Source organism: Aegilops tauschii, chromosome 6 (assembly GCF_002575655.3).
Source record: "Aegilops tauschii subsp. strangulata cultivar AL8/78 chromosome 6, Aet v6.0, whole genome shotgun sequence".
NCBI lineage: Eukaryota > Viridiplantae > Streptophyta > Magnoliopsida > Poales > Poaceae > Aegilops > Aegilops tauschii.
Window position 1 is genome coordinate 90,633,576 of NC_053040.3, and position 72,089 is coordinate 90,705,664.

General features: G+C 45.5%; 3 protein-coding genes across 3 annotated transcripts; all 3 read right to left on the reverse strand.

Annotated features, from left to right (window-relative positions):
- Positions 1–11,792: 11,792 nt before the first annotated feature.
- LOC109740428 (eukaryotic translation initiation factor 5) lies at positions 11,793–14,389 on the reverse strand. The gene is made up of 2 exons (XM_020299490.4): positions 14,257–14,389; positions 11,793–13,535 (listed from the first exon to the last, which is right to left on the reverse strand). Exon 2 carries the CDS (start codon positions 13,291–13,293, stop codon positions 11,989–11,991), a length of 1,305 nt encoding a protein of 434 aa, XP_020155079.3. The 5' UTR covers positions 13,294–13,535; positions 14,257–14,389; the 3' UTR covers positions 11,793–11,988.
- A 976-nt stretch (positions 14,390–15,365) lies between these two features.
- On the reverse strand, positions 15,366–32,982 carry LOC109740410 (phosphoglycerate mutase-like protein 4). The gene is made up of 7 exons (XM_020299466.4): positions 32,720–32,982; positions 31,730–31,862; positions 17,471–17,521; positions 17,118–17,228; positions 16,836–16,967; positions 16,163–16,238; positions 15,366–15,770 (listed from the first exon to the last, which is right to left on the reverse strand). The coding sequence occupies exons 2-7, from the start codon at positions 31,829–31,831 to the stop codon at positions 15,547–15,549; spliced, it is 696 nt and encodes a 231-aa protein (XP_020155055.1). The 5' UTR covers positions 31,832–31,862; positions 32,720–32,982; the 3' UTR covers positions 15,366–15,546.
- A 35,320-nt stretch (positions 32,983–68,302) lies between these two features.
- Positions 68,303–69,232, reverse strand: LOC141025848 (uncharacterized). The gene has a single exon (XM_073501774.1). The coding sequence runs from the start codon at positions 69,230–69,232 to the stop codon at positions 68,303–68,305; it is 930 nt and encodes a 309-aa protein (XP_073357875.1).
- Positions 69,233–72,089: the final 2,857 nt, after the last annotated feature.

Below are 72,089 nucleotides of genomic sequence, written 5' to 3' on the forward strand. Positions count from 1 at the left end.
CATAGATGTGGTCGATCCTTGGGTGGTAGAGCACAAAACCTTTATTGAGAAGATGTACAATGACCGAGGCCAACAGAGGACGGACGGAGATATAATCAAAGAGCACAACTCATGTTTCACGCGTTGGTTCAAGCCGAAGCTTCTGTCGTACCCTTTACATGAGGATTCTTCCGCGGAAGAACAACTCATATTCGCCTTGTCACAGGGCGCCGAGCACAACCTGATGACCTATGAGGCGTACGATATCAACGGCTACACATTCTACACCGAGGACAAGGACATGAAGAGCGATGGTTATCAGAACTCCGGGGTAACGATGGAATCCTACACCGGTAACGACAAGGACAGATACTACGGAAGGATCGAGGAGATCTGGGAGCTGAGCTACGCTGGAGAGAAGGTCCCGATGTTCCGTGTCAGATGGGCCAAGAGCGTCATAATAGAAGAACGGTATTTCACCACCATGGTTATACCCGAAGCCAAATCCAAGACCGCGGGCGCGAACGTCACCGCAAAAAATGAGCCATGGGTACTGGCTTCCCAACTGGACCAATGCTTCTTCATTACCGACCCGTCAAAGCCCAGTCGTGTTGTCGTGAGGAGAGGCAAAAGGAAGATCATCGGAATGGATGGAGTTGCCAATGAGCAAGACTTCGACAAGTACGGCGACCCGAAGATGGAACATGACGACGACGATGAAGTATCAGCATACACCACAAGAAGAAGCAGGACCACCCTACCTAAAGGGCGTCCGTTCAAGAGAAGAACTCCATTTACGAAAAATAAGGGCAAGAAGATTGTGAACAGATAGCTAGCTAAGATCGATTGTATTTAAATTGTAGCCTTCATTTCTCGATTGTATTTCATGGGCACTTTTTGAACTCATGAATATTTTCAAATTTCATGGGCACTTTTTGTATTCATGAATATTTTTTCAAATTTGATGATATTTTTTGACCCACCGCACCCTCCCCCGCTTCACCGCCGCCGCCGACCCCTGCACCCTCCCTGGCCCGCTCCACCGCCGCCGATCGAGCACCCCCCGCACCCTCCCCCGCTCCACCGCCGCCGACGACCCACCGCACCCTCCCCCGCTCCACCGCCGCCGCCGACCCCCCGCACCCTCCCCGGCCCGCTCCACCGCCGCCGAGCAGCCCCCGCACCCTGCCCCGCCGCCGTCGATCCCCCGCACCCTCCCCAGCCCGCTCCACCGCCGCCGAGCACCCCCATTTGATGATATTTTCAAATAACAAATTTGATGATATTTTTTCATATTCATAAAAAAATTATTACTGTTTTTATAAAAAATTATTAAAAACATACTAATGGCGCACCGCTCGGGTGGTGCGCCATTGCTATCTAAAAAAAGATTTCTAATGGCGCACTGCTAGGGGGTGCGCCACTGCTATAAAAAAAACATACTAATGGTGCACTGCTCGGGGGTGCGCCATTAGTAATCTTCCCCCTAGCTCTAACTCGCCCGACCCCTTTGTCCCTCCCTCTCGCCAGATCCACTCCCCCCCCCGCACGCTGCCCCGACCCACGACGCCGCCGCCCCCGCGCCCCCCACCACTGCAGCTCCGCCATCGCCGACGCCTCCGCGACCTCGCCGTCGCCGACAGCCTCCCCGCGTCGGCCCCTGCCCTGCACCGCCTCTACCTCAGTCCGGGCACGGGGTGCAGGACGACGACCGCCGCCGACCCGCGAAGCACGTGGCCGCCGGCCTCCCCACGACCAACCGAGGCGCCCAGGAGGACCGCCGCCGTCTTCCTCTTCGACTACGAGGACCCGGACGAGCTCGAACGCCCTCGAGCCATCCCTTCGACGCCGCCGCCGCCGACCCCGACCCCTCCGGCGACCGGCCGTGCCCGCCCAGGTACCTCTCCTCCTTCCTCCTTCCTCCCTCCCAAGGTTAAGTCAGTTTCCCCTCTCTACAACTTTGTCTGCCTCCAGAAAATTGAAAACCGAACACAAAATTCAGTGATAGTTTCAGACCATCCGGAGTCACAAATCATAAAATAGACTTTGTTGGAATTCGTTGATTGCATGAGAACTGAATTTATGTTAATTAGTCAGAAGTCATAGCATTATGCAAAGAAACTTTGCCGAAATTGGAGCAGCTCTCTTATGAAGTTCTGATGAAGGGCAGCAAAAACTCTACATTCAGTTTTCAGTCATAGGAAAACAAAGTTATCCACAAAGTGTTTTTCTGTTTAACATTTTGATGGAGTACAATTGTTACAGTACAGTCAGAATTGTGTATGATTGTGCCTAAGTAGATAATCTAAAGATACAGACAAAATAATTAGGGGAGCATGTGTGAATCTCTGACAACAATACAAACTAAGATTCAATTAAGACTAATTAACTGCATTTGATGTCACTATATTCTCTGAATAACTTCAGTTATGATCTGTACTGGAAAACTTCAGTTAACACTCATTTTTCAGTTAACTCCTTACAGTTCAGATCATATTTTGATTGTCAATAATAGTGGACTTTTAAGGCTTTTTTAGAGGCAATACTAGTGGATTTTAGGCTTTTTTACACGCAATAATAGTGGAATTTTAGGCTTTTTTTGGAGGAGTGTGTTTCATGCTGGCCTACAGTGATGAATTAGTCAGAGGATTGTGCCTTAGGATTGTGCCAAAGTTATCCATTGTATCTATTTGCTTGTCCTTCAAATAGGGGCAAGACTGTTACATAAAAATTACTTGCAAGCATATTGTGCCTTAGTTACAGAAAAATTACTTGCAAGCATATTGTAACTATTTTCACTCTGCCCTGAAGGTTTTTGACTACAGAATCTGTGGTGACCCACACTCTGTTGGTTTACAGGGTGCTAGAGCTGCACTTGACTAGCTAAAATCATCCCCTTGTTCTTACTGGTTATAGAAATTCATTGCTTGTCCTATGTTTTCTGTCAGGGTATTGTTTAGGAAGCTTGCTTGAGTTTGTGTCCTTTAATTTGTAAATCTGCAGTTCTAGCCACATTTAGGATAAGTTGTTGTATATACTGTCATAAAGTTCAGCAAGAATAGGGCATCAACAGGCATGGATTAAGCTGTTTCTTTGCTGTAACATACTGTATATCACTCCACAATGAAATACAGTACATATTGATGTGCTTTGTAAAACTTGTTCATGTACTGAACTACTAATGCCTTGTGATGCTCTGAATTACTTGTGATGCCTCTGAATTACTTGTGATCACATTGAGAAAGACTTGTAAAGATGATGATCATCTTTTACAGAAAACAATTTCTGTAAACACGTCAGTAACTTTGCAAGTTTGCTGGGTTTTGTCTCCGACCATCGTGTCATGATGATTTTGCAGGTACCCCGAGAGGCCCTTGAGTTTGCTGGAATGTCGATTAACTTCCGTTCCGGCAAATTCGGATACTCCATATGTCCTATTTTCAGCAAAGGTCATGCTGAAATTTTCCGTGAATTTTAGCATGACTTTGCTAAAAATAGGACATATGGGGTACTTGTGACTAATGCATGGGCCGGGGTCTTAGTACTTAATTAAGTAGGATCAACTGCCCCTTTATTCTTGCTGCATTAAACCATAGGTGGCAATAGAGCCAAGTGATTAGGCCCAACTTAGAATTCTCCTTCCCAGCTTAGCTTTTAGGGTGCCTTGGCGTCGACAAACCCTAAATTATAAAACCTTGGCTTTTAGGGTGCCTCGGTGTCGATAAGAACCTAAATGATGAAAGCTTAGGCTTTTAGGGTGCCTCGGCGTCGACAAACCCTAAATGATAAAAGCTTAGCTTTTAGGATGCCCCGGTGTCGACAAACCCTAAATGATGAGACCATGATCTTGTTCCTTGACAATAACCAACTTTTTGACCAATTTTTTTTCCTATTTAGAGCAAAACATGGCCCACAACGATGAGGCCGACGGTTCGGGCGGCAAGCAATTCTGGGAGCTGTCCCAGGAGCTGGAGGAAGAACCTCACCGCTATGAGGACGCCGTGGAAGACACCGATCCTGACTACACAACCCCTAGTGGCGTCGGGGATGACACCACTGATGGTGCCGCCGAGGATGCCACCACTGATGATGGCGGCGCACGCACAGATGGCAGCCAACCGAAGAGGCAACGGAAGGACCGGCGCCCGAGCGTGCTCGGCACCGTCAAGGAGGAATTTACTGAAGTGAACTCCGACGGGCATCCAACGGCGCCCAAAGAATTAGTCAAGGGGTACTCGGTTCAGCTCGGGTGCATTCTCTGGAGCACCGTCTCAATCAACACCGAGAACCTAAGGCATAAAGACCGAGGGAATTTGTGCAGCCTCCTCTTCACGAAGCTGCACGAACGATACAATTTCCCCGCTGACTTTGCAAACACACACCTCTCAGGGAATAAAGTGAACAGTGCCGCCCTCACGAGGATGAGCACGGCCCTGTCTACTTGGAGAAGCACGGTGAAGGCAATGATTGAAAAAGGTGATAGTTATGAGAAGATCAAGGTGAAATATCGTTTGATCGGCGAAGATGACTACAAGGAGTTCAAGATCAAGTGCGAGAGCAGCGCAACCTCCGAATCAAGTCAGTGGGGGAAAGAAATGGGGCAGTTGAACTTAGGGGTCCACCAACTCGGTCCCGGCGGTTACAGAGTGGCGGAGCCTATATGGGACAAGGAGGACGCGGAGCGTGCCGAGCAAGGCCTACCGCTCCGCTTCGAGAAATACCGTAACAAGCAGACCAGGAACTTTGTCAGGGCCCGGTACAAGGGTAACAAAGGAGCTTACCACGGATCCGAAGACCAGGGCGCTTGAGCTTGTTCTGGTAAGGAATACACCCCCGCGTAATTAGCTCCATATGGTTGCATTCTAATTAATGAAGCCAAATTTCTAAATGGTTCACATTCCTTCCGCAGGAGGCTGAAAGCAGTAGCGCAGGGTCGTCTCAGAGCTCCCCTTTCGACACCCCTTTAAATAGGGCATTGAACGTAATGAAAAACAAGGATAAGCTCAGTAAGCCGTCGTTAGCTGGTCGTGTGGCCGGCAAAGGCTTGTCCACAAAATGGTCGTCATACTATACCGCTGGTGGGCGAAAGGAGAAAAAGACCAGCTCGGAAAGTCAGTCGCGCGAGGTTCAAGAACTCAAGGCACAAGTGGCGCGGATTCCGGACATTGTCCAAGAGCAAGTGCAACAACAACTGGGAACGACGCTCACCGCCATGGTGCCTACCTTGATTCAGGGGCTGACGACGTGGATTGCGGGCGGCCAATAGGGGCCTCCCCCGGTTCCCAGCTTGGCCAGCAACTCGCACAACGCGCAGGCGGCGCCATTGGTGTCTCCGGCGGAGGCGGTATTCGTGTCTCCGACGCCGGCACGGGCATTGGAGCTTAATGCACCCGGGTGTACGCCGGCCGGCACCTCGCCAGCAAGCGGTCCCTCCGTCAGTTGCACGCCCGCCGTTGGCGGTGCCTCGACATTAGCCGAGCTCGACGACATCACGGTAACTAAGCCTCTCGGCCGATGACTTCATCTCCTTGCCTTTGACTGGGCATCCTTGACGCCCTACATGTTTTCGCAGGGCGCCGCCGACGTTCCTTGCACTCTCCTGCACTTCGTGGGCGGCGAGTTGGTCGATGTCGCCAAGGGCAGAATCGTTCAACCGGGCAACCGCGTGTTCCACGGTAATCCGATGCCACCCACCTTGTATAGGGTTGAACTGGTTCGGGTGCTGCCAGGCTGCGACGAGTTGTTACCTCCGATTCGACCCGCTGGGGCCGACGAAGATGATGTGATGACCCTCAGCGCCTGCGTAAGCTGGCCCCTGCTTTGGCCGAAGAGCCAGATTCGTTTGGGGGCGGGGGACACCACCCCACAGACAAGACCGCCAGTCGTGCCAGCGCCAAGCCATGGCAAGAACGCTGCAACGCTACCGGACATGCCGGACATCCCTATGGCACAGGATCTGGACATGCATATGGCACATGATCCGGACGACGACGACAACGACGACGGTACATTTACCAACGTCGATAAGTACTTTGCCGAACATGGGCACGGTGACGAGTTCTGCGGGCCTCCTTCTCAAGAACCCAACCCTGAAAAAGACGACCGCGATCTAGCTGGTACGACGGAGAAACCCAATTGCAACAGGCGTCGTCTGGCGTTCAGTTCTCAGGAGACGCCTCCAGCTGCCGCCTTCATCGAGCCTCAAATAGCTAAGGTGCGAAATATTATCAGCCCCAACACGCTCAAGAAGGCGGTCTGTGAGCAGAACTCGATCCCATTACAGCAGATCAAGAAGAAGGGACGGAAACGAAAGACTAACAAGGGCGCCGGTGCGAGCCAGCCGACACCGAGTACGATCCGTGCTCAGGACGGGCCACCTAAGGATATCTCGAGGAGGGTGCATGTGGCGGGTAGGGCGATGCTATCGACAAATATGCTCAATGCTGCAACCGGTGCTATGCGGAGTCTGCATGACAGTGTTCTTTCTTTGGAGAAGCGGCGTCTCAGAGAGAATGATGTGGCATACCCGGTTTTCGTGGCCAAGGTGCCAGAGGGCAAGGGCTTTGTGGATAGCGCCGTCGGGGGTACGATCGTCCTGCGGTTTGATGACATCTTTGCTATGTTTAACCTTCATCCGCTGCACTACACCTTCGTTCGGCTGTTTTCGCTGAGTATGGAGATGCAGATCATTAGAGACAAGACCCCGGACATTGTGATAGTCGACCCCTTCTACATGCGTGCCAAGATCTTGGGCAGCGCTGGGGACCGGCAAGTCGCGAGTTCACACCTCGAAGGCGTCATTATGGCAAACCCAGATAAGGATAACTTCCTCGTGCCTTACTTTCCCGAGTAAGTCATCCCCTAACCGCCCCGTAACATATGATTTCTTAGATTTCGATCGTTCTTTTTTTTCTAACATTCCGTGTTCTGTGCAGTGACACACATTGCACACTCATCCTCTTAAGCCCGAAATATTCCATGGCCACGTATTTCGACCCGGACCGTGACTCCAAGATAGACTACACAAATATCAAGAAAGTTCTTGATGATGCTCTCCCCGGCTACGCCGCATCTGGAGGCACCTTTAAGAGGCCAGTTTGTAGGTACGGCAGGCACGTGTTCACCCACAATACGACGTTCCCCTGCGTCAAGCAGCCGCCTGGCGGTCAGAAGGATGCCTACTACGCCCTCCATCACATGCGGGCGATCGTACGGGATCATAATCACCTTCTGCTACCAAATAATCTCAAAGATTGGGCCGCAAGCTTGGCGGCAATCCAGGACGCGGACATCCGATAAGAATTCTTTCGCATCCAGTCGGAGTTTGCAGAAATCATCCATCAAGATGTCCTTCGTACCTCGGGGCAGTTCTACCTCAAATATCAACCGTCCAACAGTGAGATAGACACAACGCTACAAATGCAGGCTGACAACGCCCGCGACTTCATGACCATCACGAAAGACGGCGGCTTCATCCACGCTCCGGTCCCATGAGTCGAGTCGAAAGTAGTGATGCTATGTGTAGTTCTGAAACATCGATTAGCTCATGTTGTAATTAAACTTTAATGAACTTGTATGTCTCTTTGGTTTGGACAGTCGTTCAACTTAGATGTAATCGATGCTATTTATTAGTAGGACCATGAATCGTGCTATTATGTCTTGCTTTTCTCTTCTGATCCTTTTGTTGCATACTTATATATTGCTTATGTATTGTCTGTTGTTTGGCTAGTGCATAGAGATGTCGTCGTATGTCGTGTACAAGGATAAGGTTCCCGGAATCTACGACGACTGGGAGGAGTGTCGGAGACAGGTTCACCGTTTTAGCGGTAACAGTTACAAAGGGTACACCACTAGGGCGGAGGCGGAATCTAGATACGCGCGCTATCTAGCGGGAGAGAGGAGGGAGCGTTGGAGGAACCGGATGAAGACCAGTTTCATCGCGATGATGCTCATCGTGATGACCGCAGCTCTCTTCTATGTGATGGTAGTTTAGATGATCGATATCGACTTGTAATGTGAAGACAAACTCGCTACTCGCGGTCTCGAGACTTGTAATGTTCTATCTTTGTTCGGTCTTTTGAATTCGGAGACTAATATGATGAATTGTATTCGGAGACTAATCTTCTATTGTATTCGATGAATCTGCTGTTGCTGTGTGGTGCTGTCTATATTATGTCCAATAATATATTTTGTAACCTGTGCAAATATCAGAAAAGAAAAAAAATAATCCCTAATATTCATACTAATGGCGCATCACCCCAACGTGCGCCATTAGTATACCAAAGGATACTAATGGCGCATCACCCCACAGTGCGCCATTAGTATGGCAAAGCACATGTGTAAATATCGCCCCCTAGGAGGCACACTAATGGCGCATGTTGGTCTATACTAATGGCGCACGGCGTGATGCGCCATTAGTATACCAGATACTAATGGCGCACCATTAGTATTTAATACTAGTGGCGTGGTACTAGTGGCGCACCAGTAGTGCGCCATTAGTAGGCAAAACTGGTGCGCCACTAGTAGGCCTTTTCCTAGTAGTGGCTGCTGGTCGTGTGTCAATATTGTTGCGCTTGGAACGCCGGTTGCGAGGGTCGTGCCTGCCTTCTGCTTCGGGTAACCCCAAGCTGGGGTCTCGAGCAATATTGGTTGCCTAAGCGGGCGTCCTCTATGGCGCAATAGTTTGTCATTAGGTCGGGGAGTGTGTTGAATGTCCTCGGATGATGACGACCAATATCTCTACTGACCCATTCGTCGTAAACGTTGAAACGAAATGCCGTTAGGGATTCACTGTCGCTGCAATCCGGGATCTCGTTCTTCTTTTACAGAAAACGTGTCTAGAATCCTGAACACCCAACGCCATCAATATGGCGCATTGTTAAAATATAGTGGTGGCAGGTCCTCACCCCACGGCTTATATAGATATTAGGGGTGCCTACGGTTTACACATAGGTCAGTTATCTAAGGGTAATCGTGACGACGACGACCACTAAGTCTTGGAGTATGTGCCATGTCTTCGGAACCTTCCATCTTGGTTCTCCTTGGCCCGATGAATGTGGCCCGCTGTTTGATAATCTTAGGGGTCCTCTGCACGACCCATACGTCAGGGAGCCGACATGCCTAGCACCGCCTAGTCCAGGACACCATCACCCACCAACACCAGTGCCTCTAGATGCAACATTGCTTGCTATCGACCAGGATTTTTACCACTGGGGCAAGGGGCTTGACGAACCAGTTGATGCCTACAAAGTGCCACCGAATTTGTCTACCATCACCAACTCCACATGTCTACCGCCGCCAACGCCCCTCAAAACTCCCTGCCACCAGTGCCATCAACTCTGGCACTGCCGCTACCAAGAAAAAGGGCGAGGAGGGTGGGAAATTTCTACGACCTCCCAAGTCACAAACGCCGCCAATGAGAGATTGCGCTCATGATACCAATCGTCACGCCCCAAAGCAGTGGATCGTGGGATTTGGGGATGAACATGAACTAGGGTTTCGATCCAGATCAAGAAAACATTTATATTGGAGTATGTTTAAAGTATAATATAGTTATCTCCGAAATGGGGAATGAGGAGGGTACAACAGATTAAGGCATAGTTTTGTGGTGGAAAGGGGCTGATGCTTTCTCACCTAGCTAGGTTCAAGGCATGGTACCTGCAATTTCGGTTTGTTGCATCAATTATACTATAAGAGTATCCCTTACAGTCTATCTGTCAAAAAATTAATGAGGATACAACCTCACGGTGCCGACTTTTATATAGCCCGACAACGGTAGAAAAAATACAGTACAAAAGAGACGGTGACACGATATAATAAGTAGGCGAGCAAATGTGAGCCATTGGACCTTCATAATTGCACTTGATCTAGTCCGTCCGTTAACTGAATCTAAGTCTTTCTTGACTGAACATGAGTTAACCACCAGCAGAATCCAGCGGGGACTAGGAGTATCACACGTAGCCTTACGTTTTTTTAGAACAACGTAGCATTAAGTTGCCACTTGTGGGCTGTTAACATGGAATCGCATAAGACAAAATGTAAAAGACTGGTTAGAAGTCTATTTATTATTTTGAAGTTTGTTATGCTTCAAGAATAAAGAGAAAATAATTAAGCATCACTTCTTCCTTTCCATAATATAAAAGCATTTTTTACAGTGTCGTGTCAAAAGCGCTCTTATATTAGGGAAGTGTTTACGCGCGGAGCGCCGGCGGAACGCTCGGGCCGGTCGCTTTCACCTCGTTGGCGTTAGCCATCAGGAAGGCAACACGTGTACCTTATCCTATCCCCAACGCCTCCATCCACTCCTTCTTCCTCGCGATTGCCCAGGCAGAGAACTCCATGGATCCATGCCGGCCATCAGCTCCTGCCTCCTGTGATGTTCGTGCGCCCCTCGGGGGCAACGCTGCCGCGCCGTTTCCATGGTTGCGTTCATCTCCATGGCCGCGCCGCCGCCTGATGGCCGCGCGTGAGAGAAGCTGCAACCGGGAGCGCAAAATGCTACAACCGATGACCCAAATAGCTTCAACCGGCAACATAAAAAGTTTCAAAAGACAAACAGAGATGCTGGTCGCCGGCGCACACCCGCAACAAAAGCTGCAACTGATGGCCTGGAAAGCTACAACCGGCGACGGGAAAGCTTCAATCGAAAATACGAAGAAACTGATCACCGGGGCATCGAGCACAAAAAAGCTGCATCCATTAAATTCAGGAGCTTCAACTATTGAATTGAAAAGCTTCATCCCGCATTTAAGAAAGCTTCAACCGGCTTCATATAAAGCTTCAACCAGTGAGCACATGACGCGTTGACATGCAAAGCTTCAAACCTAATTTTGAAAAGCTTCAACCATTTTGTTTTGCTACAACCGTTTTTTGGTTTGCTGCAACCAGTGTCAATTTTTGCTACCACCGGCTTCTTGATTTTTCTGGAACCAGCGCTCGATTTTTTATTTTTGCTACCACCAGCGTTTCGATTTGCTGGAACAAGCATCATTTTTTGCTACCATCAGGTTTTTGGTTTGTTGGAACGGCGTCGATTTTTTTCCAATTTTTGCTACCAACGTTTATTGGTTTTTGCTCGAACCGTCAAGATTTTTTGCTGCGACCAGAAAATTAAGGACGGGGAACAACACGAGCTCTACGACGGGTGCTGCGGCCGGCGACGTGCGGCTCTGCGAGCCGCGGGGGCGGGGGGGGGGGGGGGGGGAGGCTCGCCGGAGATGCGCCGCGGGGGCCTTGCTGGAGCTGCGAGCCGCGGGGGATCTCGCCGGAGATGCGCCACGGGGGCCCGAGGAAGAAGCGCCGCGGGGGAGGCCTTGCTGGAGCTGCGCGGTGCTGTGAGCTGCGGGGGATCTCGCCGGAGATGCGCCACGGGGGCCTGAGAAAGAAGAAGCTGAGGCGATTTTTTTTTGCTCCAGATCCAACCACCGCGCGGCTCCCATCGAGCGGCTATGGCTGGACCGGCCAAAAGTTTCGGCCGGTGCGCCGGTGTCTAGCAGTGCCCTTATATTATGGGACGGAGGGAGTACTTCTCTTTCCTGCTCTTGGAACTAACACAGGTTACACAAGTGACAGCACCACACAACCAAGGGGGTCTGCTTACAAATGTTCAACAACTTATGTTCAGCAACAGCAGAGTAAACGGCACCATTGTTACAACTGTAAATGCAAGCATGGTTTTGGAAAACAGAAGTACAAATTCTGAATAATTTGTTATAAGAAATAGTTGAAAACAGGACACAGCGGATGCAGCAAACCATGCATACCTCTGACACTTCAAATACTGGTCCAAAAATGGACACTTCAAGCACACTATCAAAAGACATAATTTGTTATAAGAAATATTTTAACCGACTCAACACAGAATCAACCATAACAACTCAAGTGTTTAACGTCTGAAACTTAAAATACTGATCCAAAAAATGGACACTTCAAACACTATGAAAAGATACCTAAAGCAAGTAGGCGGTAAAAAGATAGAGCGTATAAACGGGATCAAGCAGCACGGCCTCTTCACTCCTCGTCCGGTTCGGCGACCTGGAGCCAGACCACAAACGGCCTGGCATTCTTCACAACCTGGGAGGCCTTGCCGGCAGCAACAGCTTCATCGTACCACTGGACAATGGCTTCTTCCTCGAGGACGTCGCCATCATACAGGCATTTCAGGACCACCGGCACCTCCTTCAGGGCCTCGGCGCTGCACTTGCCGCAGAACGCCTCGATGGCCTGGAGCAGCAGCATCTGGGCTCCTTCATCGGGCACGGCAGCAGCAAGGTAGTCATTGTTCTTCTTGACGTCCTTTGCAAACCCCTTGCCCGCACCGTGGAAGAGCGCCTCAAAGAGGGCGTCCGTCACGTCCTTGGCGGGGAGGGTCGAGGAGGACAGCACAGCCTTGATCTGAGCTGGAGTGGCAGCATTGCCCACGTTGGCCTTGATCTCCTCGACCAGTTCATCATATGGAGACATTTTGGCATGTTGCTTCTTCTTTTCTGTCTCTTCGGTGGCAAGCATGACCATCTCGGCAGTCGCCGCATTCAGCTGCTCCTCCATGCGCTTTCTCGCAGCCTCTGCTGACGTGTCAGTCTGCCACTCCACACCGTCATCATCGTCGTCGTCATAGTCGTCATCTGCAGCAGCTGGAAAGTCCACAGCTTGACTGTAAGTTGACGAGGTTGCATGTTCTTCATCAGAACCACCAGCAGTAGCATTTTTCTTTGCAGCAACACCTTTTGCAGTGCTGTCCTTGGATGAAGCACCTTTCTTCTTCCCATCCTTCTTGAGTTTCTTCATCTCCTCATCAGCAGCCTGACCTTCCTTGAGCCGCTCCTTCTCAGCTCTTCGCATGGCTTTCTTGTCCTTGCCTCCCTTCTTCAGTTCTGGCGGGTTGTTCACAATGAATTTAGCAAGCTTGTCACTCATGTTAACATCCGAGATGAAGCCACATGCAGCACATTTCAGAGATAGCGTCTGTTTCTTGGAGATGACAACCTCTGTTTCAGGGTTGCCACACTTATAACACTGAACATACTTGTTGATGAAGTTCTCAAGAAGGCCAGCCAGTTTTGCAGTGTCATGGGCACCATTGACTATGCAAACCCCTGTCTTGTCATCAAATGTAGACTGTGCCCCAAGCGCACAGCCAAAGTACTTTGTTGTGTAGGAAGCTGGCCTGGCAAGCGCTTTTGCTATGCCAACCATGTTCACGATGTTTGTCTTGATGCCATTACCATGGCCTTCTATTTTTGTTAACATTTTGGGCATCTTGTACCTGTAGAAGGCGTCATCCTTGTTCAAAGCGCCAATGTTCTGCAGCGCCATCTTGGCTCAAGCTTTCTGATCCTATCAGCCTCGTCCAAATTCAGAAGCAAGAGCCGCCTTTGAGCTGACCTTGAACAGTGGCAAGTGAGGGGAAAGAAGCTTATCCCTTTTTCTTGTTGTACGAGAACACTCTCCCGGCAATCCAACTGATTCGAAGTACAGCGAGTGTTGTCCAGACATGAAAGAAACTTGGACTTCCAAGCCCTCCACTTTGTCAGATTGTAGCAAAGAGATTCTGCTGCCTGCATTAAACAAGCCAAAGATCATGCATTAGCGATTCTGCATACAAGGCAAGATTGAAAAGAAAAATATTCAGCCGGAGGTATATCATAATGCCAGAAAGGGAACAGAGGATTATACAGTGTGGACTGTCTAAACAAAATCAGATAGTGCCTAGAAATTAACAACGGGCATGGTTCCGTGCAAACTAGAGACGCGATGCAGAAGCAAATTCAACACAAAACGGCCGCATTGTTCATCAAAGAGTGAATATAGCCTATTGGACTGAACAAAACTGCATTTTTCACTTCAGATCTAGTAGGTCCCTAAATGACCAAGATAGGTCTAGTCTGCTACTAGTACTACGAGTAGATATGATCTATGTGTGGACTGAACAATATTTACTTAATCTATGATCTCAAGCAATAAACCAAAACTAGCAGCTCGGAATCAAATATACGCTACGAACGCTGAATCGCTTCCAGGCTACAACCGTGGAGATCAAATTGTTCCTCATGAAAAACAAATAATACCTACGCCGGATCAGGTCCAGCTCGACAGATACAGTAGTCGACGATACTAAGATATTTTTTTCTACATATACGAGGACACCCAACCAAACCCTAGCTCATGCCCAGTCCACAGCAACAATCGCTAAATTTAACAAAACAAAAAAATATCCAGGTAGCAGGGCCATCCCGCTCGGATCCACCGTGACCAAGAATACAGAGCGAGGTTACTCACCTAGGGCAGGGAGTTCGGCGCCGGCGGGGGGAACTCGAGCAGGAGGTCGCAGGCGATGGCGGCGGGCGCTGTGAGGAGAGGATCGGAGGCGTGCGTGCGTGCGGCTTTTATTTGAAGCGGTCGAGGGACGGCCTTGGTGGATTTCGTGATGGATTCGGTTTTTTTTTTGAGGATCTTTTTTTTTTTGCCGGGATGGATTCGGTTTCTAATCTAACACACGAGAAAGAGTCCGACCGGTGCTAGAAACAGTTTTTTTTTAGTTACCGGATAATTGCCCATGCGCTGTATTGGGAGCATAAACATTTTTTTAAAAATTATTTGTATTTTGCTAATATATAACTGACCGCATATAGCACATGACACGCGAATTAATAATCTTCAAATGTCTCTAAAAAACAATCCCTTCAAACGATCAAATCATTAAGAAAAAAAAACAAGTTGTAGGCGTGGAAGTAGCACCGGATAATTTGGAATACCCGATGTTTGTATTCGGGGAAATACCGGTATAGCAAGTTGACATCTTTATCCGAACAAAAATATAACTTGATGTGAAAATATCTGAATTTATCTTATAAATACAAATATGATTGAGAATTTAAAAAAGGTAGATGTGAAAGTGGATATATTCATATTTCAAGAAATATTACGCCTACAAATTTAAGCAATTCTAGCCCCAAATCTCAATTATACAACATAAAAGTCTAAAAAGTGGTCAAATTCCACTTTTGTATTTGTATGAAATTGCACTTGGAAATTATTAGGTTCCTTTGTAGCAAAACCTAACCCCCTCAGGTTTAAATCTGTTTGAGCGAGAATTATTTCCTGACAGAGGGAGTATTCCCAAAATAAGTAAGTTAAGACACTTATTTTGAAATGGAGGGAATAGTATTTATTCATCTACTCTCTCCGTCCGAAAATACTTGTCATCAAAATGGACAAAAAAGGATGTATCTAAAACTAAAATATGTCTAGATACATTCCCTTTTATTCATTTTGATGAGAAGTATTTCCGGACAGAGGGATATTATTTATCATTGACTTATCATATGTTACGAGTAGATAATTTTGTGTCACACAGTTGCTAACTTAATTTTGCACCTAATAATACATACACTAAATTTTAAGATCCATATATGCTCCGAACTGAGTAACATCTGATTCGTATCCGTATTCAAGTAGCATCCGCTCCATATATCGCATTCGTATGTGTGTCACAGCAAAAACATGACGAGAAAATTTGTACTGTATCTGTATCCTCTACACGTAAGAACTGCTGCAGGGAGGGTGCTCTTAGGCTGAAGACTTGTCGCCGCCAAAGGCATTCTCCAGAACACCGGTGGCCTCAAGGTGGCTAACATCCCCACACATCTTGACAATGCAGCGGCCAGTGTCACCAGAAACGAGCACGACAGTAACCGACGTGTTGTGTATTTTACCGCGGAGCGGCACGGGACTGGCGTGCCTGTAGAGCTCTCTGATGGTTCCGCCATGAGAGACCAGGATAACACGCTCCCCTGTTAGTAAATGAGAAAAAAAAGTTCAGAAATGCTCAGGAGGTCATAGCCAAGTAAGCAAATCTCATGCATAAGAGGTAGTTTTTGTCGGTAATATTTCTCTTTAACGGTTATTTGAAGTTTTAAACATTAACACAGTATCTCGTCTACAGCCCACAAGAACCAAAGGATGACAATAAGGCAACCCCTTCTTTGAATAGCATTCCTTTTGATAGGTAGTGAGCAAACTCTCAGGGTTTTCTTTTTCGAGATTGAAATATATATTTTATCCAGATTGTCAAGTTTACAAAACAATAGTCTGATTTACTACCAGTTATAAGTCAAAGAAAAAAATGAAGCTTGTTTTGTTCGTTTTGCTTTTTGCAGGGAAAAGTCTGAAGTCCGGAGTTTACCTCTATGTTTCTCGACTATTTTATACAGGCAGGAGACACATCGCTCGGATAGTTGATCAAGACTCTCCCCACCACCCTGAAAGGACAAGCCCCAAAAAACTCAGAACAATAAATCTTTCAAGACAAGCTAACGCATGAGGCTGATACAAGCATACGGCTGGTTAGAGAAAAGCTGTATGAGCATCCTGTATGATAAAAATCGACCTAGAATACAAAACCCCTTTCATGTACCAACCTATATGAACCTGTTGTGTGTGTAAGTTCATAAGAAATGACAGTTTGATATGGCAGAGTTGTTTGTCTGTTAAGTTGCCCTCAGAAACAGCTGCAAGTCTACGGCAGGGTACCAAAAACAGTGACTTGCATTAATACCTCAATTCATTAGGATTTCAGGAGCATGTCATGTTAAGTGAACAATGTTCTTGCCACTGGAAGATCAATCCATGTTCAACATGTTCAAGCCTACAAAATGGTTAACTATATGCAGGCCATTGAATGGTGCAGTGTCGATGCATATCTACTTGTGACATCTTTAAGACTATGGTTACAACCAACCATGTATTTGCAATATTTTCAAGTACACAATTCTCCACTGGTCAGTGAACTAATATCAACTCAAAAAAAAATCAACTGATAAACATTTTCTCAAAAGTAGAAAAATGTGAATGCTTACAGGAATTTGCTGGTTTCTCTTGTGAGACATAAAAGCTTTGTAAGCTTCTGGCTTTTCTTTGACAGCATCTTGAAGCGTCAGGCCCTGCACATCTCCTATGTGTCTTTCTCTAAGTGCAGGATCAAACACAACCTATTATGCAAATTGTTTGCTCATTAATATTATATCAAGCAATTTGTCAAGATGTGTGGAGATGCAGAGCCTGCACAAATTACATGGCAGCAACATGTTGTATGCTCGAGATATTTGAATAACAGAAAGAGTCAACGTGAATGAACGAACATTTGGTAAATTGCAGAATTTTGCTATTGTTCTTGCAGTCTCTGCGGCCCGCTTCAAATCTGACGAGTATATGGCAGCTGGTTTGGCTTCTTTAGACAGCCGATGAGCAACCTGGGCATTAGAGTCACACAAGTTCCACATAAAAAATGCTACTCCAGATGTCTTGTACTACCTCCATTCCTAAATATAAGTCTTTTTAGAGATTCCACTACGGACTACATACGGAGTAAAATGAGTGAATCTAAACTCTAAAACATGTCTATATACATCCGTATGTAGTCCGTAGTGGAATCTCTAAAATAGACTTATAATTAGGAACGGAGGGAGTAGTATATAAGTAAGCCATACAATACCGCAACAGCTTGCTGCCTCCCAATCTCATTCAGCTCTGCATCCAAGTGCCCCTAACACAAGAGTAGGATAACATATCAGATCGGTTGAGGGTTGGGTAATGTGCAAATACGCACCAGAGTTAAAATCATATCATGCCATTAATTTATTGCTCCTACCTATTTATTCAGATTATAAAATCGGATAAGGGAAAATGGCCCTAGGACGCTATTATTTGTTGGCATTTGCTCACACACACTACAAAACTGCTAACTGGCTCAGCAGTCAACACCATCACAAATTCATGGTCATTTGCAAGAGAAAGCTGGAAATACTAAATTACTATAGCTTGCCCAATTAAGAGAAGGCCAATATGTGTTTGTAGCTACCAGGCAATCTAAATCTACACCGAGGAGCAACAGAACATAAATTTTGACATTCTCTCCTTATTCAGGTACAAGTATGATGTATAGGTGAAAACTGACAATAGCAGTGGTATAACATTACTGTCTGTCATCTCTTAAGCTGCTTTTGCAATGGATGACCGCCCCTGGCCCATGGTCAATGGCCAATGGGCACCTCCAAGAGCAGAAGCAAGATAAATAATTCTAACGAGGCACACAACTAGAATATGAGATGCAACGAAGATACGAAGTGAAGATATGTAAATACTGTAGTGTGTAGTCTTCTGTAAGTAGCGTGAGAAAACATGCATTACCTTAAAAGTCCTAAGTTTCATTACATGACAAGCTAATTGAGGACGTGAAAGGAAAATTCCTCTTGCTACAGGTGGCTTAGAAATCAGTTGCACATTACATGACAAACTAAAATGAGGACATGAAAGGAAAATTCCTCTTGCTATAGGTGGCTTAGAAATCAGCTGCTAGCAACGGAAGCAAAATAGTGGTTGACAATATTGCAATGAATCAAGCAAAAAAATCAATTGAAGGAAAACTGATTAAGCTGCTTCCCGAGTTGCTTTGTAAATTGCTACTCCCTCCATCCCATAATGTAAGATGTTTTTTGACACTAGTGTAGTGCCAAAAAATGTCTTACATTATGGGACGGAGGGAGTACATCAGATGCCTATAATATATCGAAGTTCACATGTTGACATCAGTGCATCACACGTTAATAACCTCTACCAAATAGTCCTCTTCAAGACAGTCTCCCAGATATTTAGCCAGTAAACTTTTTCTACAACTAGACGTAAAAGATATTTTGATAGGTAGTTAGAGATAGCTTCTAGAGGGTTTATCCTTTGCTACAATGGGTGCCTATATAAACGGAATACCTGTGAATCTTCCGGATTGGTCTGCAATGAGCCTTGGCCAGGCTATTCCTCAAACTCCACCACCTCTGTTTCCCATGCGCCCATGGTGTCACCAAGAAGCTCTCTAAGGGCAATGACCTCATCTGGCGCGCTCAAATCCTCTCCCATGTGAGGGGCGCTCACATGGAGGGGTTCCTCGATGGATCAGGAGATCGACGCGGTCGCGACGGACGGGAAGACAATAGAGAAACACATTAACCCTGAATGAGGTTTGGGTTGCAGCTGGTCAGCAGGTGTACTCGTTCCTGCTCACCTCCCTGCCGAGGGAAATTTCCATGCAGGTTATTTCCTACACCATGACGGCGGCATGGTCCAGAACAAGTTCGCGTCACAGAACCGCACACACACGGTGAACATCCGGATGGTACTCGCGAACACCCAGAAGGGCAACTCGAGCATTGTTGAGTACATCGGCAAGCTCAGGGGCCTCTAATGTGATGGAGGCCCTGGGTAAGAAATTGGATGATGAGGACATTGTCTCCCACATCCTCAGCGGCCTAGCCGAGGACTTTGATTAGGCATCTCGGCGATGTGCTCGCGTGTCGACCCTGTATTGGTGAGCGAGCTCTACGGCCAGCTCGCCAGTTTTGAGACGTGCATGTCCATGCATGGTGGAGGGTCAGTGATGGTGTTACGGCCAAGGGTGCCTCACCTTGCTGGTAGTCGGCCCAAGTAGGCCGGCCTGAGGACCCCTAGGTCGGTTTCCACCCTAGGCCATCATGCCGGCCCATGGGCTCTGTAGAAGGAGGATGCTGGAAGCCTTGCCGTACAAGACAAGGAAGCCGGATCCGTGGAGGACTCCCCTCCACTGACGCAGCCGACTAGGTCCTATATAAGCAAGGCCCAAGCTAGTTGATACACATTAGATTACATTGAGATCAATCCCTCGATTGTACCTTGTACTCTGTACACCCCTTCGCAATACAACACGAGCAGGAGTGCGGTATTACCTTTATCATGAGGGCCTGAATCTGGGTAAATCTGGTCTCCTGTTTCCCCTCTAATCTATTCGACTAGCCAAGATAGCTTCCGACGGTGGTGGCCCATACAGGTCCTGGGGAGTGAACTCGGAGAATCAGATGGGATCGCCAGTTGCCGTCGGCACGATCCACACATCGGGTCAAATCTTCGTTTTCGGCGCCATGTGCTACGTCGCCGACTCAACCAGCCATCTTAGCCAAGTAGAGACCTACGCTCCAGGCCGGATCATTCACTTCGGCAATCTAGAATACGTCGCGGATTCACGCAGCGAGCTTGTCCTCCAAGGCCTAGCGCCATGCCAGGCCCAGGAGCAGCAGGCCCACCACCCACTTCATTGCTAACGTCGAAGACCTCACCGCCATCATCAAGAAGCTAGACGATCCCGATGAGGAGATGGGTGACTAAGCCAATAGCCACCCGCCAACTGCGGCACTTCACAGACCATGGAAGGCGGCCTCAATCAAGGCCTGCTACATGGCAGACACATCGGATACGAACCAGGAGGAAAGCGGTGAGGCAGAAGAAATCAATGATGATGACATCGAAGCGATTGACGAGCCGATCTTGGACAACGAGGCCCAAGAGTCTACCCGGGTGAAATCTTGGCGACCCTCAACAAGGTTAAAGGAAAAGAGACGCTTGGAAAGGAGTGCAGCCGAGTTGCAGAGGTCCGAGGAGCAGTTCCAGTCTCGCCAGAAAAGTTGAAAGACCATGCCGACGGCAGATACAGCCGCCCTAGCTCTCCGAAGCAGAAGGATGGATCAAGCACTCGAGAACGCCGTAGATCCAAGCCCGTGTCCTATCGCACGCCGGCAAAGAATATGCAGGCAGCGGCAAGGGCCCTCATTAATGTGAGGTTCCCCAACAGATATCCGGACAAGGAGATATCTGAGCTAGGGATGGAGCCTCTCAACACAACAGTGATCATGCAAGATAATTATGCCTGAGGGAGTCCTGGATTAGGGGGTCCCCAGGTGTCCGGTTTATTTGAAATGGGCCGGACTGATGGGCCATGAAGGCGAGGTAGAAGACCACCTCCTGTGTCCGGGTAGGACTCCTATGTGCGTAGAACGGAAAGTTTGGTGTCCGGGTGTAATACTCCTTTCCTTTGTAAACCGACTTTGTACAACCCTAGGCCCCTCCGGTGTGTATATAAACCGGAGGGTTTAGTCCGTAGAGGGCATCAGAATAATCATAGGCTAGACAGCTAGGGTTTGGCCATTATGATCTCGAGGTAGATCAACTCTTGTAACCCCTATACTCATCGAATACAATCAAGCAGGACGTAGGGTTTTACCTCCTTTGAGAGGGCCTGAACCTGGGTAAACACCGTGTCCCCATTGTCCCTTGTTACCATTGATCCTTAGACTCACAGCTTGGGCCCCCCTACCCGAGATCTGCCGGTTTTGACACCGACAATGGTGCTTTCATTCAGAGCTCCGTTGTGTGGTCACGAAAAGCGATCTATGGCTCACCTTGTCATCAACGACGATATCACTTCTAGAAGGAGCCTAACTTCAGGACAGGTCCTCCAGCTCGGCGGTTTCACCGTGGGTGCCCGCATGGCCATCAAGCCGACAGCGTCCCCCGTGATCGCCAAACACCACCCCTGCATCGGTCTCGAATACTCTGAAAAGATGGATCCGGCGGACACCTCGTCCTTAAACGAGCTGCTAGATCGCATCGCCGCCCTGGGGCTTTCAACGGCTATGATCGGATCGGGCTTAAACCTGACTAGAGGGAAATCAATCTCCCGCCGATCACCCACCTGGTAGCGGTCGTCGAGGAACGAGCCGAAGACACTTCTTCTCCTGAATTAAGGACCAGCTATGTTCGGACCTCCGAATCCCTTGAGTCGGATACCCTTCCTTTGGGTGGGACTCCGCGCCCCCTGAACTCAGGGTCGAACATAGAGTCTGGGGAGCACTAGGATCTTCCCGGACCCGAACTGGTGACCTCGGAGATTTTACAAGCTCCGGACACAATTTTACAAGCTATCCAAGAGCCACGCCAGGGCGTCCGGTGACTTGGTCAGCACGGCCTCCCAGCAGAGCCACAGGTCAGGCAACCACAATCGAGAGCCCCGCAAGCCAAGCACCTACGAACCAGCTCCTCGCCAGTTATATGAGTCATGCAGCAATAACCAGCCTCAAGCTAATCAGGGGATGGCCCCGCAGCTCGTCATGCCACACGGCCCACCCCCGAGAGAAACTCAAGAAAAAGCTTGTTCAATGCCACCAAACCTTTTTTCAAGAGATGGCATTGCCTTCTAGGTCATCCGTCGTCATCTATAGTTAAGCAAGTTGTCAGTCGCAATAATCTTTCCATGTGCTAGTGAGTCGAATAAAACCACTATGTATGATGCATGTCAAAAAGGCAAGAGCCCTCAATTGCCATATCCGAGTGATTAGTGAATCCAGTGCTCCTTTAGAGCTTATATTTTCCGATGTTTGGTGAAGCAGCACAAAATTTGTGGAGGAGCAACTCCACCTTGCCGCTACAATGTGTACAGCACAAGTGTTGAAGGAGCAGCTTCAACGTGCTGCGCTAGATATCGCTCTAGAGGCGAATGTAGGTTGATAGGGCAGCAAGAGTTCAATCCAGAACTCCTAGGGCACAAGATCTACTCCAAGATCTTAGATAAGAACAACAAGTTCTATTATAGGTAGGGGTACATAGTCTGCCTCCAAAGTAGAGGCGAGGACCTCTATTTATAGGGCTTTGGGAAGCCTTCACATACTTCTACTTATAGCTAGAATACTCTAGAAAACATTATGTAAGTTTCACCATTCTACTCATAGCTACTCACAACTAGAAGACTCTAGAAAACAGTAGGTAGGATAGAAAAGAAAAGGAAAGAAATACTACACTAGAGTGGAAGCATCTAGAAGTAGCCAAACAGATCTGGCATGTGTTTTCTTTCTTCTCATCTAGTGTTCCTCATCATTCTCCCCTGGTTGTTTGGAACTCGCCCTCGAGTTATCTTCATAGAGCGCTTCTTCTGGATGGTAGAGAGTCAAGTCCGCAACATTGAAAGTGTTGGAGATACCCATGCCACTTGGAAGATCTATCACATAAGCATTATCATTTATCTTCCTCATGATAGAGAAGGGCCCATACCTTCGCTGCCTAAGTTTCCCTTTAACACCTAAAGGCGGCCTCTCTTTTCGGAGGTAGACCATCACCTTATCACCGACTTGGAATGATTTTGGCCTCTTTTTGCAATCAGCAAGTTGTTTATATTTCTGATTTTGTGCTTCCAAAGCGCCGCGAATCTCTTCAAATAACTCGGTGTAATTATCAGCAAAGGACAATGCTGATTTTGAGTTTCCCCTTGATGGCAGCTTCACTAGGTCCACCACATGTGTTGGAATTTTAGTGCAGACAATGGAAAAAGGGCTCCTTCCTGTGGATCTATGCTTGGAGTTATTGTAGGAGAACTCTGCAAGAGATAAAGCCAAATCCCATTGCCCCTTTCTTTCTCCACAAATGCAACGGATCAGATTACCCAAAAACTTGTTCACCACTTCCGTTTGTCCATCTGTTTGTGGATGAGCAGTGCTAGAAAATTTCAATTCAGTGTTGAATTGCTTCCACAAAGTGAGCCAAAATGCAGCAAGAAACTTGCTATCACGGTCTGAGACAATGGACCTTGGAACTCCATGAAGTTTGGCCACTTCTCGAAAAAATAGGTTTGCCACATGATGAGCATCCGTTGTCTTGCGGCATGGGATGAAATGAGCCATCTTAGAGAATCTATCCACGACCACAAATACAGCATCACTTCCTCGTCTTGTTCTTGGCAAGCCCAAGACGAAGTCCATAGAAATGTCCTCCCATGGAGCAACAGGAACAGGCAAAGGCATGTATAACCCTGTGTTCTGGACTTGGCCTTTGCAGGTCTGACATACGGGGCACCGTTGAACGAACTTTCCAGCATCTCTCTTTAGTTGTGGCCAAAAGTAGCGAGCTTCCAGGTTAGCGATAGTCTTGTCCCGTCCAACATGGCCACTAAGATCACTTGAATGGAGCTCTCTAACCAGCTTGTCACGTAGAGAACTTGGAATGCACAAACGATCATTTTTGAAGAGATATCCATCTTGCATCAAATAGTCATCACCTAATGGTTGGCCCCTTGCGTGCTTTACCCAAACATGGCCAAAGTCTTCGTCACCCTCATACAACTCCTTTATTTGAACCATGCCCGGAAGTTCAACTTCAAAAGAAGTCAAGAGGAATGCACGACGACTCAAAGCATCGGCCACTCTGTTAGTTATTCCAGATTTATGCACGATGAGATAGTTAAACCTCTCAAGATATGCTGCCCATCTTGCTAGCATGCGGTCAACATGCTTTTGATTTCTAAAATGCTTCAAGGATTGATGGTCGCTATAAACAATGAACTCTTTAGGCAGCAAATAGACTTCCCAAGTTTTCAACGCTCTGAAAACGGCGTATAATTCTTGCTGATAGGTACTCCATTTCTGTCTAGCTTCACTTAACTTCTCACTAAAGAAAGCAATGGGCTTCCTTTCTTGAGATAGGACAGCTCCAATGCCTACTCCACTTGCATCACACTCCAACTCAAAAGTCTTGTTGAAATCAGGTAGTACCAAGACAGGAGCTTGTGATAGCTTTTGTTTAATCTCATTGAAGCTAGCTTCAGCTGCTTCTGCCCATTGGAACTTTCCTTTCTTCAAACACTCGGTAATTGGTGCCATGATAGTGCTGAAATTCTTAACAAATCGCCTATAGAAAGTTGCAAGGCCATGAAAGCTTCTTACCTCAGAAATGGTCTTAGGAGTTGGCCATTCTCGGATTGCTTCAACCTTAGAATCATCAACACGAATGCCGTCACATGTTATGACGAATCCTAGGAAAAGAAGTTGTGTTTGCAGGAAAACACATTTCTTCAAGTTGACGTAGAGCTCATTTTCCCTTAGTACTTCTAGCACCTTCCGAATGTGATCAAAGTGTTCATCCTCATCCTTGCTATAGATCAAGATGTCATCGAAATAGACCACAACAAAGTGGGATAAGAAGGGTCTAAGGACTTGATTCATTAAGTGCATAAAGGTACTTGGTGCATTTGAGAGTCCAAATGGCATGACTAGCCATTCAAACAACCCTTCCTTTGTCTTGAAGGCGGTCTTCCATTCATCCCCGGGTCTTATACGGATTTGATGATATCCACTTCTTAAATCTAGCTTTGTGAACACTCTTGCTCCACTAAGCTGATCCAACATATCATCCAGACGGGAAATAGGGAATCTATACCTTACGGTGATCTTGTTAACGGCTCTACTGTCCGTACACATGCGCCAAGATCCATCTTTCTTTGGCGCGAGTAGGGCTGGTACAACACATGGGCTAATACTTTCTCGAATGTGCCCCTTCTGCAACAATTCCTCCACTTTCTCCTTCAATATACCATGCTCCTTTGGGCTCATTCGATAGTGTGGAAGATTAGGAAGACTTGCTCCCGGAATTAAGTCAATTCTATGTTGAATTCCTCTCATCGGTGGCAAGCCATGTGGCTCCCCAAGTATGTTCTGAAATTCTGCCAATAAACCACGTACCTTTGCTGGAATTTCAACAGTCAGGTGCTCTTCTCCCTTTACAACAAGTGCAGCACACAAATCTGCCTCCTTCAAGTCTTCCATAAACTCATGAGAGGTATGGGAGATAGTTAACATAGTTTTCCCCTCCTCCTTAGAGGTATTACCTTCGGGTTTGTTTGGTAAGATAATGATCCTTCTCTTGTTCCAAATGAAAGAGTAAGAATTTTCCTTGCCCTTGTGTGTAGTATCCACATCAAATTGCCAAGGCCTCCCAAGAAGAACATGGCTGGCATCCATGTCAACCACATCACACAACACATTTGAGCGATAATGCTTACCCAAAGAAAGTGGCAGGTTGCATTGTTTGGTGATCCTCATATTCACTCCTTTCTTGATCCATCCAATAGTGTAGGGATTTGGATGATCATGGGTTTCAAGCTTTAAATGGTCCACCAACTTCTGGGAGATAAGATTCTCGCAGCTGCAACTATCAATCACTAGTTTGCATACCTTGCCATTCACCGTGCATTTGCTCTCAAATATTTTCTTCCGTTGTGTGTCATCGAGTTGTGGTATGGAACATAGGACACGCTGGATCACACATACCACCTCTTCACCTTCTTCTTGACAAACCTCTTGTCCGTCTACATCTTCAGATTCGTATTCTTCCTCGTCGCTTTCACCATCATGGATAGTCGTGTTAACAAATTTCCTTAGTGGGCAGCCGCTGGATATGTGTCCCTCTTTACCACATTTATAGCACTTTGGGCCTTCATTTGCCTTACCCTTGCCTCTAGTTTGCTTCGGGATGGGCTGTTTTGTCTTTGGTGGAGTGGTCTTTTCTTCCACTCTATTAGGTTGGCTCCTAGATGAGCCTTCGGTATGAGGATATGGAGGATATGGAGCCTTAGTTGTCTTTCTCATCCTCACAAACCTCTCGGCCTTTAAGGCTAGAGCTTGTGCTTGATCAACGGACCAGATTTGTTGCATCATCAATCGATCTTGAATAGCATCATTGAGACCATTGATGTACCTTGCAACTTGTTGCTCTTCAGTTTCAGCAAGGTTGCACCTCACTTGTAGCCTTAGAAACTCCTCCGTGTAATCTGAAACAGTCCTATTTCCTTGAGCGCAATTTTGAAATTGGATAAATAGGATCTGGTCATAATCAGCGGGCAAAAATCTCCCTTTCAAGAGGCCTTTCATTTGTCGCCAAGTTCTAACACGAGGTTCTCCTCTGAGCCTGCGCTCCTCTTGAACGCGATGCCACCATGCACCGGCTCCTCCTTTCAGTTTGTATGCGACCAAAGGAACTCTACGATCTTCCGGAACCTCCATGACCTCAAAGAAAGTCTCCACTTCATATAACCAATCCAGGCACCCTTCAATGTCAACATTTCCATTAAAACTTGGGATCTCAGCTTTCACCTTGTATGTATCTCTTGCATATGTAGGGTTGGGTGCTCTCCGATATGCGTAGAGATTTGGCTCTTCAAGGGCATCATCATATTCTTCACCTTCAGAAGCCTCAACATAAATTGGCCTTCTTGAAGCACGTTGAACAACATGTTGTCGTGGCGGTCTTGCTCCAAGATTACCTCTCCTTCCTTGATGAACATCTTCCTCTTCTTTAGATGAATCTCCTTCATTGGTAGCAGGGGGGACACCCTTTCTTATCATCTCAACCGGCTGGTCAAATCTCCTATTAAGATCTTCACGCAGCTCTTTGATTTGTTGTTCAGCAGCATCCATCCTCTTCTCCAATTGCTCCATTGCTTGCTGCAACTTACTCTCGAAGAGGACAACAAGAACTAGTATGGGTCAACGAGGCTCTGATACCACCTGAAGCAGCACAAAGTTTGTGGAGGAGCAACTCCACCTTGCTGCTACAATGTGTACAACACAAGTGTTGAAGGAACAGCTTCAACGTGCTGCGCTAGATATCGCTCTAGAGGCGAATGTAGGTTGATAGGGCAGCAAGAGTTCAATCCAGAACTCCTAGGGCACAAGATCTACTCCAAGATCTTAGATAAGAACAACAAGTTCTATTATAGGTAGGCATAGTCTGCCTCCAAAGTAGAGGCGAGGACCTCTATTTATAGGGCTTTGGGAAGCCTTCACATACTTCTACTTATAGCTGGAATACTCTAGAAAACATTATGTAAGTTTCACCATTCTACTCATAGCTACTCACAACTAGAAGACTCTAGAAAACAGTAGGTAGGATAGAAAAGAAAAGGAAAGAAATACTACACTAGAGTGGAAGCATCTAGAAGTAGCCAAACAGATCTGGCATGTGTTTTCTTTCTTCTCATCTAGTGTTCCTCATCATTTGGGCCCTTGCACGAGTCTATTGGACAAATGAAATATTATGTTATTGATGATTTAGCAAGCTCGCACGGATTTATCTAATCAAACAAAAATCTGAAGTGTTCGAAAAATTCAACGATTTCCAAGCAAACATTGAACGACAATTTAGCAAGAAAATTCTTGTTCTTCAATCTGATTGGGGAGGAGTATGAAAAACTCAAACTTCCTTTTACCAAAATTGGTATCTCCCATCATGTTTCTTGTCCACACGCACATCAACAAAATGGCTCTGATGTGCGAAAACGTCACATTGTTCGAATAGACCACTGTTAGCTGAAGCATCTATGCATGAATAAATCGGGTTTGTGATGATACAGACGTTCTAGTGGAGTCTCAAAATTGTTCACTTTACTAGGTACATGATTTATAAGATATGTGGCGGCAATTGAAAGCTTCATCCAAAACTCAAGGGTCCATGAGCTAAAAGAGACAATTTTGTTTCAATAATGTGACGGTGTTTTCGCTCAACAGAGCCATTTTGTTGATGAGTGTGTGGATGAGAGACATACCAATTTTGGTAAAAAAAAGAGAGTTTTTCATACTCTACTCCCAAGTCAGACTGAATAGCAAGATTCTTCTTACTAAATTGTAGATCCACGAGAGCTTGAAAATCATGGAATATTTGGAATACTTCAGATTTGTGTTTGATTAGATAAATCCATGTGAACTTGCTATCATCAATAAAACTAGCATGGTATTTCATCCATCCAAAAGACTCAAGCGCAGGGCGCCAAACATCAGAAAATATAAGCTCTAAAGGAGCACTTAGTTCACTAATCAAATTACAATATGGTAATTGATGACTCTTTGCTTTTTGACACGTATCACGCATAGTGTTTTTATTCGACTCGCTGGCACATGGAAGATTATTGCGACTAATAACTTGCGTAACTATAGATGATGGTAGTTGATCTAGATGACAATGTCATCTCTCCAAAGATGGTTTGATGACACTAAACACGCTTTTCCTAGAGTTAACGAAGTGGCCTGGAGGGGGTATAATCTTCTCCTACCCCTGCCGTGAAGCAAAGTTCTCCTTGTTTCCTAATCCTTGATAAAAAAGAGCGAGCAAAGTTCTCCTTGTTTCCTAATCTTTGAGGTGGAGAGGACGATCTAGTGTTTGAATTGATGAATAATCGATATGACTAATGCCCATACCTGGCGGCTTGGACTTGTTCATTGTCGTTGTAGCGGTCACGAGTGTTCAATTGGTTGAGATTGGCGGTGATGTGGAGTGTCTCCCGTGTCCACTTACCAATTCATGTCAACAGCCTACAATGTTGTGGTTGCTCCACGTTCTTTATTTATCCACCATAGGAGCAACCATACCTCCTCAACACTTCCATGTAGGGTGGCCCTAGCGACAAATTTGTCACTAAACTTTGGAGAATTGAGACAAGGTAATTGTTGGCATAGCCTTGGCCCCGTTGTTCTTCCTTTGGGTGATCACCGCCTCCGGAGTGGCCGTGGGAGCCGACAGAGTTGTTGTTAAAGTTATCGTGGTTGTTTCCTTGGCCCTGTTGTCAATGCAATACACTAGGGGTGTCCTCCCGAAAGGGGGGATGGCAGCAGGCCTGCCTCGAGGCCCATGATGCTTGATAAAGGTCCAACTATAAAAGGGGATCGCGGAAGCCCGTTGCGATGAATCATCTTGGCGTGCAAGCCAAGATGGCAACAACTTAGATCAGATTGATCTCCTGTAAAACACTAGCCCCCGTCATCTATATAAGGTGGGGGCTAGGGGCAATCGTTCCCATCTACTCTGGTAGAAACACTCTCAGTAATCTCATACTTCATCCTCCATTGTAATCCAGCACAAGGTACTCCACCATGAATACAAACCAAAAGCAGGATGTAAGGTGTTACTCCTCCCCGGAGGACCGAACCTGGGTAACTTCCTCGTGTGACATCCAATCTGGTACTTCCGGCCACTTTTGTCACCCTGCCTGGCGCCAACTGACGGTACATAAACCGGTCAGTACCGTGGCGAACGTCGCCGGAAGTATCAGATTGGAGATCACACGAAGAAGTTACCCAGGTTTGGGACTCCGGGACGGAGTAACACCCTACGTTCTGCTTTTGGTTTGTATTCATGATGGGGTACCTCGTGCGAGGATTACCATGGAGGATGAAGTATGAGACTATGGTTCTACCAATGTAGATGGGAATGACTACCCCTAGCCCCCACCTTATATAGATGACAGGGGCTAGGGTTTTACAGGAGATCGATCTGATCTAAGTTGCCGCCATCTTGGCTTGCACGCCAAGATGATCCATAGCAGCGTGTACGGGCTTTCGGTATCCCCTCTTGTAGTTGGACTTTCACCAAGCTTCATGGGCCCCGAGGCAGGCATGTTGCCGGGCTCCCTACCGGAGGCCACGCAGTGTATTGTACCGTCAGGGTGATCACCTCCTCTAGAGTTGCCATGGGAGCCAACGAAGTTGTTGCTAAAGTTGTCGTGGTGGTGGTTGTTGTTTCCATTACCACCACTACGTCTTGCGGTGGTCCTCCAGACTTGTGGTTTGTCAGGCCGCCGCGGGCAGCAGCGTTTGCAGAGGGCTGCGACCTTCTGCCACGCATGGATATGGCGTCTCAAAACTAACAAGTTGGTCGTAGAGCTCACTAACCAATACAAGCTCCACAAGCGAGCACGTCGCCGGAACTACCGTATCAAATTCGCGTTTAGGCAGTTGGGAGACAACGTCCTCATCATCCAATTTCTCGCCGATCACGTGATGTTGCAAGCGCTCGATATGCAAGGCTGATCGTTGTTTCATTTTCTAAGCCGGGCCGCCGTGCATCGATGTTGCACAACGTTGTAGGCCGGACACACGCCGCTTCAAGGACAATTGTCGCCACTGCAAGTTGGAATAGCGATGCTGAAATGCCTAGCGGGTGATGCTGAAAATCGAGACGCTTGGCGTTGCATGGCGGGCAGCTGTTGTTGCAAAGCTGGAATAGTGACGTTGCAAGGCCAGACCAGCGATACTGCAGATCAAGACACATGATGGTGCAAAACGGTGCCATCGATGCTGCAAAGCCGAAATCATGGCATTGCAAGACCGGATAGGCGACGCTGCAAGTCGAGACACACGACGCTGCAAGGTGGGGCCACCGCTGCTGCAAGGTGAAATTGTGACGTTGCAAGGCTGAACTAGCGATGCTGCAAGCCGAATCACGGAATGCTGCAAAGATGGACCAACAATGCTGCAATAACGCGCACCGCTACAAGGATGGACGATGCTGCTGCAGCAAAGCCGGAATTGTGATGCTAGGAAGCCATGCTAGCGATGTTGTAAGCCAAAGTCATGACGCTTGAGGGGCAAAATCATGCTTGCTAGTGATCAACTTGGAAGAGCATGCCCGACACGGGTGCTAGGAGAGGGCACTGGGAGTAATATCCTGGCCGATGGATAGTTGGGCCAACCAATCCTAGCGTCACACGTGGCATCGACGCAAAAAGTGGTGTCGAGCACTTCTCCGCACAAGTTAAAATATTGTGTGCAGGGACTGGTTTTCCGACCGGTTTTACCGTTACTGAAAGCATGTAATTAGGGCTCAATATAGAAATAGAGTGTTTCGGTGAATTTTTTATTATACAATATTTATTTTGTTTTCTATCATCTATGTAAGCGTCTAGAGTTGGACATGCTCTGAATTTACAAGAAATAGCCAAGAGCTCAACGGCAAGCTCGTAGAGACAAAGACAAACCCTGTTCCATCTTATGCAAGCTTTTCGCATGTAGTTTTCATGTTGCAAAGGGGCACCCGTGTAGAACCAGGGTTCCAGGCCAAAGAGAAAGAAAAAAGTCAAAAAATGTATGCATGCAACTGAGCATGGACTGTAACGGAAGAAACAACACGACATATATAAGCTGCATCCTGGCCTTTAGAAGGGGGTTGATCCAATGTCCCACGAACCGGCTGATCCGCAGGCCAGATCAGCCGGCTGGTTCGCCTATCTTTTAACAGTACATAGTACCAAGCTCTAAATTCAATGAAAAAACATACGGGAGTATTCAGCAATTGTGATCACCTGTATGATGCGCGAGGCGTTCCAGGAAGTCTCGCCATGCCGCACCACCACGACCTCAGTGAACTCGCCATCCTTGCCCTCTACTGTGGAAGAGGACGACATCCCTAAAGCTGTAGCGAAGAGATTCTGCCACCTATAGATTAAAACAAGTCAAATATCATGCATTAGCGGTTCTGCATACAAGGTAAGACTGAAAAAAACAATTCAGCCAAAGGTATTTGCCAGAAAGGGAACACGGGATTACACTATCAATCTATATGGCACCAACTGCAAAATCAACAACTTTCCATACAGCAAAGGTGTGGTCAGTATAAAAACCAAATCAGATAGTGCCTAGAAATTACCAATGGTTCCGTGCAAACTATAGAAAGATGCAATGCAAAAGCAAATCCACTAGCAAGTAGCAACATGCAAAGAACATTTAACCGCAAGTGCAACTCCCAAATTTTGATTGATCGCCAGGTATTCTTTTATCAACACTCAAATAACGATACTGAACTAATTAAGTACAAACTACTAGGCTAGTATACAAGCAGTCATACATCTTACCCATGTCACCATCCTTGGGTAAATAGCCCAATGAATGTGAACGTATTCACATGATTGGCCTCGGTTTCACAATGAGAAGGAAGCAATGCTCAGGATGGCAAATCAACAGGTGTCTATCTAAAACTGAAAAGCAAAGAGGATGATGCCTACTTATCTGCCTTCAGGTATTATTAGGTCACCAACAAAATAATCAACAACCGGCCATGACAATCACTACAAATACTGGCATAGTTTTCCCTTTCTCTTCCTAAAAAAATCAACTGCAAGCTGGAAACAAAACAGAGAAACTAGCGGCACAGAAGATTTTTAATCTGATCTGAAGTCTAAACTCGTCTCTCTGAATCAACCAGAAGTAGCAGCATAGGGACCCGAGCACAAACGGATATGGCGAACCCAACTAACAGCGGAACTGGAGAAGAGATGACGGACGAGATTGCTCACCTAGAACAGGGAATTCGGCGCCGGCTGGGAGGAACCGAGCAGAGGAGGCTGCGGGCGAGGCGCTGCCGACCAGAGGCGGGCGACGCGGGGAGAAGGCCCGGGCCGGCGAGCGCGGCGCGCGCCGCCGCTGCTGCTGGGGCGCCGCCCTGCTCCAGTGCCGTGGAGCGACCGCGCTAGGCAATGGGACGCTGGGCCGAACGTGTTGGCGATGAAGCGAGAGCTGGCTAACTTGGGCTTGAGCCAGGCCGAGCAACTTGACGCGCACGTTTGAGTTTTCTTTTTTCCGTTTTATGGCAAAAGCCCAAAGGGCAAAGGCCACCCCATATCCAGCCCTGTTGCTTTCTTTCATCTAAAGTTTTTTTGCTCAAAAAAAATCTAAAGTTTTTTAACACGATAGAGACGCGGATGCTCATATATATGCACATACACTCACTCCTATGAATGCACGCATGCATATTCTACCCCTATGAGCACCTCCAAGAGACTGAGCCGATACATCATCTTGGGATTGACGTAGTCATCACAGGCCCCTCCGTAGTCGACGGAATGTCTACTCCCATCAAACGAACATCGCCGAATAGTGTGAAATAAATCTAGAAAAATACGAGCATCATTGCCAAATGTAGTAATTGAACCCTGGTGAGTTGGCTCCACCATAAAGAATCTAACCATCTGAGCTATGTCAAGTTCACTTTTCGAAAATGTATTGACGACATCAATCTCGAGGTGTTCTTGCATCTACAACCATCCGACATGGTTGTGAATATCACGAAAAGGATTATGGGTGTTTCAGCCCGTTTAGTTGTTTGTGTTGCACCTAAATCTCAGCCCGCACGATATTTAAAGCACCTCCGAGCCTGGCTGAGTACGAATGCTCGAATCGGCCATTTTTCCATAGCCAGGCCCGAGCAATGCAACTCGAGGCACGTGGACGTCTGAGGTTGCACGCGAGGAGCCACGCTCGAGATGCCGCGTTGCTTCCCGATGCGTCGCCATAACTCCCATCACCCTCTCTCACCGCTTACTCTCCCCTCTCTCCATTCTCAGACTCGCGGCGGCAAGCACAAAGATCTAGACGACAAGCATCGGAGCGAAGATCTAGGCGGCGACAGCCGGTGTCGATCACCGGTCTCATCACCTCACCCACATGCGTTCATCAATGGCGGTAAGCCCTTTGTCCTCGATGGAATCGTTTTATCATGCCTGCATTCTATGCATCACGCACTAGGCATCCAATCTACCTCTTGGGCATTGACTTGGCACTAGATTTAGGCATACCCAATTAGGGATTTGAGCGGTTTGAACGGGATTGAGTAAGATTTTCACTAGGGGGATAAATCGAGCTTACATTCATTGATCCATCCCAACAAGCACTGCATCCTAGCCGCGATGAGCTTGGAGGCGCTCGTAGCGGTGGTAGCCTTGAGGCTTGCAATCGCGACCTCCAAGGGCAGTGTATGGTCACCTGGCTCAGGCGCCCTAACCACCATCTCCACCTCTTCTGCATTGCTAGCGTCATGAGGCTCAACCGGTTCACCATTGGCAGCACCCAGCATCTCCTCCTCCTCCCCATCCTCCAGAACGATGGTGGTTGGCGCCACCGCAAAGGTCGATTAGTCATGAGAGCATGTACTTGGCCATCTGACTCTCTAACATGGATCGACCGACTCATCCTCATCCATCGCCCACTACAGTATGCCCGCAGACATAGCACCTTGATACATCCCGAACATATCTATAATTTTTTATTGTCTCATGTTATTATCATACCACTTTTAGATAGTTTTTATAGCAATTTATATTATTTTTCTGGACTAACCTATTAATGTAGTGCCCAGAGTCACGCTACTGGAAACAGAGAATTTGCCATCAGTCAGCTCTTTGCCGTCTGCTAGCGGACGTCAAAGAAGACCTTTGTCGTCTGCTTATAAAAAACAGACGGCAAAGAGCCTAGTTGCCATCAGCCAATTCTTTGTCGTCCGCCAGCTAACGGCAAAGAATCTTTGCCGTCTGCTAGCTAACGGCAAAGAATCCTTGCCGTCTGCTAGCAGACGGCAAAGAGGTGGGTGGGGTCCAGTGGAGGTCTAAACCCTAACGACCCGCCAGCCCCACCTCATTGTCGTCTGCAACAGACGACAAAGAATATTTGCAGTCTGTTGGCACACGGCAAAGAATTGACTATCTAATGGTTGTCCCGCTCCCTTCTCTCTCTCCCTCCCCGACCTGACCCCCGCACCCGACCCCAATTAACCGCCGCCCCGCCCCCTCCCTTGCGGCGGCCGTCCCGCCGTCCTGCTACCTCTTGAGCATGCATTGGTTTCCCCTTGAAGAGGAAAGGGTGATGCAGCAAAGTAGCGTAAGTATTTCCCTCAGTTTTTGAGAACCAAGGTATCAATCCAGTAGGAGACTACACGCAAGTCCCTAGTACCTGCACAAACAATCAAGAACCTTGCAACCAACGCGATAAAGGGGTTGTCAATCCCTTCACGGCCACTTGCAAAAGTGAGATCTAATAAAGATAATAAGATAAATATTTTTGGTATTTTTGTTGTATAGATTGAAAAGTAAAGATTGCAAAATAAACGGCGACAGAAATAGCACGTTGGCGGGAGATTAATATGATGGAAGATAGACCCGGGGGCCATAGGTTTCACTAGTGGCTTCTCTCAAGATAGCATAATCTATGGTGGGTGAACAAATTACTGCCGAGCAATTGATAGAAAAGCGCATAATTATGAGAATATCTAGGCATGATCATGTATATAGGCATCACGTCCGTGACAAGTAGACCAAAACGATTCTGCATCTACTACTATTACTCCACACATCGACCGCTATACAGCATGCATCTAGAGTATTAAGTTCATAAGAACAGAGTAACACATTAAGCAAGATGACATGATGTAGAGGGATAAACTCAAGCAATATGATATAAACCCCATCTTTTTATCCTCGATGGCAACAATACAATACGTGCCTTGCTGCCCCTGCTGTCACTGGGAAAGGACACCGCAAGATTGAACCCAAAGCTAAGCACTTCTCCCATTGCAAGAAAGATCAATCTAGTAGGCCAAACCAAACTGATAATTCGAAGAGACTTGCAAAGATATTAAATCATGCATATAAGAATTCAGAGAAGAATCAAATATTGTTCATAGATAATCCTGATCATAAACCCACAATTCATCGGATCTCGACAAACACACCGCAAAAGAATTACATCGAATAGAACTCCAAGAGAATCGAGGAGAACTTTGTATTGAGATCCAAAGAGAGAGAAGAAGCCATCTAGCTAATAACTATGGACCCGAAGGTCTGCGGTAAACTACTCACACATCATCGGAGAGGCTATTGTGTTGATGTAGAAGCCCTCCGTGATCGATTCCCCCTCCGGCGGAGCGCCGGAAAAGCCCCCAAGATGGGATCTCACGGGTACAGAAGGTTGCGGCAGCGGAAATAGGGTTTCATGGTGCTCCTGGATGTTTTCAGGGTATATGACTATATATAGGCGAAATGAGTAGGTCGGTGGAGCCACGAGGGGCCCACAAGGGTAGGGACGCACCTACCCCCTGGGCGTGCCTCCCTACCTCTGGCCGCCTCGTTGCTTCCTTGACGTCCACTCCAAGTCTCCTGGATTGCGTTTGTTCCAAAAACGATCCTCACGAAGGTTTCATTCCGTTTGATATTCCTTTTCTGCGAAACACTGAAATAGGCAAAAAATAGCATTTTGCACTGGGCCTTCGGTTAATAGGTTAGTCCCAAAAATAATATAAAAGTGCATAATAAAGCCCATTAAACATCCAAAACAGATAATATAATAGTATGGAACAATCAAAAATTATAGATACGTTGGAGACGTATTACGCCCCGGCCACGTCGCCGCACAAGCTCTACCGCTATGTTTGACTTAACCGGCCCGCGCGGTTTCCTCCCGGCCACTTCCCCCAAATCCCCACTCGCCTCTGCTGTCGCCGTTGTCGTCGCCCTACATCGCCGTCACCCTCCGCACGCCGTCGCCCTCCACGCGTCGTCTACTGCCCTCCGTGGCCGTCTGGTGCCCGCCCTCGCCACGCGCATGAGCCCTGACCCCGCCCTCGCCGCGCGCCCCCTCCCTCGGCCGCTCTGCCTCCTCCTACTCCCTAACTTCGCCGGCGCCCAATGTCAGTGTCAAAACCGGTAGATCTTGGGTAGGGGGTCCCGAACTGTGCGTCTGAGGATCGAAGGTAACAGGAGACAGGGGACATGATGTTTACCCAGGTTCGGGCCCTCTTAATGGAGGTAATACCCTACTTCCTTCTTGATTGACTTTGATGAGTATAGGGGTTACAAGAGTGAGCTACCTCGAGATCGCAATGGCTAAACCCTTGATGTCTAGCCTGCATGATTATGATTGCCTCTACGGACTAAACCCTCCGGTTTATATAGACACAGGAGGGGCCTAGGCTTGTACAGAGTCGGTTTACAGAGAAAGGAATCTTCATATCCGAGCGCCAAGCTTGTCATCCACGCAAAGGAGAGTCCCATCCGGACACGGGAAAAAGCCCTCTATCTTGTATCTTCACGGCCCACCAGTCCGACCCATGTCACATAGCCCGGACGCCCCTTAGTAGCCCCTGAACCAGGCTTCAATGACGATGTATCCGACGCGCAGATTGTCTTAGGCATTGCAAGGCGGGTTCCTCCTCCGAATACTTCAAAGTAGTTGATCAAAAGAACTATATTCGGCTCTGTTTAATAGTTACAATCCACAACCACAAGGGCATAATACTTAATCAAAAAACATGATATGTCTTTACTAACAACTTTGCTAGTGAGACGTTACGTCTGGCCACTTCATTATTTTAAATCGTTTTTCGACCTCTCGTTTCTCGTTTCGAGACGCAACCTCCGGTGACTCGTCTTGTCAAAGCAGAGATCGCGCCCCCTTATTACGGGATTCTCATCAATGAGGGCTTGGGTAATCCAACCGTGCCATCCGCACGGCCCCTTGGGAGTAAGCAAATTTTAAGGCCGGGGAGGGGGCGCTTGAAATTCACTGCCTTTATAAGAGGACAAGGATCCACCCTTTTACCCCGCGCCTTCTTCCTCCTCAGCCCATCCGCCCTCGAGATCCAGCGCCTAAGCTTCAATCCTTTCCGTCCCCAGCAAACACTCGAGCCATGTCCGGATCTGGAGCGCAGGGCAAGTGGATGGCCTCCTCCGTCACGGAGGGGAACATCAAGGAACTCCGGGAAGCGGGGTACCTAGCCAAGGAAATCGCCCACCGGCTTCCGGCCAAAAAGCAGATCGTCCCCACTCCGGAGCCCAATGAGAGGGTAGTATTCATCCCCCACTTTCTTCGTGGATTAGGGTTTCCCCTCCATCCTTTCGCCCGCGGTCTCATGTTTTACTACAGGCTATATTTCCGTGATCTAGCCCCGAATTCCTTCCTCAACATTTCGGCGTTCATCGTCATGTGTGAGGCATTCCTCCGCATCCCCCCACTTCGGCCTATGGCTCAAGGTCTTCAATGTGAAGCCGAAAGTGGTTGATGGTCAACACGCGGAGTGCGGTGGTGCTATGGTGAGCAAGCTTCCCAACATTACCTGGCCCAAGGGCACTTTTGTGGAGAACGTGAAGGGGTGGCAACAGGAGTGGTTCTATATCACGGAACCCCGTGACACCACATGGGCCGCCCCTCCCGAGTTTAAGTCCGGGCCTCCAATGCGACTCACATCCTGGCTCAACAAGGGCCTGGATTAGGCGTCGTCTGACGAGGTGATGACGCTGCAGAAGCGCGTCAAGAGTGTGATAGACAAGAACACCAGTCTTGCCAGCGTGATCCAGGTGATGCTTTTCCGCCGGATTCTCCCCTGCCAACGCCGGACTCAGTATCTGTGGGAGTTCGATCCGGCCAGTCCCCGGACCCTGCAGCGGTTCTTCGGCACAACGCACGAAGACATATGGAAGCTGCTTTTCAAGGCCCAGAAGTCGTGGCCGAAGACAACCGAAGACCTCGCCCTCGACTGCACTCATTCGGCCACTCCCGTAAGTTTCCTGACAACCTTAATTTGTAGATCCAAGGAGTATACTGAGCTTTCCATTCTCCCCACAGGGCTGGACGAAGAAGGCGTAACGAGTCACTATCCGGCTCCGCAACCCGAAGACCCAGCAATTCCTCTGCTAACGAGGATGCTGGTTCCGGCGCCGTATCAGGCGCCGGAAAAGAAGGCCAAGAAGAAGGGTAAGGAGGCCAAAGGTGGCCTCCGCCATAAAGGCGCTTCGGACATAGTGTCCGAAGATACCGAAACTCTCTCCTCTCATGACGATGATGAAGAGGAGGAGGAAGAGAGCAATTCTCCCCTTATGGGGGGAAAGAAGAAAAGGGGGGCTTCCGTGGATCTAGAGGCGGAGGCGTCCAAGAAAGGGAGAATCTCCCTTACGGATGATTCCGAATCAGACGCCGATGACATCCCCGAGTGGCGCCCTAGACCAAAGCCCCTGGACGGATCGTAAGTATTCAAGGGCACTGCATATATATCCGGCTTTTCGCCTTGTGGTTTTAACACATTGAATTGCGTGCTGCAGTCCGGCTCGTGACCTCCCCCAGCGATCCTCATCTTCTGGGAATTCGCTGGGTCCGAACATGATGGAGAGCGAGTCACCTCCGTCGGCCTCCCCCCACTACTACGGACAACACTGAAGTGTTGTCCTGAAGGACCCTTCCAGGTCAGGGAGAGGTGTGGGAAGCCGTCAAGGCGGTGCTAGAGGGTGATACCTCTGCTGCCGAGAACATGGGGGAACCGACCCCCATGGAGACTGGCGACGGGGGCCATGTCCAATTTGGCCCCCAACCAAATGTCCTTCCGAAGACCCACACGGCTCTGGAATTAGGTGAGCGGCCTCCTTTGAAAGAAGGGGGCACGTCAACTCCACCGGCAACCTCTGTCAATCCGGAGGCGCCGGACGCTCTGGTGGAAGCGCTTCAAAGTGCCCCCATTGTGGAGGAACATCGTACCCTTATGGGTACGGTGGTTGAAAAGGTTCGGTGCGCTAAAAGTGGATTGAACGAGGCCTATACTAGCCTTCTAGGAGGCTTTGACATATGTGATGTAATAATTTTTAGCTATATAAAAGGAATGCCTGTGTATAGATAGTAGCCCCTGAGACTCTGTTCGGTTGTCGCAAAGAAAGGCCGAACAGAGGATCAAATAGCTCTCGTAGGAGATTAACATACATATCTATTTGAACAAACAGGCTGCGATGTTGGCGGCAGCTTCTCATGCCACCGAAGTGTCCGAACTAAAGCGGAAATTAGACCAAAATCAAGGTATGTGATACCGAAACACATCCGAAATGATATCAGCTCTAATTTGTTATCTGAATGAGTTTTATGATTATGCTCATAGCTGACGCGACTGAGGTCGAGACCCTCAAGAGTGCGCTGGCCAAAGCCAAGAAGGAGGCGGAGGAGGAACGAGCCGCCCGCTTAAAACACGAATCAAGGGTGGAGGAAGTCCAACAAGAGCTCAAGGATGCGATAAGCAAATGTGAATCCTTGGAGCGCAAGATTTCGGATCAAGATTCCAAATTTGCTAAGTCCCTTCAAAGCGCGAAGGAAGCCCGGGTTGAAGTCCAAGGCGCCCGCCGAGAGATCCAAGAGGCTAAGCAGATCGCGGCGGGTAAGTCCTTTAATATGCAGAGCAATTTTGTAAGGAGAAGGTACATCTTACTGACCCGCGTTTGGAGTTCTCCAGGAGCGTTTGTGGATCTACCCCGGAGTATTGCTGATGCTGCGGAGTTCTTCCGAGCTGAAGAGGGGAGCTCGACGGAGAAGATGTTCTGGTCACAATACCTTGCACCAGAGCATCCAGTGCCCTTCAGTGATCAGCTGAAATAGCTGACCGAACTGCATAGGGTGGCCGAATTGGCCATGAAGGATGTTATAGTCCGTCTTTGGCTAGCCGAACCCATACCCAGCAATTATTTCAGGCTCGTGAAGCGGCTAGTCAGTGCCTGCCCCCGGCTTGATGCCATAAAGTGGTCGGTCTGCATCGAAGGTGCCCGGATGGCCTTCGCCCGTGTCAAGGTGCAGTGGGCGAAGATGAATGTCGTAAAGATTGCAACTGAGGGACCGCCCGCAGGCAAGGAGCACCGCACGCCGGAGCGGTATTTTGATGACGTCTTGGAAGGATCCCGCATTGTAGAGGGCCAGTGTTTGAAGGACATTATTCTTGAATGAATGTATCCGTGCTGCCCGAACTTTGTATTATGAAACAAGGCTTATGTATAATATGTTGCTTGTTTTACCTCAAAAAAAATTCCTCCTGTGCGGCCATTTACGGTATTTAAGAGTTGGCCAGTCGTCGGCTTCAGCCCCCACGTAGGTAGTACGGGGGTGTTCGGAATAGCACCTGAACACACTTGACCCCACGATTTGGTCCTTGAAGGAGGTGTTAGCACAGCGAACTAGGCAATCAGACTATGTGGCTTTATCACTCTCACTTAGCCATAGGAGTTTGACAATGAGATTGTAGGTGCAGCCCCTGGAATTATTCGATTATCCAAACTTGGGTGTTGTAGACGCCTGACCGGGTGAAGACCGGTCCTTCGCGTAATGCGGAAAAAATTGCAAGAGATTTATAATTAGTCACCGAATAGCTGACCAGCTCTCGCCGCACCATGACAGTCAGTTTTCGGCTTTCTCTACTGAGGTGTTTATCCGGATGAACCAGAAACACAATCGCAGCAGTTCTCCCTTTACTACCTTAGCCGAACGAGCGGAACGTAATGCAGTAACCACAGGAGCCGGGCAACCCAACTATTGACCAAAGACATGATTCCAAGCCGATACATATAATGCTATATTCGTGACGCCGAATTGTACTATAAAAGTGCTCGGACTTATTTTATGTACGTGGCTGAATGGAGCCCCTGGCGATTTAAGTCGTACCGAGCTGTACATGGTAATTGGACAAAAAGAGGGAAGACAGATTAGGAAATAAGCCAGTACCGAATAGGTTGGGCGAAAAAACTATTTCCATTATAGTCTGCTTGATACGTCAAAACGTATTTGTAAAAATAATACGATAAACATCGAGGCTATTTTATATGCCCAGCACAAGGGAAAGCTGTGTACGGGTCCTAAAAAAGGAAGAGGTGATCTTTAAAGATCCTTTAGAGACTCCACCGCACGTCTGCGCTGCTTTTCTCCTTGGTGTGTTATCCTTCGAAAGGATCAACGATCGGGTTTTCATGAGGGGCCTGGAAAAAGGGCCCTTGGTACCGTCGGAAGGTGAGGTGGGTTGTAAGGAACCTAAAAAAATAAAAATAAGAAGAAAGAAAAAAAAGGATATGCGTGTCCAGATAGGGTCGAGCCGTATTGTGGACTTTATCTTTAATATGCCTCCATCTTTGCCCATAGTATCTTTAGTGCGTAGTTATGTACGCGTGGTACATATGCTGCAACGCGGTTGGGGCTGAGACGGAGGCCGAATTGCTAATCGAGCTCCTGACGAGCTGGACTGTCGTTCCGCGGGGTAGTCCGGACTCGTTTAACAGTGTCTGGGGGTTTGACTACCGATGTAGTATTTGGCTTGATAAGGCCGCCCTGTACCTCCGCTGCGAGGGCCGCGGTGTGCTCTTCAGTGCGGAGGGAGCGCTCCATGTTTCCATTGACTGTTATAACACCGTGTGGTCCGGGCATCTTGAGTTTGAGATAGGCATAGTGTGGGATCGCATTAAAGCGAGCGAACGCGGTTCGTTCGAGCAGTGCGTGGTAGCCACTGCGGAAAGGGACGATGTCAAAGATCAAGTCTTCCCTTCGGAAGTTGTCCGGTGAACCGAAGACGACCTCCAATGTGATTGAGCCCATGCAACGGGCCTCTACACTAGGTATTACTCCTTTAAAGGTAGTTTTGGTGGGCTTGATTCTTGATGGATCAATACCCATTTTGTGGACCGTGTCCTGATAGAGCAGGTTAAGGCTGCTGCCGCCGTCCATGAGGACTCGCGTGAGGTGGAATCCATCGATAATTGGATCGTGGACCAGCGTGGCCGAACCTCCGTGACGGATACTGGTCGGATGGTCTCTGCGATCGAAAGTGATCGGATAGGCTGACCATGGGTTGAATTTTGGGGCGACTGGCTCTATCGCATAGACGTCCCTTAACGCGCGCTTGCGCTCCCGCTTGGGGATGTGAGTAACGTATATCATATTCACCGTTTTGACCTTGGGGGAAAATTTCTTCTGTCCCCCTGTGCTCGGTGGGCGAGGTTCCTCATCGTCGTCCTCGCTGGGCAACCCTTTCTCCTTATGTTTGGTATTTAACTTACCGGCCTGTTTGAAGACCCAACAACTTTTGTTGGTATGGTTGGCAGGCTTGCCGGGGGTGTCGTGAATCTGGCAAGATCGATCAAGTATTCGGTCCAAGCTAGATGAACCGTCTTTGTTTCTTTTGAATGGCTTCTTCCGCTGACTGGATTTGGAGCCACCGAATCCGGCGTTGACCGTCGTGTTTTCGGTATTGTCATTGTTTCTTCGACGCTTGTGTTTGTTACGTCGGGGCCTGCCGTTGTCGTTTCTGGCTTCAGAAGTGCCGGGGTCGCTGGTACTGTTGCCGCTACGGGCTAGCCAGCTATCTTCGCCCGTGCAAAAGCAGGTCATGAGTGCTGTAAGGGCTGCCATATACTTTGGCTTCTCTTGGCCGAGGTGTCGGGCGAGCCATTCGTCGCGGATGTTGTGTTTAAAGGCCGCTAGGGCTTGGCGTCCAGGAAGTCGACAATCTGGTTGTTTTTAATTAGGAACCTGGTCCAAAATTTCCTGGCCAACTCTTGATATGTCTCCAACGTATCTATAATTTTTGATTGCTCCATGCTATATTATCTTCTGTTTTGGACATTATTGGGCTTTATTATTCACTTTTATATTATTTTTGGGACTAACCTATTAACCGAAGGCCCAGCCCAGAATTGTTGTTTTTGCCTATTTCAGAGTTTCGCAGAAAAAGAATATCAAACGGAGTCCAAACGGAATGAAACCTTCGGGAATGTGATTTTTGGAACGAACATGATCCATGAGACTTGGACCCTAAGTCAAGGAAGCTTCCAGGAAGCCACGAGGTAGGGGGGCGCGCCTACCCCCCCAGGCACGCCCTCCACCCTCGTGGGCCCCACGTTGCTCCACCGATGTACTCCTTCCTCCTATATATATACCTACGTACCCCCAAACGATCAGATACGAAGCCAAAAACCTAATTCCACCGCCGCAACCTTCTGTACCCACGAGATCCCATCTTGGGGCCTGTTCCGGAGCTCCGCCGGAGGGGGCATCTATCACGGAGGGCTTCTACATCAACACCATAGCCTCTCCGATGAAGTGTGAGTAGTTTACCTCAGACCTTCGGGTCCATAGTTATTAGCTAGATGGCTTTCTCTCTCTTTTTGGATCTCAATACAATGTTCTCCCCCTCTCTCGTGGAGATCTATTCGATGTAATCTTCTTTTGCGGTGTGTTTGTTGAGACCGATGAATTGTGGGTTTATGATCAAGTTTATCTATGAACAATATTTGAATCTTCTGAATTCTTTTATGTATGATTGGTTATCTTTGCAAGTCTCTTCGAATTATCAGTTTGGTTTGGCCTACTAGATTGATCTTTCTTGCAATGGGAGAAGTGCTTAGCTTTGGGTTCAATCTTGCGGTGTCCTTTCCCAGTGACAGTAGGGGCAGCAAGGCACGTGTTGTATTGTTGCCATCGAGGATAACAAGATGGGGTTTTTATCATATTGCATGAATTTATCCATCTACATCATGTCATCTTGCTTAAGGCGTTACTCTGTTCTTATGAAGTTAATACTCTAGATGCATGCTGGATAGCGGTCGATGTGTGGAGTAATAGTAGTAGATGCAGGCAGGAGTCGGTCTACTTGTCTCGGACGTGATGCCTATATACATGATCATACCTAGATATTCTCATAACTATGCTCAATTCTATCAATTGCTCAACAGTAATTTGTTCACCCACCGTAAAATACTTATGCTCTTGAGAGAAGCCACTAGTGAAACCTATGGCCCCCGGGTCTATCTTCATCATATTAATCTTCCAACACTTAGTTATTTCCATTGCTTTTTTACTTTACCTTTTATTTTACTTTGCATCTTTATTATAAAAATACCAAAAATATTATCCTATCATATCTATCAGATCTCACTCTCGTAAGTGACCGTGTAGGGATTGACAACCCCTTATCGCGTTGGTTGCGAGGATTTATTTGTTTGTGTAGGTGCGAGGGACTCGCGCGTAGCCTCCTACTGGATTGATACCTTGGTTCTCAAAAACTGAGGGAAATACTTACGCTACTTTGCTGCATCACCCTTTCCTCTTCAAGGGAAAACCAACGCAGTGCTCAAGAGGTAGCAAGAAGGATTTCTGGCGCCGTTGACGGGGAGGTCTACGCAAAAGTCAACATACCAAGTACCCATCACAAATCCTTATCTCCCGCATTACATTATTTTCCATTTGCCTCTCGTTTTCCTCTCCCCCACTTCACCCTTGCCGTTTTATTCGCCCTCTCTTTTTCGTTTGCCTCTTTTTCGCTTGCTTTTTGTTTGCTCGTGTGTTGGATTGCTTGTTTGTCACGATGGCTCAAGATAATACCAAATTATGTGACTTTACCAATACCAACAATAATGATTTCCTTAGCACTCCGATTGCTCCTCTTACCGATACTGAATCTTGTGAAATCAATGCTGCTTTGTTGAATCTTGTCATGAAAGATCAATTCGCCGGCCTTCCTAGTGAAGATGCCGCTACTCATCTAAATAGCTTCGTTGATTTGTGTGATATGCAAAAGAAGAAAGATGTTGATAATGATATTGTTAAATTGAAGCTATTTCCTTTTTCGCTTAGAGATCGTGCTAAAGCTTGGTTTTCGTCTTTGCCTAAAAATAGTATTGATTCTTGGAATAAGTGCAAAGATGCTTTTATCTCTAAGTATTTTCCTCCCGCTAAGATCATCTCTCTTAGAAACGACATCATGAATTTTAAGCAACTTGATCATGAACATGTTGCACAAGCTTGGGAGAGGATGAAATTAATGATACGTAATTGCCCTACTCATGGTTTGAATTTGTGGATGATTATACAAAAAATTTATGCCAGATTGAATTTTGCTTCTAGAAATCTTTTGGATTCGGCCGCGGGAGGCACTTTTATGGAAATCACTTTAGGAGAAGCTACTAAACTCCTAGATAATATTATGGTTAATTATTGTCAATGGCACACTGAAAGATCTACTAATAAAAAAGTGCATGCGATAGAAGAAATTAATGTTTTGAGTGGGAAGATGGATGAACTTATGAAATTATTTGCTACTAAGAGTGTTTCTTCTGATCCTAATGATATGCCTTTGTCTACTTTGATTGAGAATAATAATGAATCTATGGATGTGAATTTTGTTGGTAGGAATAATTTTGGTAACAGCGCGTATAGAGGAAACTTTAATCCTAGGCCTTATCCTAGCAATTCCTCTAATATTTATGGTAATTCCTACAACAATTCTTATGGAAATTTTAATAAGATGCCCTCTGAATTTGAGACTAGTGTTAAAGAGTTTATGAATTCGCAAAAGAATTTCAATGCTTTGCTTGAAGAGAAATTGCTTAAAGTTGATGAATTAGCTAGGAACGTTGATAGAATTTCTCTTGATGTTGATTCTTTGATACTGAGATCTATTCCTCCTAAGCATGATATCAATGAGTCTCTCAAAGCCATGAGAATTTCCATTGATGAGTGCAAAGAAAGAACTGCTAGGATGCGTGCTAAGAAAGATTGCTTTATGAAAGCGTGTTCTTCAAATTTCTGTGAAAATAAAGATGAAGATCTAAAAGTTATTGATGTGTACCCTATTAAATCTTTGTTTTGCAATATGAATCTTGATAATGATGGGACTGAATATGATCCACCTTTACCTAGAAGGCGTTCCAAAAATTCAGAGTTTTTAGATCTTGATGCTAAAATTGATAAAAGTGGGATTGAAGAGAACAAAACCCTAGATATTAATAAACCCACTATTTTGGATTTCAAGGAATTTAATTATGATAATTGCTCTTTGATAGATTGTATTTCCTTGTTGCAATCCGTGCTAAATTCTCCTCATGCTTATAGTCAAAATAAAGCTTTTACCAAACATATCGTCGATGCCTTGATTCAATCTTATGAAGAAAAGCTTGAGTTGGAAGTTTGTCACTCGTATCTATGCTTAAGTCTGTCTGAATCATGTTAGCAATTGCTGCATTTTATGAAATCTGGCAAATGGATAAACAAAACTGCATTCCTTAATGGATTTATTAAAGAAGAGTTGTATATGATGCAACCAAAAGGTTTTGTCAATCCTAAAGGTGCTAACAAAATATGCAAGCTCCGGCGATCCATCTATGGACTGGTGCAAGCATCTCGGAGTTGGAATATACGCTTCGATAAGTTGATCAAAGGATATAGTTTTATACAGACTTGCGGTGAAGCCTATATTTACAAGAATGTGAGTGGGAGCACAACAACATTTCTGATAAGTATATGTGAATGACATATTGTTGATCGGAAATAATGTAGAATTATTCTACAAAGCATAAAGGAGTATTTGAAAGGAGTTTATCAAAGAAAGACCTCGGTGAAGCTGCTTACATATTGAGCATCAAGATCTATAGAGATAGATCAGAACGCTTGATAAGTTTTTTCAATGAGTACATACCTTGACAAGATTTTGAAGTAGTTCAAAATGGAACAGTCAAAGAAAGAGTTCTTGCCTGTGTTACAAGGTGTGAAATTGAGTAAGACTCAAAGCCCGACCGCGGCAGAAGATAGAAAGAGAATGAAAGTCATTCCCTATTCCTCAGCCATAGGTTCTATAAAGTATGCCATGCTATGTACCAGATCTATTGTATACCCTACACTGATTTTGGCAAGGGAGTACAATAGTGATCTAGGAGTAGATCACTGGACAGCGGTCAAAATTATCCTTAGTGGAATAAGGATATCTTTCTCGATTATGGAGGTGACAATAAGGTTCGTCGTAAAGGGTTACGTCGATGCAAGTTTTGATACTGATCCAGATGACTATAAGTCTCAATCTGGATACATATTGAAAGTGGGAGCAATTGGCTAGAGTAGCTCCGTGCAGAGCATTGTTGACATAGAAATTTGCAAAATACATACGGATCTGAATGTGGCAGACCCGTTTACTAAACTTTTCTCACAAGCAAAACATGATCACACCTTAGTACTCTCTGGGTGTTAATCACATAGCGATGTGAACTAGATTATTGACACTAGTAAACCCTTTGGGTGTTGGTCACATGACGATGTGAACTATGGGTGTTAATCACATGGTGATGTGAACTATTGGTATAAAATCACATGGTGATGTGAACTAGATTATTGACTCTAGTGCAAGTGGGAGACTGAAGGAAATATGCCCTAGAGGCAATAATAAAGTTATTATTTATTTCCTTATATCATGATAAATGTTTATTATTCATGCTAGAATTGTATTAACCGGAAACATAATACATGTGTGAATACATAGACAAACAGAGTGTCACTAGTATGCCTCTACTTGACTAGCTCGTTAATTAAAGATGGTTATGTTTCCTAACTATAGACATGAGTTGTCATTTGATTAATGGGATCACATCATTAGGAGAATGATGTGATTGACTTGACCCATTCCGTTAGCTTAGCACTTGATCGTTTAGTATGTTGCTATTGCTTTCTTCATGACTTATACATGTTCCTATGACTATGAGATTATGCAACTCCCTTTTACCGGAGGAATACTTTGTGTGCTACCAAATGTCACAACGTAACTGGGTGATTATAAAGGTGCTCTACAGGTGTCTCCGAAGGTACTTGTTGGGTTGGCGTATTTCAAGATTAGGATTTGTCACTCCGATTGTCGGAGAGGTATCTCTGGGCCCACTCAGTAATGCACATCACTATAAGCCTTGCAAGCATTGCAACTAATGAGTTAGTTGCAGGATGATGTATTACGGAACGAGTAAAGAGACTTGCCGGTAACGAGATTGAACTAGGTATTGAGATACCGACGATCGAATCTCAGGCAAGTAACATACCGATGACAAAGGGAACAACGTATGTTGTTATGCGGTCTGACCGATAAAGATCTTCGTAGAATATGTGGGAGCCAATATGAGCATCCAGGTTCTGCTATTGGTTATTGACCGGAGACGTGTCTCGGTCATGTCTACATAGTTCTCGAACCCGTAGGGTCCGCACGCTTAAAGTTTCGATGACGGTTATATTATGAGTTCATGAGTTTTGATGTACCCAAGGTTGTTCGGAGTCCCGGATGTGATCACGGACATGACGAGGAGTCTCGAAATGGTCGAGACATGAAGATTGATATATTGGAAGCCTATATTTGGATATCGGAAATGTTTCGGGTGAAATCGGGATTTTACCGGAGTACCGAGGGGTTACCGGAACCCCCCGGGGGCTTAATGGGCCATAGTGGGCCTTAGTGGAGAAGAGGAGAGGCGGCCAGGGCAGGGCCGCGCGCCCCTCCCCCCTAGTCCGAATAGGACAAGGAGAGGGGGCGCCGCCCCCCCTTTCCTTCCTCTCTCCCTCCTCTTTCCCCCCTTCTCCTAATCCAACAAGGAAGGGAGGGAGTCCTACTCCCGGTGGGAGTAGGACTCCTCCTGGCGCGCCTCCTCCTGGCCGGCCGCACCTCCCCCCTTGCTCCTTTATATACAGGGGCAGGGGCACCCCAAAGACACAACAATTGATTTGATCTTTTAGCCGTGTGCGGTGCCCCCCTCGACCATAGTCCACCTCGATAATACTGTAGCGGTGCTTAGGCGAAGCCCTGCGTCGGTAGAACATGATCGTCGTCACCACGCCGTCGTGCTGACGAAACTCTCCCTCAACACTCGGCTGGATCGAAGTTCGAGGGACATCATCGGGCTGAACGTGTGCTGAACTCGGAGGTGCCGTGCGTTCGGTACTTGATCGGTCGGATCGTGAAGATGTACGACTACATCAACCGCGTTGTGCTAACACTTCCGCTTTCGGTCTACGAGGGTACGTGGACAACACTCTCCCTTCTCGTTGCTATGCATCACCATGATCTTGCGTGTGCGTAGGATTTTTTTTGAAATTACTACGTTCCCCAACAAGGGGGGCGCGCCCAGGGGGGTAGGGTGCGCCCCCCACCCTCGTGGCCAGGGTGTGGGCCCCCTTTGGTAGATTCTTTCGCCAGTATTTTTTATTAATTCCAAAAATGACTTCCGTGGAGTTTCAGGACTTTTGGAGTTGTGCAGAATAGGTCTCTAATATTTGTTCCTTTTCCAGCCCAGAATTCCAGCTGCCGGCATTCTCCCCCTTCATGTAAACCTTGTAAAATAAGAGAGAATAGGCATAAGTATTGTGACATAACGTGTAATAACAGCCCATAATGCAATAAATATGATATAAAAGCATGATGCAAAATGGACGTATCACCTGACCATAGACATGTGTTGCCATTTGATGAACGGGATCACATCATTAGGAGAATGATGTGATAGACAAGACCCATCCGTTAGCTTAGCTTAACGATCGTTAAGTTTTATTTCTATTGCTTTCTTCATGACTTATACATATTCCTCTCACTACGAGATTATGCAACTCCCGAATACCGGAGGAACACCTTGTGTGCTATCAAACGTCACAACATAACTGGGTGATTATAAAGATGCTCTGCAGGTGTCTCCGAAGGTGTTTGTTGGGTTGGCATAGATCAAGATTAGGATTTGTCACTCCGAGTATCGGAGAGGTATCTCTGGGCCCTCTTGGTAATGCGCATCACTATAAGCCTTGCGAGCAATGTGACTAATGAGTTAGTTACGGGATGATGCATTACGGAACGAGTAAAGAGACTTGCCGGTAACGAGATTGAACTAGGTATGATGATACCGACGATCTAATCTCGGGCAAGTAACATACCGATGACAAAGGGAATGACGTATGTTGTCATGCGTTTTGACCGATAAATATCTTCATAGAATATGTAGGAACCAATATGAGCATCCAGGTTCCGCTATTGGTTATTGACCGGAGATGTGTCTCGGTCATGTCTACATAGTTCTCGAACCCGTAGGGTCCGCACGCTTAACGTTCGATGATGATTTGTATTATGAGTTATGTGTTTTGGTGACCGAAGATTGTTCGGAGTCCCAGATGAGATCACAGACACGACGAGGAGTCTTGAAATGGTCGAGAGGTAAAGATTGATATATTGGAAGGTAGTATTCGGAGACGGGAAGGGTTCCGGAGTGTATCGGGTACATGCTGGAGTACCGGAGGGGTTACCGGAACCCCCCGGGGAAAGATATGGGCCATATGGGCCATAGGAGGGAGGCTAACCAGCCCACAAGGGGCTGGTGCGCCCCCCCAGAAGGGAGGAGGACGAATTGGACTAGGGAAGGGGGCGCCACCCCCCTTTCCTTCTCCTACTCCCTCTCCTTCCCCTTTTCCCCCTCCGGTAGAAAGGAAAAAAGGGGGAGCGAATCCTACTAGTGAAGGAAATATGCCCTAGAGGCAATAATAAAGTTATTATTTATTTCCTTATTTCATGATAAATGTTTATTATTCATGCTAGAATTGTATTAACCGGAAACTTAGTACATGTGTGAATACATAGACAAACAGAGTGTCACTAGTATGCCTCTACTTGACTAGCTCGTTAATCAAAGATGGTTAAGTTTCCTAGCCATAGACATGAGCTGTCATCTGATGAACGGGATCACATCATTAGAGAATGATGTGATTGACAAGACCCATCCATTAGCTTAGCATTATGATCGTTGAGTTTTATTGCTATTGCTTTCTTCACGACTTATACATGTTCCTCTGACTATGAGATTATGCAACTCCCGAATACCGGAGGAACACTTAGTGTGCTATCACACGTCACAACGTAACTGGGTGATTATAAAGATGCTCTACAGGTGTCTCCGATGGTGTTTGTTGAGTTGGCATAGATCGAGATTAGGATTTGTCACTCCGATTGTCGGAGAGGTGATACGTCTCCGTCGTATCTACTTTTCCAAACACTTTTGCCCTTGTTTTGGACTCTAACTTGCATGATTTGAATGGAACTAACCCGGACTGACGTTGTTTTCAGCAGACTTTCCATGGTGTTATTTATGTGCAGAAACAAAAGTTCTCGGAATGACCTGAAACTCCACGGAACGTCTATTTGGAAATAATAAAAAATCCTTGCAAAAGATGAAGATCAGGGGGCCCACACCCTAGCCACGAGGGTGGGGGGCGCCCCCCCAGGGCGCGCCCCTACCTCGTGGGCCCCTGGAGCTCCTCCGACCTCAACTCCAACTCTATATATTTGCTTTCGGGGAGAAAAAACTAGAGAGAATGATTCATCGCGTTTTACGATACGGAGCCGCCGCCAAGCCCTAAAACCTCTCGGGAGGGCTGATCTGGAGTCTGTTCGGGGCTCCGGAGAGGGGGATTCGTCGCCATCATCATCATCAACCATCCTCCATCACCAATTTCATGATGCTCACCGCCGTGCGTGAGTAATTCCATCGTAGGCTTGCTGGACGGTGCTGGGTTGGATGAGATCTATCATGTAATCGAGTTAGTTTTGTAAGGGTTTGATCCCTAGTATCCACTATGTTCTGAGTTTGATGTTGCTATGACTTTGCTATGCTTAATGCTTGTCACTAGGGCCCGAGTGCCATGATTTCAGATCTGAACCTATTATGTTTTCAAGAATATATGTGTGCTCTTGATCCTATCTTGCAAGTCTATAGTCACCTACGATGTGTTATGATCCGGCAACCCCGAAGTGACAATAATCGGGACCACTCCCAGTGATGACCATAGTTTGAGGAGTTCATGTATTCACTATGTGTTAATGCTTTGTTCCGGTTCTCTATTAAAAGGAGGCCTTAATATCCCTTAGTTTCTGCTAGGACCCCGCTGCCACGGGAGGGTAGGACAAAAGATGTCATGCAAGTTCTTTTCCATAAGCACTTATGACTATATTCGGAATACATGCCTACATTACATTGATGAATTGGAGCTAGTTCTATGTCACCCTATGTTATGATTGTTACATGATGAACCACATCCGACATAATTCTCCATCACCGATCCAATGCCTACGAACTTTTCACATATTGTTCTTCGCTTATTTACTTTTCCGTTGCTACTGTTACAATCACTACAAAACACCAAAAATATTACTTTTGCTACCGTTACTTTTGTTACCGTTACCGCTACTATCATATTACTTTGCTACTAAATACTTTGCTGCAGATATTAAGTTATCCAGGTGTGGTTGAATTGACAACTCAACTGCTAATACTTGAGAATATTCTTTGGCTCCCCTTGTGTCGAATCAATAAATTTGGGTTGAATACTATACCCTCGAAAACTGTTGCGATCCCCTATACTTGTGGGTTATCAAGACTATTTTCTGGCGCCGTTGCCGGGGAGCATAGCTCTATTCGTTGAGTCACTTGGGATTTATATCTGCTGGTCACTATGAAGAACTTGAAAGATGCTAAGACAACAATTTATCCCTCAACTACGAGGGGAGGTAAGGAACTGCCATCTAGCTCTGCACTTGATTCACCTTCTATTTTGAGTAAGCTTGCGACACCTAAACCTGCTTCTGCTATTCATTCTGATATGTCGCATGTTATTGATGATGCCACTTCTGCTATGCATGATACTTATGATGAAACTACTTCTATGCTTGATACTACTGTGCCACTTGGTGAATTTCTTGATGAACAAATTGCTAGGGCTAGAGAGAAAGAAATTATTGAAACTCATTATATTGATGAAAGTGATGATGAAGACTTGCCTGTTATTCCTGAGGGTTATCTTTTTGATAAAGAAGCTTCTCTAGCTATTTTAGCTTGCAAAGATAGATATGAGCTCAAGAGGTTATTAGCTAAATGGAAGCAACAATCTCTTAATGATTGAATGAAACCTGACCCTGCTTTTGCTACTTCACCTATCTGTGTTACCGATAAGGATTATGAATTCTCTGTTGATCCTGATGTAATTACTTTGGTTGAATCTGATCCTTTTCATGGCTATGAATCTGAAACTGTTGTGGCACATCTTACTAAATTAAATGATATAGCCACCCTGTTCACTAATGATGAGAGATCTCACTACTTTTATATCCTTAAAATATTTTCGTTCTCATTAAAGGGTGATGCTAAGATATGGTTTAATTCTCTTGATCCTGGTTGTGTGCGTAGTCCCCAGGATATGATCTATTACTTCTCTGCTAAATATTTCCCTGCTCATAAGAAACAAGCTGCTTTAAGGGAAATATACAACTTTGTGCAAATTGAAGAAGAGAGTCTCCCACAAGCTTGGGGGAGGCTTCTCCAGTTACTTAATGCTTTGCCAGATCATCCTCTTAAGAAAAATGAAATACTTGATATCTTTTATAATGGACTAACCGATGCTTCTAGAGATTACCTGGATAGTTGTGCTGGTTCTGTTTTCAGGGAAAGAACACCGGATGAAGCTAAAATTTTATTGAATAATATGTTGACAAATGAGAATAATTGGACACTTCCTGAGCCAATTCCTAAACCAACTCCGAAGAAGAGAGGTTCTATTTCTTAGTCCTGAAGATATGCAAGAGGCAAAGAAATCTATGGAAGAAAAAGGTATTAAAGCTGAAGATGTTAAGAATTTACCTCCTATTGAAGAAATACATGGTCTTAATCTACCGCCTGTTGAAGAAATATATGATCCTAATCCATTACCTATTGAAGAACCTCATGGTCTTGATAACCTGACACAGGTAGTAAAGGTAAATTCTCTCTATAGATATGATAAAGCTTAAATCCCTCCTACTAAAATTGCTAGCCAATGCTTGGATGAGATTGATAACTTTATGGCTAAGCAAGAAGATTTCAATGCTTATTTTGGTAGACAATTAAAACAAAATGCTTATATGATTGAACACTTGGGTGATTATATGGCTAATGTTAGAGGTGTCCTTAAACTCATTAGTAAACATGCTTCTATGGTTACCACTCAAGTAGAACAAGTACTTAAGGCTCAAAATGATTTGCTCAATTAAATGAATAGTAAGAAAAATTATTATGATGTTAGAGTGGCTACTAGAACTAGTAGAATGACTCAGGAACCTTTGTATCCTGAAGGCCACCCTAAGAGAATTGAGCAAGATTCTCAGAGAAATAATATTGATGCACCTAGTCCTTCTAAAAAGAAGAAAAAGAAAAATGATAGGACTTTGCATGCTTCTAGTGAACCTATTGCTGAACCACCTGAGGATCCAAATGATATCTCTATTTCTGATGCTGAAACACAATCTGGTAATGAACACGAACCTAATGAAAACGTTAATGATGATGTTCATGATGATGCTCAACCTAGTAATGATAATGATGTAGAAGTTGAACCTGCTGTTGATCTTGATAACCCACAATCAAAGAATCAACGTTATGATAAGAGAGACTTTGTTGCTAGGAAACATGGTAAAGAAAGAGAACCTTGGGTTCAGAAACCCATGCCTTTTCCTCCCAAACCATCCAAGAAAAAGGATGATGAGGATTTTGAGCGCTTTGCTGAAATGATTAGACCTATCTTTTTGCGTATGCGATTAACTGATATGCTCAAAATGAATCCTTATGCTAAGTATATGAAAGATATTGTCACTAATAAAAGAAAGATACCGGAAGCTGAGATTTCCACCATGCTTGCTAATTATAATTTTAAGGGTGGAATACCAAAGAAACTTGGAGATCCAGGAGTACCTACTATACCATGCTCCATTAAAAGAAACTATGTTAAAACTGCTTTATGTGATCCGGTGTTAGTGTTATGCCTCTCTCTTTATATCGTAGACTTGACTTGAATAAGTTGACACCTACTAAAATATCTTTGCAAATGGCTGATAAATCAACTGCTACACCTGTCGGTATTTGTGAGGATGTGCCTGTTGTGGTTGCAAACGTTACTATTTTAATGGACTTTGTTATTCTTGATATTCCCGAGGACGATAGTATGTCTATTATTCTTGGAAGACCTTTTTTGAATACTGCAGGGGCTGTTATTGATTGCAACAAAGGCAATGTCACTTTTCATGTTAATGGTAATGAGCACACGGTACACTTTCCGAGGAAACAACCTCAAGTTCATAGTATCAACTCTATTGGAAAAATTCCATCAATTATATTTGGAGGTTTTGAATTTCCTCTTCCTACTGTCAAGAAGAAATATGATATTCTTATTATTGGGGATGTGCATATCCCCGTTGAGGTAACATAGTGTTATTCAAAATTTCTCCGGTTCCATGTTATTCGGAATGAGTTTGTTAACAAGACTTGATCAACCTTGTTAGTGGATTCCTTTTGATGAGCATGAGATGGATGAAACTAGAAGGCACAATCTTCTGTACCCTCTCTCTATTTTCTGTTATTTAGTTGAAATAAAGTAAAAATAGTATTTTTCTGTCTGTTTCCTGATTTATCCGTGCAATATAAAAATACCCCGAAAATAAAAGTTCTCCAAATACCCTGAAAATGGAATATGATTTTTTCTGCAATATTTGAGAATATCTGGCACTGAGAACACAGCAGGAGGGGCAAGCACCTGGCCACGAGGGTGGAGGGTGCGCCCCCTGCCTTGTGGGCCCACGGTGGCCCTCCTCCACTTATTCCTGCACCCATACACTCCTTCTTCCTCCCACAAACACCAATATCCAGCTCAAGCACGAGTTCTAGCTCATTTTGCTGCGATTTTCGATCTCCTTGCTCAAAGCACCTCTCACAAAACTGCTTGGGGAGATTGTTCCTTGGTATGTGACTCCTCCAATGGTCCAATTAGTTTTTGTTCTAGTGCTTTATTCATTGCAAATTTGTGTTGCCTAGGTGACCATGTTCTTGAGCTTGCATGTCAAACTTATATGGTTCCAAGTAGTTCTAATGCATGATATAGTCTCTAGGCACTTGTAGGAGTAGTTGCTATCAATTTTGTTGAGCTTGGTTCACTTTTGTTGAAGTTACAAAAAAATTCAGATTATTTCAGAAACCAATGAAGAGATTTTTGAGGGGCTCATCGAGCCGAAGCTCGAAGGAAAAGCAAAATGAAGAAGCACAGAGGGCCAAATATAATTTGCCTCGCACCGCGGAGGTCCGGCTGTGTGAATGGCCTTCCGATGATTTCTTGAGAAAAGCCGGGATTTATGATGATTTCTATTCATTGGCTGAGAATGCTGGCCTCACCGACTTCCTCCGCGACCAACGTCATCAGTATCTCTTACTCACCAATACTTTTGTGCAAAACTTCTACTATTTTCCTAAAGAAACACCTCCTTCAGTAGAGTTTCATTTATATGATGTTGTTAAGAAGATGCCACTAGATGAATTTTGCAAGGTTTGCAAAATACCCTTCGAGGGTACCTTAGATGAACCACATCGTAAAGATGTGGACGGGTTTATTGACACCATTACTGTGGGGGAAACCTAGAAGGTTTCCGATGCAAGAATCACTAGCATACATTTTCTTGTTTTACGCTACTTTGCCATATTTGCTAGTCGTTGCTTGATTGGTCACGGAAACTGTGGAAACCTTAGTGTTCCTGATATTATCATTTTGTTCCATGGTTTATATTCCAATAACACTGTTAGTATGGGCGGTATTATTGCTAAACGGTTAAGTTTGAACCGTACAAAGGGCCCCATCTTTGGAGGTATTTATGCTTCACGCCTTGCTGCACATTATAACATACCTATTAGGCTCTATGAGAAAGAAGAAAAATTGTTGCCCAATGCTTATTTATATTATAAGAGTATCTTAGCGCATGACTTTATTGTTAAGAATAAGGAAGGGGAGCTTAAATACAAATTGTTCTTTGATAAACATCACCCTGAGATTATTACCTTGCCTGCTCCTTCCTTGTTTAATTTATCTGAAGGTCCGTATCTCGTTCCGTGGGCGGCCATTTACGCTTACCGGAACCCTACACCAGCCGCGGAGCCGGAACCACAATTTGAGCCTCCACGGCAGTCTGATTACTTTTGGGATCTGGAGATGACTGCCAGCCAGTGGCAGTCAGAGTGCTCTTCATCTCAGTATGACCCCAGCTACACCTACGGGTATCCGCCAGGCCATCCTTGGCAATGAACCAACTTAGGCCAAAAGCCTAAGCTTGGGGAGTACGTATTTCTCACCGACATTACATTTATGTTTACACACACTCATTGCTAGATGTCGGTGCTCATACTTTTTCACTGTAATATCCATGCTAGTTTATTTTCTTTTTCTTGCTTTCTTCTTGTGTGTTTGTTAAACCTTAAGAAAAACCAAAAAAATTAGTGTAGCTTTTATCTAGTTTACTTTTCTTGCTGTAGTAGTAGTAATTAAAAAGAAAACCCAAAAATATTTCCCGTTCTTCTTTTGCTTGTTGGGAGCTTTCCCGTGTAAATAGTTTTATTTCTTTTCTTTGGGGGTCGATAGGAGAAGACCATGATTAAATTGTTGAAGTGGCTCTTATATGCATTATTGCTGATTTAACCAAGAGCCCATATTGCCTTGTCTTCTCCTGTTTATTGAATGCTCGTAGATTCCAGCTTAGTCCAATGCACGTGCACTCTTATTATTATTCACATTGTTCAGTCGTGCAAGTGAAGGGCAATTATGACGATATATGATGGACTGACTGAGATGAGAAAAGCTGGTATGAACTCGACCTCTCTTGTTTTTGTAAATATGATGAGTTCATCGTTCCTGATTCAGCTTATTATGAATAAACATGTTTGCAATGACAATTAGAGATCATAGTTGCTCGTGCCATGCTTGATTAGCTATGAGTTATAATGGTTCACCTTGCGTGCCAACATGCTATTAAAATGGTTGTGATGTGGTATGATGGGGTGGTATCCTCCTTTGAATGATTTAAGTGACTTGACTTGGCACATGTTCACACATGTAGTTGAAACAAATCAACATAGCCTTCACGATGTTTATGTTCATGGTGGATTATATCCTACTCATGCTTGTGCTCAATGTTTATTCATTTTAATGCATGTTCATGACTATTGTCGCTCTCTAGTTGGTCGCTTCCCAGTCTTTTGCTAGCCTTCACTTGTACTAAGCGGGAATACTGCTTGTGCATCCAATCCTTTAAACCCCAAAGTTATTCCATATGAGTCCACTATACCTTCCTATATGTGGTATTTACCTACCGTTCCAAGTAAATTTGGTGCCAAACTCTAAACCTTCAAATAAACATTCTGTTTTGTATGCTCGAATAGCTCATGTATCAACTAGGGCTGCCCTTATCTTCCATGTTAGGCGGGTTATTCTCAAGAGGAGTGGACTCCGCTCCTCACTCACGAGAAAATGGCTGGTCACCGGGATGCCCAGTCCCATGCTTTATGCAAACTAAATCAAAATAATTGCAAACAAAACTCCCCCTGGGACTATTGCTTGTTGGAGGCACTCGTTGTTTCGAGCAAGCCATGGATTGATGCTTGTTGGTGGGGGGGAGTATAAACTTTACCATTCTGTTTGGGAACCGCCTATAATGTGTGTAGCATGGAAGATATCGCCATCTCATGGTTGTTATGTTGACAATGAAAGTATGCCACTCAAAATATTATTTATCTCTATTTCAAAACCGAGCTCTGGCACCTCTACAAATCCCTGCTTCCCTCTGTGAAGGGCCTATCTATTTACTTTTATGTTGAGTCATCACCCTCTTGTTAAAGAGCACTAGCTGGAGAGCACAGCCGTCATTTGCATTCTTTACTATTAATTTATATTGGGTATGACTATGACTGGATCTCTTTTTACCATGAATTACAATGTCTAGTCAGTCCTTGATCTTTAAAGGTGCTCTGCATTTATGTATTGCGGTCTCAGAAAGGGCTAGCGAGATACCATCTTGTTATATCATATCATGATTGTTTTGAGAAAGTGCTGTCATCCGAGATTTATTATTATTGCTCGCTAGTTGATTATGCCATTGATATGAGTAAACATGAGACCTAAGAGTTATTGCAAATGTGGTTAGTCATAATCTTTGTTGAAAACAAGAGCAAACAGAGTTTGTAAAAGTTTTTCTTTATCACTTCCAGTTTATCAACTGAATTGCTTGAGGACAAGCAAAGGTTTAAGCTTGGGGGAGTTGATACGTCTCCGTCGTATCTACTTTTCCAAACACTTTTGCCCTTGTTTTGGACTCTAACTTGCATGATTTGAATGGAACTAACCCGGACTGACGCTGTTTTCAGCAGACTTTCCATGGTGATATTTATGTGCAGAAACAAAAGTTCTCGGAATGACTTGAAACTCCACGGAACGTCTATTTGGAAATAATAAAAAATCCTTGCAAAAGATGAAGACCAGGGGGCCCACACCCTAGCCATGAGGGTGGGGGTGCCCCCCTAGGGCTCGCCCCCCTACCTCGTGGGCCCCCTGGAGCTCCTCCGACCTCAACTCCAACTCTATATATTTGCTTTCGGGGAGAAAAAAACCAGAGAGAAGGATTCATCGCGTTTTACGATACGGAGCCGCCGCCAAGCCCTAAAACCTCTCGGGAGGGCTGATCTGGAGTCCGTTCGGGCTCCGGAGAGGGGGATTCGTCGCGTCGTCATCATCAACCATTCTCCATCACCAATTTCATGATGCTCACCGCCGTGCGTGAGTAATTCCATCGTAGGCTTGCTGGACGGTGATGGGTTGGATGAGATCCATCATGTAATCGAGTTAGTTTTGTTAGGGTTTGATCCCTAGTATCCACTATGTTCTGAGATTGATGTTGCTATGACTTTGCTATGCTTAATGCTTGTCACTAGGGCCCAAGTGCCATGATTTCAGATCTGAACCTATTATGTTTTCATGAATATATGTGTGTTCTTGATCCTATCTTGCAAGTCTATAGTCACCTACTATGTGTTATGATCCGGCAACCCCGAAGTGACAATAATCGGGACCACTCCCGGTGATGACCATAGTTTGAGGAGTTCATGTATTCACTATGTGTTAATGCTTTGTTCTGGTTCTCTATTAAAAGGAGGCCTTAATATCCCTTAGTTTCCGCTAGGACCCCGCTGCCACGAGAGGGTAGGACAAAAGATGTCATGCAAGTTCTTTTCCATAAGCACGTATGACTATATTCGGAATACATGCCTACATTACATTGATGAATTGGAGCTAGTTCTATGTCACCCTATGTTATGATTGTTACATGATGAACCGCATCCGGCATAATTCTCCATCACCGATCCAATGCCAACGAGCTTTTCACATATTGTTCTTCGCGTTTTTGCTTTTCCGTTGCTACTGTTACAATCACTACAAAACACCAAAAATATTACTTTTGCTACCGTTACTTTTGTTACCGTTACCACTACTATCATATTACTTTGCTACTAAATACTTTGCGACAGATATTAAGTTATCCAGGTGTGGTTGAATTGACAACTCAACTGCTAATACTTGAGAATATTCTTTGGCTCCCCTTGTGTCGAATCAATAAATTTGGGTTGAATACTCTACCCTCAAAAACTGTTGCGATCCCCTATACTTGTGGGTTATCAAGAGGTATCCCTGGGCCCTCTCGGTAATGCACATCACTATAAGCCTTGCAAGCAATGTGACTAATGAGTTAGTTACGGGATGATGCATTACAGAATGAGTAAAGAGACTTGCCGGTAACGAGATTGAACTAGGTATTGAGATACCCACGATCGAATCTCGGTCAAGTAACATACTGATGACAAAGGGAACAACATATGTTGTTATGCGGTTTAACCGATAAAGATCTTCGTAGAATATGTAGGAGCCAATATGAGCATCCAGGTTCCGCTATTGGTTATTGACCAGAGATGTGTCTCGGTCATGTCTACACAGTTCTCGAACCCGTAGGGTCCGCACGCTTAACGTTCGATGAAAATTTGTATTATGAGTTATGTGAGTTGATGTACCGAAGGTTGTTCGGTGTCCCGGATGAGATCACGGACATGACGAGGAGTCTCGAAATAGTTGAGACATAAAGATTGATATATTGGAAGGTTATATTCGGACACCGGAAAGGTTCCGAAGTGTATCGGGTATTTTTCAGAGTACCGGGAGGTTACCCGAACCTCCCGGGGAGTCTATGGGCCATATTGGGCCATAGTGGAGAAAGAGGGCAGCAAGCAAGGTGTGGGGCGCGCCCCCCATAGGCCCAAACGTAATTGCTTTAGGGTTTGGGGGGCAGGCCCCTTCTTTCCTTCTCCCCTCCTCCTCTTTCCTCCTTCTCCTAGTAGGAATAGGAAAAGGGGGGCCAAACCTACTTGGAGTAGGATTGTCCCCCTTGGCGCGCGTCTCCTCCTAGGCCGGCCTCCTCCTCCCTCCCTCCTTTATATACGTGGCGAGGGAGCATCCCAAAGTGAGACCAAGATTTGTCTTAGCCGTGTGCGGTGCCCCCCTCCAAAGTTACACACCTCGATCATATCGTCGTAGTGCTCAAGCGAAGCCTTGCGCCGGTTACTTCATCATCACCGTCACAGTGGCATCCGAGCCAGGTCTATGCGTAGATGTTATATGGACGAGTAGATCACAAAGAGTTGTGGGTGATAAAAGTCATACTTCTTACCAGCATGTCATACTTTGATTCGGCGGTATTGTTGGATGAAGCGGCCCAGACCGACATTATGCGTACGCTTACGTGAGACTGGTTCTACCGACGTGCTTCGCACACAGGTGGCTGGCGGGTGTCAGTTTCTCCAACTTTAGTTGAATCGAGTGTGGCTACGCCCGGTCCTTGTTGAAGGTTAAAACAACACACTTGAAGAAAAATCGTTGTGGCTTTGATGCGTAGGTAAGAACGGTTCTTGCTCAGCCCGTAGCAGCCACGTAAAACTTGCAACAAAAAAGTAGAGGACGTCTAACTTGTTTTTGCAGGGCATGTTGTGATGTGATATATATGGTCAAGACATGATGCTAAATTTTATTGTATGAGATGATCATGTTTTGTAACAGAGTTATCGGCAACTGGCAGGAGCCATATGGTTGTCGCTTTATTGTATGAAATGCAATAGCCATGTAATTGCTTTACTTTATCACTAAGCAGCAGCGATAGTCGTAGAAGCAATAGTTGGCGAGACGACAACGATGCTTCGATGGAGATCAAGGTGTCAAGCCGGTGACGATAGTGATCATGACGGTGCTTTGGAGATTGAAATCAAAGGCACAAGATGATGATGGCCATATCATATCACTTATATTGATTGCATGTGATGTTTATCCTTTATGCATCTTATTTTGCTTAGTTCGGTGGTAGCATTATAAGATGATCTCAAACTAAATTTCAAGGTACAAGTGTTCTTCCTGAGTATGCACCGTTGCGAAAGTTCGTCGTGTCGAGACACCACGTGATGATTGGGTGTGATAAACTCTACGTTCCCATACAACGGGTGCAAGCCAGTTTTGCACACGCAGAATACTCGGGTTAAACTTGACGAGCCTAGCATATGCAGATATGGCCTCGGAACAGTGAGACCGAAAGGTCGAGCGTGAATCATATAGTAGATATGATCAACATAGTGATGTTCACCATTGAAAACTACTCCATCTCACATGATGATCGGACATGGTTTAGTTGATTTGGATCACGTGATCATTTAGATGACTAGAGGGATGTCTATCTAAGTGGGAGTTCTTAAGTAATATGATTAATTGAACTTTAATTTATCATGAACTTAGTCTTGTTAGTATTTGCAAATTATGTTGTAGATCAATAGCTCGCAATGTAGCTCCCCGTTTATTTTGATATGTTCCTAGAGAAAACTAAGTTGAAAGATCATAGTAGCAATGATGCGGACTAGGTTCATGATCTGAGGATTATCCACATTGCTGCACAGTAGTATTATGTCCTTCATGCACCGCTAGGTGACAGAACTATTCTAGGAGCAAATACAGGCGTTATGAACGTTTGACAAGCTCGGTATGATGACTACTTGATAGTTTAGTGCACCATGCTTTACGGCTTAGAACCGAGACTTCAAAAATGTTTTGAACGACATGGAGCATATGAGATGTTCCAAGAGTTGAAATTTGTATTTCAGACTCATGACCACGTTAAGAGGTATGAGACCTCTGACAAGAACTTTGCCTACAAGATGGAGGATAATAGCTCAGCTAGTGAGCATGTGCTCAGAATGTCTGAGTACTACAATCACTTGAATCAAGTGGGTGTTAATCTTCTAGATAAGATAGTGATTGACAGAGTTCTCTAGTCACTATCACCAAGTTACTAGAATTTCGTGATGAACTAAAATATGCAAGGGATAATGGAAACAATTCCCAAGCTTTTCGCGATGCTGAAATTGGCGAAGGTAGAAATCAAGAAAAAGCATCAAGTGTTGATGGTTGACAAGACCACTAGTTTCAAATAAAAGGGCAAGGGAAATAAAGGGAACTTCAAGAAGAATGGCAATCAAGTTGCCACTCCCATGAAGAAGCCCAAAGCTAGACCCAAGCCTGAAACTGAGTGCTTCTACTGCAAAGGAAATGGACACTAGAAGTGGAATTGCCCTAGATACTTGGCAGATAAGAAGGATGGCAAAGTGAACAAAGGTATATTTGATATACATGTTATTGATGTGTACTTTACTAGTGTTTATAGCAACCCTTCGGTATTTGATACTAGTTCAGTTGCTAAGAGTAGTAACTCGAAACGGGAGTTGCAAAATAAACAAAGACTAGTTAAGGGCGAGGTGATGATGTGTGTTGGAAGTGATTCCAAGGTTGATAAGATCACCATCGCACACTCCCTTTACCTTCGGGATTAGTGTTGAACCTAAAATAAATGTTATTTGGTGTTTGCGTTGAGCATAATACGATTGGATCATGTTTATTTCAATACGGTTATTCATTTAAGTCAAAGAATAATTGTTATTCCGTTTACATGAATAAAACCTTCTGTGGTCGTACACCCAAGGTGAATGGTTTATTGAATCTCGATCGTAGTGATACACATATTCATAATATTGATGCCAAAAGATGCAAAGTTGATAATGATAGTGCAACATATTTGTGGCACTGCTGTTTAGGTCATATTGGTGTAAAGCGCATGAAGAAACTCCATGCTGATGGGCTTTTGGAATCACTTGATTATGAATCACTTGATTCTTGCAAACCATGCCTCATGGGCAAGATGTCCAAGACTCTGTTCTCCGGAACAATGGAGCGAGCAACTGACTTATTGGAAATAATACATACTGATGTATGCGATCCGATGAGTGTTAAGGCTTGCAGCGAGTATCGTTATTTTCTGACCTTCACAGATGATTTGAAGAGATATGGGTATATCTACTTGATGAAATATAAGTCTGACACATTTGAAAAGTTCAAAGAATTTCATAGTGAAGTGGAGAATCATCGTAACAAGAAAATAAAGTTTCTACGATTCGATCGCAGAGGCGAATATTTGAGTTACGAGTTTGGCCTTCAATTAAAACAATGTGGAATAGTTTCACAAACTCAAGCCACCTGGAACACCACAGCATAATGGTGTGTCCGAACGTCGTAGCCGTACTTTATTAGATATGGTGCGATCTATGATGTCTCTTACCGATTTACCACTATCGTTTTGGGGTTATGCATTAGAGTGTAGTGACCCGAACCTGATAAGATTCGATGTCTCTGTGCTCACAGTGCTAGTCCCTGGATCAACTCGCTAGCACACACAGTACATATGAATATCAAATAACAAGTGCATCATTTAACATAACGTATGATCCAGAAGTTATAAAGTATTACAAACTGAATAGCACATGGCTAACTTATTCAATAATAACAGCGGAAAGGTAGCATAATCAACGATGAGTCCATCAATGCCACCTGGAGAACATGTTGAGTGAAGACTCGCGACCCTACTGTATCTCACTGATCATCTGAAAATCCTGCAACATGATAAGTTGCAGCCACAAAGGGCCAATACATTGAATGTATTGGCAAATCACACAATATGATATAGCAAACCTACATCCACAAAGCAATGTATGACAAATAAAACACACAAGTTAGTTTGGAGAAGAATGTCTTCACCTACCTCCACTACCTGAACTCACAACCGTCTCTAATTTACTCGCCCAAGGTAACCCAAAGATTCCAAGTAAACATGACAAGAACTTCAGAAGTATGTCTCAAGTGCGCTCTGTCAGTGGCGCATTCTCTAGGAACAATAGAGCGCTCTGCCAAGGACACATTCACCTGATTTAAGTTCCGAAAACTATACCCCGCCTCAAGTGCGCTCTGTCGATGGCGCATTCTCTAGGGACAATAGAGCGCTCTGCTAGTGACGCATTCACCTGGTTAATAATCCCGAGCCTACGGCTATAAACACTCACCACTTTCATGGATCACTCGACACATGCCCGCGTCTACCATATCAAGTTGATCACACCATCACATAACACAATCGATAACAAAACATGGCAACGCGAGATACACATATCAAGCCAAACATTTATCATAGTAAACCACACATGCATAGCAGAATATAGGATGAGCAAAATCAAAAGTGCAAACTTGCCTTCAACGGTGCTGAAGTACTCTAACGATTAATTTCGATCCGCTTCACACTCCGGACAATCTATACGATTAACGGAGGCACCGATAAATAAACCGTACTCACATAACACCACAATAAAGTAAACAACAATGAATTCAAATAAAAACTTAAATAACAGAAAATATCAGTAGGTATATATTATCTACATGCTAGTAGGATCACAATGCAAAAAGAATCAACTAATTTGGATCAACGATTTAAAAGATAGGGCGTCCGAAAGTTTGAATTCAAATTTAAACAAATTCAATTTTGAACAGTTCAAAAATGTGAAATTTTGGTTCTAGAATATTCTCCTGGTCTCTACGAGTACACAGGAAAAAGAGTCGATGAATTTGGAGTTCCGGATGTTAAGATAAACCTAAATGAAAATTTGATATGGAATCTGCAAAGAAAAATTATGCCATAAAAGCGTTCTGGAAAGAACTGCCGTGGCACTGTGGATGTGCCACGTGGCGGATGCTGATTGGCTGGAGGTTGTTTACTGTAGTGGCTAAAGAGCGGACGGCCGCAACTTAACAGATAACGGTTCGGCTAAAATAAAAATAAACACAGATCTAATCTTGGCCGTTTACAGAAGATCGAGCGGCTGTCGTTTGCTCACCGGAGAAGGAGGGCTCGGTGGCCACCAGAGTTGACGAAGACGGCGCGGCGCGGCTCGGACTTGGAGCGTATGCTCGCTGGAGAGGCCTCCCGAGCTCGGGGACGAAGGGACGAAGAGCGTAGAGAGGCGGCGAACTCGAAACCGTCCTCGGAAACGGCCGGGGCTTCTGCTAACGTCGGTGAGGTCCGGCTGGAGTGGCGACGGCTTCTGCTTCAGGCGGAGGTCCTAGCGCTCATTCTAGTGCTCCCCTGCAAGAACTAGTAGGTGAGGGAGGGAGAGGAGGTCAAGGCGAAGACAACCGAGGGTAAGGGGCGCTGGGAACCTTCTGCGTCGACGGAAACGACCGGCGAAGGAGCTTCTGCGGCGGAACTCTGGCGAGATCTGATCGGGAGTTCCAGGGCATGGGAGCGTCAGATTTTGCCAAAAAAACCGGACAAGCCGGACGTGGGGAGTATATATATGGAGGTGGGAGTGCAAAGGAGCAATCGAATCGATCGATTCGATCTCGGTTTGGTTCGGTAGCTACAGAGACCAGGAAGAACACGAACGGAGATGGGAGATGACAAGCGGGCCAGGTCAGTTAGCGGCAGAGAGGTGAAGGAGAGAAAAAAACAAATAGGAAAGGCTGCGGAGTGGGCTGCAGCTGTGCGGGGAAATGGGCCGGCCTGCTGACGCTGTGCTGCTCCCTTGCGTGCACGGCGAGGGAATCGAATTGGCCTGCGGTTGTCCAAGCCCATGCGAACAGTAATATCTGGCTAAAAACTTTACTGCACAGCATAACTATTGGCTAAAACTAAAATAGAACAGTACTTCCTAAAAATACCAGAACACACAGTAAAATACTACTACTAAAATAAATTACAGGAACACTAGTTCCACCTATAATGCAATTTTGGAAATTCATTTGTATGCAATAGGCCACACAAACAACAATAGAACAATCAAATAACATATTTTGGAGATTATGAAAAATACCAGAACATATTAAATGAACAGGAAATAATATTCTGGACACTATGAACATTTTTTAAATAGGGGAGAAGTCATGTTATCTCCACTCCAATAAATTGCCTTTAGTTGCATAATGATTTGAATACTCAGAAAATTTCAAATATGCATAGAAATCATGATGACAAAGAATGATCCTATTAACATTCCAAATCTGAAAATTTGGAATGTTACAAATCTACCCCCTTAGAATGAATCTCGTCCTCGAGATTCGAGTTGGCTAGCAAGGTTAAAGATGGGAACTTGACATAATCCATATTCCAAAATATCGAGGCTTACTCATTGCATATTTCCTTGACATGAATAGATATGATGCATAAATACTGAAAGAACGGTCACAATACTTTGATCTTAATTAAGAATCTTACCAAAGACTGATGCATTATCTGGTCTTCCTACCCTTGTGTGATTCACATGTCCACTTTTGAAGTGATCAATCTCCTTCTCTCCAGAATTCCCATTGTCATAATTCATTTTCTTCTCAGGACAGTTTGTTGAATAGTGTCCTGGGTTCCTGCATCTGTAGCAAAGTAATTGGCTTAGATCCTTCTTTGTGGGCGTCGAAAGGTCGTGGTCGTTGTTGCCATTCCTCTGAGCATTGTGGTTGTGTCCATTGTTGTTGTGATGATTATGCCCATCATGGTTATGACCATTATAAATGTCCACTTCAGAATCATAGTACTCAGAAGATGTTGATGAATTACGATGCTTCTGTTGTCCTCCAGAATTGAACTCTGTGTCACTCGCCTTCCTCTTGCGGTTCTCCACCTCTAGAAACTTGCCTTCAAGTACAATAGCCTTATCAATAAGCTCCTGCCAGTTGTTGAATGTCGCCACTGTCAACTGAATACTCAACTCATCATCCAGTCCTTCAAGAAACTTCTCCTGTCTAGCAGCATCAGTGTTAACATCATTAGGTGCATACCGTGCAAGATTATTGAATTCCTCCACATATGCATTCACAGTGCGACCTGCCTGACGCAAGCTGCGGAACTCCTTCTTCTTCAGACTCATGGCACCAACAGACACATGTGCGGCATGAAAACCTGCCTGAAACTGCGCCCAAGTGATAGTAGCAATAGGATAAGTGACCAAGTAGTTGTCCCACCAAGCTGCAGCAGGACCCTCCAACAAATGTGAGGCAAACCTCACCCTCTCTGCATCTGTGCATCCAACCATCTCCATGTTCCTATTGACTGCACGGAGCCAGTCAACAGCCACAATAGATTCAGGGGAACTGGAGAACCTCTGAGGATTCAACCTCAATAACCTGGTAAGCATATCCACTGGTGGAGGTGGCGGTGGATTGTTGTTGTTATTGTTGTTGTTCTGGTTCTGGACAAGCAACTGGATCAACTGAGCTTGTCCCTAAAGCAACTGCTGGATGTATGGCGGTACATCATTGCCATTGTTGTCCTGCAGCATTACGCCTATTATCACGCCTCGCCGGCATCTGGTGGGCAAGCATAGAAGAGTTATAGATATAATAGGGCCAAACGCTATGTATATATAAATATATTCTACCCATATGGATAATATGATCAAGCCAACAAAACACAACAACGAATAACACCAACAAACAAACAAACAACAAACAACAAACAATATGATAATAGTATATATATATATATAGTCGAATAATTTCGACACTAAGCAATTTAACAAACAACTACCAATCAAGCAAACAATCTAGTATCTTCATACCACAAAAGTGGACATAATCAAATACACTAACACGATAATGTGGCAATATAAAACAAACATGAATGGTGGTCTCAGCACTAGTTCCTACTTAACTGGTCAACATACTTGAGGGGGTTAACTAATAAACAGTAAGAAGTATAGCTAGTTCTATAAAATAATTTTCACTCCTATGGCTTTTCTAATCCATTTTCTAGGGTCACGTCCTACAGTCAATACACTGCTCTGATACCATCTGTAACGACCCGAACCTAATAAGATTCGATGTCTCTGTGCTCACAGTGCTAGTCCCTGGATCAACTCTCTAGCACACACAGTACATATGAATATCAAATAACAAGTGCATCATTTAACATAACGTATGATCCAGAAGTTATAAAGTATTACAAACTGAATAGCACATGGCTAACTTATTCAATAATAACAGCGGAAAGGTAGCATAATCAATGATGAGTCCATCAGTGCCCACTAGAGAACATGTTGAGTGAAGACTCGCGACCCTACTGTGTCTCACTGATCATCTGAAAATCCTGCAACATGATAAGTTGCAGCCACAAAGGGTCAATACATTGAATGTATTGGCAAATCACACAATATGATATAGCAAACCTACATCCACAAAGCAATGTATGACAAATAAAACACACAAGTTAGTCTGGAGAAGAATGTCTTCACCTACCTCCACTACCTAAACTCACAACCGTCTCTAATTTACTCACCCAAGGTAACCCAAAGATTCTAAGAAAACATGAAAAGAACTTCAGAAGTATGTCTCAAGTGCGCTCTGTCAGTGGCGCATTCTCTAGGAACAATAGAGCGCTCTGCCAAGGACGCATTCACCTGATTTAAGTTCCGAAAACTATACCTCGCCTTAAGTGCGCTCTGTCAATGGCGCATTCTCTAGGGACAATAGAGCGCTCTGCTAGTGACGCATTCACCTGGTTAATAATCCCGAGCCTACGGCTATAAACACTCACCATTTGCATGGATCACTCGACACATGCCCGCGTCTACCATATCAAGTTGATCACACCATCACATAACACAATCGATAACAAAACATGGCAACATGAGATACACATATCAAGCCAAACATTTATCATAGCAATGAAACCACACATGCATAGCAGAATATAGGATGAGCAAAATCAAAAGTGCAAACTAGCCTTGAACGGTGCTGAAGTACTCTAACGATTAATTCCGATCCGCTTCACACTCCGGACAATCTATACGATTAACGGAGGCACCGATAAATAAACCGTACTCACATAACATCACAATAAAGTAAACAATGATGAATTCAAATAAAAACTTAAATAACAGAAAATATCAGTAGGTGTATATTATCTACATGCTAGTAGGATCACAATGCAAAAAGAATCAACTAATTTGGATCAACGATTTAAAAGATAGGGCCTCCAAAAGTTTGAATTCAAATTTAAACAAATTCAATTTTGAACAGTTCAAAAATGTGAAATTTTGATCCTAGAATATTCTCCTGGTCTCTACGAGTACACAGGAAAAAGAATCGATGAATTTGGAGTTCCGGATGTCAAGATAAACCTAAATGAAAATTGATATGGAATCTGCAAAGAAAAATTATGCCATAAAAGCGTTCTGGAAAGAACTGCCGCGGCACTGTGGATGTGCCACGTGGCGGATGCTGATTGGCTGGAGGTTGTTTGCTGTAGTGGCTAAAGAGCGGACGGCCGCAACTTAACAGATAACGGTTCGGCTAAAATAAAAATAAACATAGATCTAATCTTGGCCGTTTACAAAAGATCGGGCGGCTGTCGTTTGCTCACCGGAGAAGGAGGGCTCGGTGGCCGCCGGAGTTGAGGAAGACAGCATGGCGCGGCTCGGACTTGGAGCGTACGCTCGCTGGAGAGGCCTCCCGAGCTCGGGGACGAAGGGACGAAGAGCGTAGAGAGGCGGCAAACTCGAAACCGTCCTCGGAAACGGCCGGGTCTTCTGCTAACGTCGGTGAGGTCCGGCTGGAGCGGCGACGGCTTCTGCTTCGGGCGGAGGTCCTAGCGCTCGTTCTAGTGCTCCCCTGCGAGAACTAGTAGGTGAGGGAGGGAGAGGAGGTCAAGGCGAGGACAACCGAGGGTAAGGGGCACTTGGAACCTTCTGCTTCGACGGAAATGACCGGCGAAGGAGCTTCTGCGGCGGAACTCCGGCGAGATCCGATCGGGAGTTCCAGGGCACGGGAGCATGAGATTTTGCCAAAAAATCGGACAAGCCGGATATGGGGAGTATATATATGGAGGTGGGAGTGCAAAGGAGCGATCGAATCGATCGATTCGATCTCGGTTTGGTTCGGTAGCTACAGAGACCAGGAAGAACACGAACGGAGATGGGAGATGACAAGCGGGCCAGGTCAGTTAGCGGCAGAGAGGTGAAGGAGAGAAAAAATCAAATAGGAAAGGCTGCGGAG

What these genes read in the sequence shown, in the direction of transcription:
- LOC109740428 (XM_020299490.4), bottom strand. Translation starts at nt 13,293, where the DNA reads ATGGCGCTGCAGAACATTGGCGCTTTGAACAAGGATGACGCCTTCTAC.
- LOC109740410 (XM_020299466.4), bottom strand. Translation starts at nt 31,831, where the DNA reads ATGTCGTCCTCTTCCACAGTAGAGGGCAAGGATGGCGAGTTCACTGAG. An exon ending in ACGCCTCGCGCATCATACAG is followed by an intron (nt 17,522 to 31,729) that starts GTGATCACAATT and finishes CTCTTGTGTTAG; the next exon opens with GGGCACTTGGATGCAGAGCT. An exon ending in AGAGAAACCAGCAAATTCCT is followed by an intron (nt 16,239 to 16,835) that starts GTAAGCATTCAC and finishes TTGTCCTTTCAG; the next exon opens with GGTGGTGGGGAGAGTCTTGA.
- LOC141025848 (XM_073501774.1), bottom strand. Translation starts at nt 69,232, where the DNA reads ATGCTTACCAGGTTATTGAGGTTGAATCCTCAGAGGTTCTCCAGTTCC.